General features: G+C 34.7%; 6 protein-coding genes across 9 annotated transcripts; 4 read left to right on the forward strand and 2 right to left on the reverse strand.

Moving 5' to 3' along the window:
• Positions 1-11,848: 11,848 nt before the first annotated feature.
• On the forward strand, positions 11,849-32,725 carry LOC105223389 (inositol-trisphosphate 3-kinase homolog). Of its 2 annotated transcripts, none has more exons than XM_049452227.1 (4): positions 11,849-12,922; positions 28,597-28,689; positions 30,861-30,982; positions 31,104-32,725. In XM_049452227.1, the coding sequence occupies exons 1-4, from the start codon at positions 12,464-12,466 to the stop codon at positions 31,918-31,920; spliced, it is 1,491 nt and encodes a 496-aa protein (XP_049308184.1). In that variant the 5' UTR covers positions 11,849-12,463; the 3' UTR covers positions 31,921-32,725. The 2 variants fall into 2 exon arrangements, with proteins under 2 accessions (XP_049308184.1, XP_049308194.1); XM_049452237.1 differs by lacking the exon at positions 11,849-12,922 and adding an exon at positions 28,122-28,166.
• A 12,647-nt stretch (positions 32,726-45,372) lies between these two features.
• On the forward strand, positions 45,373-47,419 carry LOC105223400 (UDP-GlcNAc:betaGal beta-1,3-N-acetylglucosaminyltransferase-like protein 1). Of its 2 annotated transcripts, none has more exons than XM_049454119.1 (5): positions 45,373-45,531; positions 45,627-45,975; positions 46,056-46,186; positions 46,472-46,979; positions 47,037-47,419. In XM_049454119.1, exons 1-5 carry the CDS (start codon positions 45,514-45,516, stop codon positions 47,231-47,233), a joined length of 1,203 nt encoding a protein of 400 aa, XP_049310076.1. In that variant the 5' UTR covers positions 45,373-45,513; the 3' UTR covers positions 47,234-47,419. The 2 variants fall into 2 exon arrangements, with proteins under 2 accessions (XP_049310076.1, XP_049310122.1); XM_049454165.1 differs by having other exon boundaries at positions 46,487-46,979.
• On the reverse strand, positions 47,381-50,960 carry LOC105223391 (polyphosphoinositide phosphatase). The gene is made up of 3 exons (XM_011201108.4): positions 50,754-50,960; positions 49,066-50,692; positions 47,381-48,810 (listed from the first exon to the last, which is right to left on the reverse strand). Exons 1-3 carry the CDS (start codon positions 50,832-50,834, stop codon positions 47,921-47,923), a joined length of 2,598 nt encoding a protein of 865 aa, XP_011199410.4. The 5' UTR covers positions 50,835-50,960; the 3' UTR covers positions 47,381-47,920.
• Positions 50,961-51,121: 161 nt separating this feature from the next.
• On the forward strand, positions 51,122-52,345 carry LOC105223393 (alpha-ketoglutarate-dependent dioxygenase alkB homolog 4). Its single transcript, XM_011201110.4, has 2 exons — positions 51,122-51,998; positions 52,063-52,345. The coding sequence occupies exons 1-2, from the start codon at positions 51,271-51,273 to the stop codon at positions 52,262-52,264; spliced, it is 930 nt and encodes a 309-aa protein (XP_011199412.2). The 5' UTR covers positions 51,122-51,270; the 3' UTR covers positions 52,265-52,345.
• On the reverse strand, positions 52,290-54,031 carry LOC105223392 (uncharacterized). The gene is made up of 2 exons (XM_011201109.4): positions 53,666-54,031; positions 52,290-53,609 (listed from the first exon to the last, which is right to left on the reverse strand). Exons 1-2 carry the CDS (start codon positions 53,858-53,860, stop codon positions 52,416-52,418), a joined length of 1,389 nt encoding a protein of 462 aa, XP_011199411.2. The 5' UTR covers positions 53,861-54,031; the 3' UTR covers positions 52,290-52,415.
• Positions 54,032-54,190: 159 nt separating this feature from the next.
• On the forward strand, positions 54,191-56,347 carry LOC105223394 (heparin sulfate O-sulfotransferase). 2 transcript variants are annotated; one of them, XM_011201112.4, is made up of 8 exons: positions 54,191-54,650; positions 54,725-54,948; positions 55,033-55,078; positions 55,145-55,184; positions 55,249-55,387; positions 55,449-55,546; positions 55,621-55,743; positions 55,822-56,347. In XM_011201112.4, the coding sequence occupies exons 1-8, from the start codon at positions 54,485-54,487 to the stop codon at positions 56,063-56,065; spliced, it is 1,080 nt and encodes a 359-aa protein (XP_011199414.1). In that variant the 5' UTR covers positions 54,191-54,484; the 3' UTR covers positions 56,066-56,347. The 2 variants fall into 2 exon arrangements, with proteins under 2 accessions (XP_011199414.1, XP_019844853.1); XM_019989294.3 differs by having other exon boundaries at positions 54,740-54,948.
• The last annotated feature ends 13,332 nt before the right edge of the window (positions 56,348-69,679 follow it).

Here is a 69,679-nt window from a genome sequence, read left to right on the forward strand (position 1 = left end):
GGTACCAACGCACATGTTCATTTGTGAACATACCACCTGGCGACAAAAGTGACCGCAGATTGTGATAGTTTCATATTCGTCAACTAAGTGAGGCCGGAGCTGTTGGCTGCATATCTGTCACATTACGCGTCTTTATTTCTATCTTCCCAGCTGCTTCTTCTCCTTTACATTTGGGTCCACTGTTGCTGCGACTTTTGACTTACTTTTATCTCGTTTAATCCTAGAACCACTTCGAAAACATTTCTCCATGTCGTCCTTTCATTTCATAGCTCCATCGTCAGCGACTTTCATTTCCATGTCGTCATTTGGCTCTTCATCAGCGGAATTAGGGTCTTGCATCTACATATGACAACATAACCAGCATCCCTAATTTCTCCGAAGTGAGGACTCTTCCGGGAAATAAAATGCAACTTGAAGTCTTCTCTTTCTGTAATTGGTGCAATCGCTCATTTCAAATCTTTGTCCAAAAGTCCAGCTGCTTCCACGATGTTGTACTTTCGTTGATTACGGAGATGCTTGCGTTAACCTCCTCTTTTTTTTTGCCTGCTATTGTTGTAATTCCCGAATTTTAAATTTTTTCTAACTTGTTATTCTGTTTTTTTTTTTCGTTCTTCTACACTTCTCATCGTCGTCTTCCACATGTTAAGGATATTATAGCTTCTACGCAACCACATTTAACGTGTTTTCCAAATATCAAATTTCGTGAAGATATCTTGTCAAATAAAAAAATTTACCATACAAGCACTTCATTCCGATCGTTCAGTTTGCATGGCAGCTAAATGTAATAATGATCCCGCCTGAGCCATTTCTTCGGATTTCTTGCTATATGCAGTAGTCCGGTATCGGCGGTTCCGACAACTGAGCAGCTTCTGGCGGATAGAACGACGTGTACAAATTTTCAGGTCGATATCTTTAAAACTAAGAGATTAGTTCGGGTATATACAAATGGATGGACGGACTTGGCTGAATCGACTCAGCTCGTCATACAGATCATTTATGTATACATTCTATTCGGTCTGTGACGTTTCCTTCTGGACTTCAGTTCAGAGTATACAAATTTGTCACTGACTTTTGAAACGAACCGAAAAACTAAAACTAAATCACTTTAACGGATTTCGCTTACTTCGCGAATATACATACATATACATAAATATTCATTTTCAGCGCATTAACTAATTATTCAATCTTGATTAATTATTTAATCTACGACTTTTCCCTGATTTACCACATTATTGAAACAAATTTCACAAGAAAGCATTATATTTGCAGCCGTATACTTAGCCTGAAACTACTAAACCGACGACGTTAGTTTTATTATAAAAAACACAGTTACATAGTATGTTTACCCACATTTGTAAATAATTATATACACTTGTAAGTAATCATAAAGCATAACACAGCTCAGACGACTTTGATTTCATTATCAGTTTTCCTTCGCTGACGTCAAACAGTTGGTTCGTATGCACTATCATCGATTTTGACACAAAGGGAATTCTCTATAGACGTCTACATTATATACATATGTATTGTATACATATAATCGGTGTACATATGCAAGTAATTATGCCTTACATTACAATAAATACACAAACACATGTTTCATACATATAAAATTATTGTATTTTGATCCATAATTCCCATTAACAGCCAACTCATGGCAATAATAAGGTTTTTTCACTCTATGGAAAATCGGATTTATTTGCACAATAACAAATGAGGTGTTTTTGCTTAATGCAAAATGTTAGTGAACTTTGAGAGGATTTGGTATAATTATTATACTTTTATTTTATTTTTTGAATAACAATTTCAAATGGCTGATTCGCCAAAATCTGTATGTACCGATTAAAAAGTCTGGGCATGGAATTAAAATTATAATATAGTACCTTTGATAATTAATTTACAAAGCAAGATTACTATAGCGTCATCTAGCGTAATTTTAAGAAAAAAACGATAATTAATGAGTTACACCCACGTTATAATACCCTTCACAAATGCAGAAGTTTCTACGCAAGAACTCGAGTCCGAACGTTCAGTGGTACATATAGCAGCTATCGTATAGTGATCCGATACAAACTATTTTTTTCAGAGATGAGATTAGGCCCATTTCTGGTTCAAAGAGTATGTAAAAAGGTAAAAATGTCGCATCCATAAAATACGATTTGGTGTGGTTAACAGCTAGGGGACTCATCGGTCCATATTTCTTCAAAAATAATACCGGTGAGAACGTAACCGTCAATGGCGACCGTTAACGCACTATGATAATTGACTCTTTAATACCTGAAATTAAAGCTCAGCGACATTCGGTTTCAACAAGTTAGCGCCACTTCCCACAGATCGCATCAATTAATGGATTTAATGAGAGAACACTTCGGTGAGGAGACAATTACACATTTGGGCCAGTCGATTAACCACCAAGATCGTGTGATATCACACTGTTAGACTTTTTCCTGTGGGCATATGTAAAGTCTAAAGTCTATGTGTACAATTCCGCTTCCTTGCAGCCCTTGGAGCAAAACATCAAGAGTTTCATTCGCCAGTTACCACTGAAAATGCTTGAACGAGTCATCGAAAATTGGACTCAACGGATGGGCCATCTAAGACGTAGCCGCGGCCGACATTTGAAAGAGATAATCTTCAAAGAATAAATGGCAAAGAATGTTCTATCGAATGATAATAATCATTAACCATTAAATTTGAAGTTTCCCTATTTTCCATGCCAAATTTCTTTAAGATATCTCATAAAATGAAAATGCTTCCTAAAGAAGAACTACTTTCCGATAATTCAGTTTGTATGACAGTTTTATGCTATAGTGATCCGATGTCGGCAGTTCCGACAAATTAGCAGCTTTTTGAGAAGAAGAAGAACGTGTGCGAAATTTCAGATTTATATCTCAACATCTTAAAGACTGGTTCGTTTATATACAGACGGACAGACAACCATGGCATGCTGATCTTTTATATGTATATTAAGTCGCCGACGTTTCCTTCTAGGTGTTAAAATCTTCGTACAAGATTAAACATGCCCTCGTCAGGATATAACAAATATTAAATATAAGTTTCTTGATCCGAACAGCGTTAGGAATGTCATAATACCTTAACTTTAAACGAATAACAGAAAACCAGATCTGTAAAACGAAAGTCTCATTCCGATTATGTGAGGACTAGTCTAAACTTTTCAATTTTCCTTGTTTTCATCATATATTTAGAACCTAATTGCATTTTGCAAAGGAACCGAACAAGACTTCCATCCATATCAGAAAGAAATAGAAAAATATTTTTTTTATTTATTTAAAATTTTTTTTCATTTTTTAAATAAAAAACATATAAAAAAAATCGGCCCACTCCGGGATTAGCAGGGATAGTTGCCAAATTATCTGAAGTTTTTTTTGAGGAAAAAAAAAATAAAAAAAAAATGGCGAACTTCAATTTTTTAAGTAAAATCGTAATTTTTTTTTGGAAGTTCGCCATTTTTTTTTATTTTTTTTTTTTCCTCAAAAAAACTTTAAATAATTTAGCAACTATCCCTGCTAACTCGGAGTGGGTTGACTTTTTTAAATATAAAATATAAAAAAATCGGCCCACTCCGGGATTAGCAGGGATAGTTGTCATTTTAATTGAAGTTTTTTTTGAGGAAAATAAATTTAAAAAAAAAATGGCGAACTTCCAAAAAAAAAGTATGATTTTACTTAAAAAAACCGATTATTTTATATAATTGATCGTGTTAAATTTTTTTCGACTATTTTTTCGAAAAGTTCATTCAAAAACAAAAATTTAAAATAAAAAAATGATCCCCAAAAGTCAATTTCTACAAAAGTTATGGCTATTTGAATATTAAAAAGCCATTTTTTTAGCAAAAAATAACAAAATTCATAACTTTTTTGAAGTTGGACAAAAAATTTTGAAAAAATTCTGAAAAATGTTTTTCAAAGGGTAAAAAAGAATGGATAAGTTTCAGCAAAATCTAAAGGGGTCGGGTTCAAAAGTGGTCGATTTGGTATGGAATACCCCATATACTTCTTATGCGACCTCTGCTGAAATTTGAGTAACAAGATAGTTTAAAAAAAGGCACATGGTTCCGCATTCGACTATCAAATTTTCTGCGAGCAATAACACTATAAAAGTAGCTACATAAAAGTATATTCGACAAAACCGTCATAGCGATTATTTGTTACTTCTGTCCAACTTTTCTAAATTTTTTGCCACCGATTCCCGGGTTATTCAATTCAAGATTATTCTCCTGAATAGTTTCTTTGGAATGGCCTTAACCCTGGCCACCACTTACTTTGTCGACGATAAGCTTCTTTACTTGATACCTTGATTTCTTACTTTGCTGCTCTTTGAAGCATTCAGTTTTAGACTCGGCGTTAAGGTCATTGATTTTGCCTTACATGCCAGACAGAGATTTCCTCGAAGAAATTAAGAACAAAGAGAGGTTCTCTGTATAATAAAAGTCCAAAAGGCAAGGTCCCATGAGACCGCCGTTACATAGGTCGATGGGTTTGGACATAGTCTCGTCATGCAGAATTAGAAACAAAATGACAACCTTGTCGAACAATGGACATGGTGTTGTAGGTGGATAACATATGCCATTATGAAATACTCTACATATAAACCCGGTATATCTGGTGGCACAAATAATCTTCACTGAAGTCGTCACTTCACAATTGTACTCATACTTGGTAATCTCTTGACAGTGAGTCTAAAAATTTAAATCCCCTTGCAGGAGAAGAGGAGAGTTTCTCAAATTTTAACTCACCGATGTAAATGTACAGTAGAATGTACCGCCATTTATGTCAGTGACGGTTTTGTCAGAGTCTTGTTGCGGGATCCTTCGTTCCCATCTGAATGAAATTTTTCTATTGTAAAAGAAAAGGTTGTTTCTGTCTCGATTTCTCGGTGACGGTCTCGCCAGAGTCTTATCACGGAACAAAAGTATGACATTTCGTGAACTAAGCCTTGTATTTCAATTGTAATATTGCGCTTTCATTTCAATGGTCTTATAGGTCAATGTCAACATCCACTATTATAGGCTTGAATGCACAACTTGCGTTTCACTGGTTGTCTCTTACTACATCTCCAATTTCAAAATCCTGTAAATATCAGTAGCTATCTCTCTAATCTGCTTTTACTTTAAAAGAACAAGACTTGGATTCGCATGTCTGGAAATATCAGGGTTGACTTACTGTGCTCTAAAATCGATGATCTAAAAATGTATATTGATAAGCATTATACAAAAACCACCGTATACTGCTACTATTAGTGCCATGTCGGAACACTATATACTACATAGAGCATGTAAACTACATAAAATCAAATTAGCTCCCATTACTAGTCGTGTTTCCAGCGCATGCCTCGCTCGAACGAGCACATAAATTAACGAAGTAATCGTGCGCTTGCCTAAATGCGCATTCCAGTGAAGGGCTTGTAAATGCAAATTTTTTCTGCGAGTACTCGTAATTTACTGAAAGTAATGCAATGCTATACCCATAACACGTGCGTATCAATTATAGTGAAAATTCATCAGGCATAAACTTGCTGATTGGAAATGCAGCTTGGGTGTTCGAGTGAACCTAACGATCTTGTCTTAGATAATGATGAAATGCAATAAATGCGAAAATGTATTGAAATTCAAGTGCAATCTGATTAAATGCATGCCTGAATGCGTCTCTCTTGAAATATATTTATTTCGAACTGAATATTGCTCTATCAGGTTTGTGTGTATTTTTGGATTATCAGTACGAGTATATGCGCTTGAAGTGGGTGAGGCTGCGAAATGGGTGTTGGCATACTGATGTATTTGTATACTGATAGGTTACAGAATAAACCTATCAGTTCAGAGCGCAAAAGTACTTAAGAAAAATTATCTTAAAAATTTTAATTTTACTTAAGTACTTTTACAACCCAATTTTAGAAATTTTGAATAAAAAACATACGTTTTTGACCAAAAGCTGCCTCCAAAAAACCTAAACATACATATTTGCTTTTTCATATTTGGATTACTCAACCTAAACATTTTTTTTCTAATTTTGGAATACTCAACATTAAAATAATAATCTTTTTTCGATAAGCGCTTATGTATATTTTTTCCCATTTTACAATGCTGAAGCCTAGGGCCTCAATAAACCACCTACAATCTGATTTATTTTACGCTACGAGTTTGAGCTCTCTCCAAGAATAACCTTTGCTATTGCTTCGGCTTAGCGGCTCCAAATGTTAGCTAGTCTCTAGCGTCTTCACCTTCTTTGAGAAATAAAGTCTAACGATATTTAGTTACGACATTCTGTGATTCCAGGAAAATATGGTTTTTCCATTTCCATGCACGGTGTCGGATTTCGATATAGACCAATAGCTGTTTGGTTGCAATACAGAGATTAGTATTGCTGAGAACATTTGGTCAAAATAACCGACTAATTTTAATGGACTACTAAAATTTAGGGAATATTTTGATCTGAGAACAGGAAATAGCCTCTGGGAGCTAAATCTGGAGAATATGGCAGATGCGGAAGCAATTCAAAGCCCGATTCATGGATTTTTTGTCATCGATTTCACTGACTTGCGGCATGCGGCATTGTCTTCATGAAACAGCACTTTCTTTTTCTTCAAATGCAGCGATGTCGTCTTTCAAACGGTCCAATAACGCTATGTAGTAGTCCTTACTTTTTCAAGGTAGCCAATAAAAATAATTCCATGCGCATCCCAAAATACAGACGCCATAACCTTGCCAGTAACTGTTGCGTTTTTCCACGATTTGAAGTGGCTATACTGCTTATATTAGTAGAAAATATGGAAAATTTATCACTCACTCGGTTAACCTATTTTTATGGTAGGCAAAATAAACAGAGATTATAAATATGTATGTTTACGCAATTATTTTATAAACAGCTTGCTGTTTTGTGCATTTTCTGCGACAATTTAGTCATTCTTCAAGCAAGGTGGGTTCAATAACCTCTACAATTATACCTTAACAAAGATAAAGAGTCATATTGAGTGACTTTATCAAGAAGGTATTCAGATTTCAAGAAAAAACGACGTCCAACACAATTTTGCTGAGCTAATGGCCGGTATTTGGCCTTAATATCGCTAAAGAAGTATGGATAAATATGCAGTTAAGTCATTAGAAGAAGCTAAACTTAAAATTGTACCATGCCATATATTGCTTCAAAGACTTTTATTTGTTGAGTGAAAATTACTTTCAATTTTGGAGAAAATTTTTTTTTTACCTTAAAAAAGGCTAGCGGAAGAGAGTGATCTAGAATAATCTCATTTACCATTTTGTGTAAGGTTCAAAAGTTTACAAAGAGTTAGTATCCAACTACAGGACTTCTAATACGGCTTCACAATGAGCTATCAGTCCAAGTGTGATCTCCCGCCACCTTGGGATATCAGCCATCTATGTATGCTTAATCTGGACTGGATATCAGACGACCTTATTCTATTGAGGCTCAAGCCATTCAATCTCACGTCTCCCCTTATCAAACCCTTACAGTACTCCGGTTTAACTGTATAGCTTATCTTTCCATGGTTACTGTCGGTTACCAAGTCCCTAGAGCTCTGGAGTTTAACGAAATGTATTCTATTCTCTCTCTGAACTGGACTTTCTACGTCCTCATGTTGATTTTCCGATTTCCATTTACGTAGATTTGCCAATTGATATAACCGTCATCATTAAAATGCGCTAGAGTCTTTCAGCTATATACCAATTTCATGGATTTGTACCAATCTAGTAAGCAGATTAGAAGTTTAAAGGCTGTGACGTTATTCATAGAACTAAGTCGTACTGAATCAGCAATTGCTTAGAAGTCATTGCAACACACATCCGTTAAGGAAACCCTGAAGTCTAAGTCGACCCAAAATTTATTTGGTATAGTTGCAATACATAGATACGCATTCAACATATTTCCCTTGAAATTTCTCAACGTCCATATGGCGATAAGCGCAAATATATTCAGTAGTTATAAGAATTTCACATCTATACATAAAAATTATGCATTATTTACCGTATGCCTTTTGCAAGTAAGTTCGCCCATATATTGCGTCAAGAAGAATATAAAAATCCCCATAAAAGAGCGTGACATATTTGGTACTATGAGTGCTTTGAAAATTCCATAAGAAGAAATTTTAAACATTCATTTCTTGTCGCGTATATTTATTTACTGAGAAATTTTCTTCATAAAACGCTAATTGAGATATTCGAAGAAATAATTGCCGTACTTTCCAACAAGGTATAGGTAATTTTAATGGATGTGGGAAATTTGATACTTTTTAAATGACTAATAGTAATACTGCTCATATCAGTATGGATAAAACATTAAAGATCTTAAGGCGATGCTCTACAATTGTGTTCTCTTCCTTGTTTTTCGTTGTAGCGGCAGAATTCTGCCGAGATGACAGTCCTTGGCGGGATAACATCCGTTCTGGTTTCGTAGACCTTATTATCGTGTCAAGGGGCGCGTTTATTTTCTAGCACTCTGTAGTCGCTATCAGATCTTATTGTAGTAGTAAGACCTACCAAACCGTGCATATAATTTTTATAGCTTGATGGACCTCCCACTATAGGTTAAAGTCGAAAAGTGCACCCATATAGAGAGAAAAATCATAGGTTTTTTGAAACAAAGTTTTCATTAGAGCATTGAAATGAGCCCAAAACTAATCACTTCATATTAAACGAGTATGTATTCGGATATTGATATCATCGGCCTCTACACCCACGCCGTTAGTAATGGGTCTGGCAGTGAACGAGGGCAAGACGAAATATCTCATGTCATCGAACAAACAGTCGTCGTACTCGCGACTTGGCTCTCACGTCACTGTTGATAGTCATAATTTTGAAGTCGTAGACAATTTCGTCTATCTTGGAACCAATATCAGCACCATCAACAATGCTAGCCTCGAAATTCAACGGAGAATAACTCATGCCAACAGGTGTTACCTCGGACTGAGTAGGCAATTGAGAAGTAAAGTCCTCTCTTGACGAACAAAAAGCGAACTCTATAAGTAACTATAACGACTGGGCGCTGTTGTTAACTCGGCTACAATCACGTAAGCGGTGTCTATACCAGTTAAGAAGAAGAAGATGTAGATAAAGCCATTCTAAATTGATTTAACGGAACCGAAGCAAGCATATTGGTATTTTTCAATAAGTGCATAATGGTCACTAAGCGACTTGTATATTGTTCTAATAGAACTCCGCATAACAAATACAAGTAATGTGTTCAATGTTCAACCTTTAACAAGTATGGGAACTTTGGTATCTAAGTTCACTATCCTTAACATCACTAGTAGACAGCTTACTAATACGTCATTACTTTTTTAACTCTACTTTAACTTATTTCTCTAAATTAAACAAATAAATATTCGTTCTGAAGCTGGAGGCGGAGAAATTTAAAGTCAACGTATGCCCAACTTTTTTCGGTTAATACTTGTATATTTATCGCCTTTCTTCGTAACGCGTATTTGCGTTTAATACGACTTTGTCCTTACCTTCGAGCTATAACGGGTTTACACGAAAAACGAAAAAGATCGTGGTCAAATCGCGGTGGACAAGATTGACGATCAAGAAGGTCAAGGACAGGTAGCTGCTTCTCTACGGCCAAACCCTTAATCCGGACCTGAAATAAGTATCAACAATTCTTCAACCGTCTGAAGAAATATATTGCTCAGGAGCTTCGGTCAATAGTAAAGTAGATCGGCTCCATCAGAACAACGCCAGGCTACACACATCAATAGTGACTGGGCAAAAGTTACGGGAGCATGGTAATCAGATTTGTATACATCCTTGTACCCCGGACCTAACACACAAGAGCTGACAACCTGTCAATGGAGAAAGATTTTGTTGGTAAAAGTTCGCCTCCAAAGAAACTTGTAAAAATCTTTTGTCTTCGCTTGTCAATAAGGACGAGGATTGCTATGAGAGTGCCAGTATGGAATTACTTTCGAAATGGCAACAGTTCATGGAACAAAACGGTGCATATTTTACCTTAATAAGTTTATTTTAATTATAGTCCATAAATTTATTGTTCCTGCATACCGACCAGAATAAAACATAATAATCGTGTAGAGTGCTATCAAGTGAATCCCCAAACCTATGACATTTTTCAAAATAATGTAGTTTTATGGAATTCGTGACGTGAATCAGTGTATTTCCGTCGCAAGCTTTTATTCAAACTATACCTATAGAATTCTAATTAAAATTCTTGAGCTGCTAGTTGTCTAGATTTCAAAATAAAATTTCAATTACTATCTATATATTTAGTATAATGTATATTTATTTAAGAAATATTGGTAATGAAAAAAGTGAACGAAATGCTTTCCATTAAATATTGTAGTTTAATCAAGTTCCAGATTGTGCAAAAGCATATACATACATATGTATGTATATATATACTATTATAGGTATATTATATGCATAGGTGCATACATATGTATATTCTATGGATAAGCTGTATGTATCCATGCTTATATATATACACACATACGCATATATTATAGGTTTCATTCAGCTTTAAATGCTCAGTAATCGCGTGGCTCTATCTTGTGTTTACTTTTTGCTTGGTGATAAAAAAATTAAATATAATTTTCAACTGCATTCCAGAGCAATTCACATATGTATGTGTGTATTTAAATATTCATGCATAGCTACATACATACATATGTATGCACTTACTATTATTTGCACTTATTTAACACTTAAAGTAATCTCTGGCAAAAATTATATGAAATATGTTGCATGGAGCGGGAGAAAATTGAGTAAAGAAAAACTGCTCTAGCGCAACAAAACTGACGAGAGCTTTAGGAATATTGAGCATTTGATTATTGTAATTAAAATTTTTTAACACAAGCATAAAGTGCTTTAATGCAGCTCACTTAAACACTTGGTGCTGGATAAGTACTATAATGCAGAGCTACTGGAAACTAAATACATAATTGAGAGAGTATTGAAATCTGGAGCGTATTTATGGTTGGCGAGTATTGAAGGCTGGAGCGTATTTAATATCAGAGAGCGCTGAGTGTTTAATAAATTATTTAAAATTATTTTAAAATACAATGCTCATAGAGAGTGTGAGAGTTTTTATGAATACTGGCTAGTGAATTAACAGCGTGCTGTTAACGGCATGCCAATCGACGATCGTTGACTGCGCTCCAATTAAAAATTAATGCTTGATATATACATAATTTAATAAATAAAGAAAATTTCCATACTAGAATTTTAATGGCTCAGTTTGTATGACAGTTACATGCTATAATGTTCCGATCTGAAGTATATATTCAAAAATTTTAGCATTGTCCTTAGTACTAATCCATGTCGATTATCGTGAAGATATCTCGTCAAATAAAAGAGTTTTCCATAAAAGAACTTTTTCCTTAAAAGGACTTGATTTTGATCGATCAGTTTGTATGGCAGCTATATGCTATAGTGGTCCGATATAAGTGGTTTCATCAAATCAAGGCTTTCTTAAGGAGAAAATGTGTAGAAAATTTCAGATCGCTATCTCAAAAACTGAGAGACTCGTTCGCATATACAACTGTATGTACATAAACCATTATACGATCTCCAACGTTTCGTTTCGGGCGTTACAAACCTCGTGATAAACTTAATATATAAAAAATCTGTTGAGCTTATAATTTTTTAATTATTTTCAGTAGTTTCCTTCGGCCGCACTAGGCTTAAAACGCTCTAAAATCTTTTACTTTATTTTTAGATTGCCTGTTCGCTGCCCACGCGCCTGTTAACAGTCAACATTTAACAGCAGACGATCGCTGTTCTCTCTCACGAGCACTCAGCACTGTTAACGCTGCCACTGAGCAACCAACATTAAAGTCTCGCTAATATAAAGGTATTCGCAGAGGCGACGGAAACCAGTTCACCGTGAGATCTCGAACAAATTGCAACACTAGAAAAGAATTCAAAATAATTCTATTGCAAAAGCAAAAGTAAAAAATGCAAGCGTATGAAAAAAGCATGACATGAGTGACGCGCGTTAATGAAGAGCAAGAATTATAACGCTTAGAAAATTAAGTTTGCAAAAAAGTTCGGAATCGAAGTATGCGCATTGTGCTTAGATTGCAAAGATTTACAATAAAATAACAGAAAAGCAACAAATATAAAGTGAAAACTCGCAAAACCGGTTATTGGGTTGCTAAAGTGTACGCGACAACGGCAATAAACGTGACTTATTGCTGGGAACATATTAAATAAAAATTGAAAAGTGCATAGTGAGCGCAACTACGTGAAAAGTCTTTGAAAAAAAAAATTACAAAAATTAAAAATTTTCCAAAAAATCAAAAAGTTCACAAACAATTTTGTAAACTCAGAAACACTGAGAAATTAACAAAAACAACAGCAACCGAAATTGAAACGGTGAAGTGACGTTAAAACTGCCAACAGTTTTACACAAACAACACATACAAGTAAACGCAAAAAAGTTAATTTTTTTGCGCAATTCTTCTGTTTTCTTAACGGTATATGGAAACTATGACTTCAACACTGCTGCAACAACACGCCACACAGACAGCAACAACCACAGCACATCATTATCAACACCGCAGCCATCATCATCCACACCACCACCACCACAACAACCAACAGCAACTCCACCATTTGCATTCGCATCACACAACGACGACGACGACGACCACACAAGCCGCTGCCGCCGCTACTGTCGCCGCCGCCGCCATGGCGTGGTCAACTGAGAAATTACGCTTTTCCTGCGTGGATAATATTGGCTTGAGACAATTGTGGAAATTAATTGCATTGGATAGCAGCAGCAGTAGAAACAATAATAACAATAACAACAACAGTATCACAACAAATGGCGTTAATATTAATGAGTGCGCCGCAATGCAACACAGCAAGCACAACAACAATGTGGATACTATACAACAAATGCAAGAGAATTGCCTAAGCAACAATAATAATAATGAGGTGAGTTTTCAAACGGTTCATGAGTGTATGTTATCATATTTATGTAATGATAAGGTAGTGCAAAATGGTGGAGTTGGGGTTAATTTTTAGTTTTGTGGGTGGGAAAGTGTTTATCAGCGTAAATTTGTTGGAAATGTAGGCGTCTGTAATCTTTGCAGGAATTTTGCAGATTTTGCAAAATAAAATAAAACATAAAATTTATAAAAAAAAGCTTTCTTAAAGTTTCCAAAAAAATCTGAAACATTTGAAAAAAATCCTTAAAAAATCTGAAATTTCCTTAAAACGAAAATTCCTAACATCTTAAAATAAATCCTTAAACTTCAACAGACTTTTAAAATTTAAATTCCTGAAATTTCAAACACAAATTCGTAATATTTCGCAAAAGATACAAAAATTAAAAATTTACCTGAAATTTCAATAAAAAATATATAAAGTAAAAAATTTTAATTTTTTTGAACAATAATTAGAATAAAATGCTTTGAATTTATATATATATTTTTTGAAATTTTTTTTTTTATTTTTTACTATTAATATTTTTTTTTGGAATTGTAATTTATTATTATTTTTTTAGATTAATTTCATTTTAATTTTTTAATTTTTTTTTCAAAATTTTCCGCATATCTGACACCCAAATGCCAACGCCAGCAAAAAAAATTAATTTTCATAAATTTGTTTACATTCCACATTCCTCGAAATCACACGCTTCCCAAACAAAAACAAAAATGAAAATAAAAGTAAAAATAAGGTAAAATAAAATAAAATAAAAATAAATAAACTGAATAAATATTACAAAAATTCATGCAGTGAGTTCAGTTTATCCAGTCACGCTTGTACATATACACTGTACAAACAAATATTGTCGACACGGCGTCTGTCACTCAAACCGACTGTCCATTGTTCATTCATATCTACAGCGATCCAATAGACCCTAGAGCGGCAACTTTTGGGCATAAGCTCTCTATATGTAAACATAAAGTTACACGTATGTATATAAAAACATATGTACATATGTAAATTTGCGGCAAAAGCCGCTTAAGAGCCGGGCGCCCGAGTTCATGACTCATATCATAAATTCATTAAACGTATGACAGATAAGTATGCAGACAAATCGTAAGAAAAGCGAAAACGCCGTCAACGCCCAGTCTGTGTTTAATAAATTCGTATATGTATGTTGGTATGTATGTATTCAGGCGCTTCCGTTATAAAATCTTGAAATTAATGTACGCACTGCGCCTTTGCTTTTCAAACTGTTTATAATTTGCAAAGATTTCTGCACAATTTCATTCCGATTGTTATTTATTTTGAAGGTGTTAACATCTGTTTATTTTTTCTGCCATGTTTTGTAACGTTTTGTGGGAAGTTCAGTATTTTTTTTGCTTTTGTTTTTGATTTGCCGTTTTCATTTCTCAAGGTGTTAACTTTTACTTTTTGCTTTGTGTTTTTGCATGAACTCTCGGCTGTTTTTATTGTGGTTTATTAAGTTTTGTTATTTTTTGCATTAATTATTTTTTTTTTATTCTTCTGTATATTTGTTTATTTTCTACCTTGCGCTTTAAACAACCAATTACTTATTTGCTTTCCTCTTGAATGTATATTTTCTAAGTCGGAAAATTTTTGGCGCAAAGTATCTGTAGTTTTTCAAGATTTTTGTTTAATTTTCTTGAATTTTGTTTTTAAACAAAAAATTGGAAATTTTTCGGCGCCCTTAATCTGCAGTTTGTCAGAATTTTTGTTTAACTTTCTTTAATTTTTCTTTAATTTAGTTTTCATTATTTATTTTAATTTTGTTTTTCATTCTTAATTTAGTTTTTTTTGCATTATTTATTTTGTTTTTCCATTATTTTGCCCCAACGACTCAACTTTAGCTTAATAAACTGTTGATCAGCATTTGTTGTTGCACAACTTCACGGTTTTTTCTTTTTATTTTCTTATTATGTTTTACTTAACTACCCTTTCGACTTCCATCAACCGATTTCACTAAAAATTTTCCGCTTCTTTGTTTTACTTACCTACCTTTTCCACTTCCACTCACCCATATCACTAATTTTGTTTTTGTTTCTTCAAATCGCTCCATTTCTTTTAATTTCGTGTTATTTCTGATAACTTCGCTCTACTACTCTCTTTTAGCATTTTTTTCTTGTTTCAAATGTCTACCATAACAATTACTCACCTAGAGTTTCCCCAAACTTTTCACTTCTCTTACTTTCTTGTCTTTCTTTCTTGACTTCGCTAACACTGTTGCCCAGACACTTCATTCATGGACAAAAGCGTATAGCAGCTAGCATATAAGAGAAAAAAATTGTGTAGTTTTGCCTTACACTCATCGCGTTTGGAACTACTTTCTTTGCAAATTCGTTTACCGACGCCCCAGACTCACGTTAGTCAATTTTGTAGTGACGTCAATTGAGCTCACCAAAAGAGATTTATGTTTGCCTACCTTCAAAGGCAAAAAAGAAATTGGTATGCGGATATCCGGTTTTCTCTTGCACCATTAAAGGTGAAACAACGTCAGCGCTTACCTATGCATAATCAATTAGAAAGTCTGCGGGTTATTTGCAGAAATAATTTATAGAAATTAGCATTCGGTGACTAACAGATATCTGTTTTTAAAAAAGTGGTTATAGATTTCTTGGAAATTATTACAAACGACGTCGTAAAGAATGAAATACAGCTTTTCAAGAACACTTTGACTGCCTCTGTTTTTAGTATAATTGAAGAAATATCACAAAGCAGCAGTAAACTATTGATACAAGCGATTTCTAAGCCAACCCAGACAACGGTACACCTGTTTGTGGAAAATGGAAATTCCGGCGGCATTATGAACGTAAATGCTTGCCTTGCAAAACAGTTGAAAATATGTGCAAATATTTGCATAATGAATGGCTAATTGTAACCTTTACAAATTAAAACATTTATATACAAATGCATTAGAAGACTAGGTTTAACCATGCAATTGCATAAGGCTTGGAAAAAAGTTGATTATTAGCCAAGCATGACTTAATGAAAGCTGGTAACACAAGGCATTGGATTACAACGCTGCATTAAAACTCAAACCGTTAATCTATACTTTGCAATTTTTCTCGCTTCACAGCAGCATTGATTACAGCTGATTGGGTTCCAACACATTCCATTGCCTGAAAGTCGCACTTTATCATATATCAGAAAAGTAACCGTAAATATAAAGGTTTAACCGTTACTCAATACTTTGCAATTATTCACACTTCTCTTTCGCAGCTATTGCGAATCGTTAGACGCCATTATATTTTATTGCCTTAAAGTCGAACTTCGTCGTAAATTTGTACCGCAATCAACACACGCTGAAATCATGAAAGTCGTGGAGGCATGGAGGCGTGTCGCGCCGTAACAAAAATTATGTCACATGCAAAAATCGAGTTTGTGATCACGCAGTAAATGAATACTTCACAATGCAAGTGAGGTTATCACAAAGTTGAGCTGGCAATAATAATAATTATAGAAGTCATAAAAGTTGCTATATTTAAAATAATTTTACCTTCAAAGTGCTTATACGTATTTTTTTATATGAACACTTATTGACATATAAAGCACCCCCATACAACTAATATGGCACACAAATGTAAGCGATATAGCTTATCGGCAAATAATGTGCAATTGTGCTCTGGTGAACGACGGCAACTGAATTTTTCCAATACCGCAAAAAACACCTGATAAGATGGCAAGCTAGTTTTGAGCCAAAAATAAAATCGGAAACAACGAATTGCGATTGCTATATGTATTATTTCATATATTTTTTATTTTAATATATTTGCAGATTTTTTCTCTATTTTTTATATTTTGTCCACTGATAATATAAGGTTATTCAGATTATTAGTAAAACACGTGTTTTTGACAACTAAATATTGCAAAAAATAAAAAATAATAAAGTTTGGCAACTTGTATGAAATAGAAACGGTTTTTTGACGAAATCAAAAATAAAAAAACTTTTATTGTCCAATTATAAACTTTTTTCATCGAAAAAAAACAACAAAATTATATTTTTTTCTAGAGAAAAAACACTACAAATTAATGTATTTTTCTCACGCACATAATAAATAAAATAAGTCACCACATTGATACATGACACAATTTCAGACAATACGCCACTCAATAGTCGCATTTGACAATACAACTGTCAATTATATTGTCTGTTATTTATAGAAAATTCACTCATTATATGCTTATTTAGCGCAAAAAAGGGTAACAATAAAGACCACTAAACTTTATGTATGACAAATCAATTAAAATAAGTCAACACAAACAATTCATTCATTAAATTTTCAATTTGTCGGCAGCATTATAAATCGTTATTAGTTGCGCGCCGTCGTGGCCGGCAATGATGTTGCGCTCGTGTTGTCACATTTATGTAATGTCATTGACATATGGCGCAAGCAAACAAAATAAAAATGATTGATATGTACATATTTCTATTTAATTAAGAGAATTTTTAATGTTGTCACTATAAAAAATTTCGTTTTCATTACACAAAATATGAATTCAAATTTATCGATTTTATTATTACCCGTTCACAGTGCGCTCGCTCTAATTACACTTTGTTTTCATGTAAGCGCAAGTGATGTAATAAATTTATTTGTCCACACCTTTCACATTACAATTAGTTAAACAAACAGCAATGGTACAACAATTTTTATTATAAAAAAACTCGCTTACAAATAAATATTTAAATAAGGCTTATATATAATAAAAGTAAATTAGCTGCGTTGACAGACGTCAAACATCATGTGTTCATGCAATTAATTATAACAAATTGACATTTGTCACATGCCGGTGACAGACAACTGTAGCATGCACGTTGTTGTGCAAGCAAATATTGCAAGTTGCGAAATAAAATGCGGTCGGTAAAGCAGTTACCATACTTTTAAGAAATATGTTTGCCGCTTGCAGTTGAATGACACTGCTGTCAGTTTTATTTGGAAAAATCATAACAAAACATTTTATGCATATAATTTAAATATATTTAAAGCATTTTGACAGCCTTTATTTGCACGTTTGCACTTATTTAGTTGCTTTATGATACCGTTGAACGCCTGCGCAGACTGGGTATTTCCGGCAATATGCACATACATTAAATTAATGCAGTATCGGGTTGTTTATTTTCCAAAGCGATTTAGACTGGCGTTTGTTATTAATTTGTATAAATCTTTATAGTTTTTTTTATATATTTTTTATTTTATTTTTTTTTTTTTTTTAATATAAATGTTTTATTTGTTTCATGTTTTTCCAATTCTTCATATGTAAAACTTTTTTATATTTAATTATTAATTTTTTTAAATATGTTTTTTTTTATTTTTTTTAAATGTGTTTAAACTTTTTTCTGCTCACCAACACACTTCAAACATTTCAACTCGTCTCATTCAACTGTCAAACAAGTTAGTGCATTCACATTTTAGCCCATATTGACAGTTGACAGTATGCATGATATTCTCACACTTGGCCGCGTTCGCCAGAGTTCATGAACTCCGCACACACACTCGTCTTATAAATAATTATTATACTTATAAACGGCTTAACGCCTGTTTAACGCTCAACCTACCTTTTGAACTTGATGCAATTGCGCTTGTTCAATGACGGTTCGTGCCAAAAGTTGAAAGCAACACTAAAATCATTGCTAAAAGTGCAAAAAAGTAGTTGTATATAAATATTTGACAAGGTCTTTTGCCATAGCATGAAGTATTTACCGCTCGTTTGTACTTGTCTAAGGCACATTAGCATGTCAAAAAAGCTACTTAAGCCATTTAAAGCTTGTTAATTATGTTAATGTCAGCTGTTGTTGTTAGCAAATCACTTTATTATTGAACTTTATCTGATAAAGTGTATTAAACATGAAGAAAAGTGATTACTGCACGATTTTAAAAAGCTTGCTAAGTTTGTGGGGGACACAAGGTTACATGCGCTTTGTGTTAGGAAGGCAAACGTCGGAGACCTCGTCTGCCATTATTATTATTATGGACTATTGTTTAAGATAACGGGACTACTATAGCTTAATTTTCATTTTTAATATATAAATATTTCATTGCAGCTTTTATATTGGTATTAAGCTTAAAGCTTCACTCTAGTGAAACCAATTACTCACCCATTAACACACGCTACATTTTTAAACCCACGAATGAAAGATTTAGTATTTCATTTTTACATTACAAATGTTTAAAGTGCTTAGCATACATTCTCTATAAATTTTAAAATAATAAAACACTCATTCAAATCACTTGACAGCCAGCAGCAACGTCAATTTCAATTGCGGCTTGACTTGATTGAATAGCTTTCGAACAGCCGCAAGAATAACACACTTCTTCCCAACGAACTTAGCACTTAGCTTAATGCTGAAACGGGTTTGGCTATGAGAAACAAAAAATAAATAAGTAAAAAAATTGTAAAAAAATATTAATACAAAAACAACACATAAAACAATCGTAAAAATATATTAATGTGTTTTAATGCCAAAACCGCAAAGCGCCCGTCACTTTGTCTGGAAGAGCGAGCGACACATAAAAAAATGTTCGCTTGAGTAATACAAGTCGTCGCTTGCGGTACATTGAACCGGTCCAGATGACGTGTTTTATGTATGAAAGCGCATGCGGCTGCACTATTTAAGCATATACCGAAAGGAGCGCTTTGAAAACTGAGATTTTGAAGCCCTACTCTACTCTCCACTGCCGCCTCTATTTTGTGCACACTTTTCGGCAGTTAACCGGTTGCCGAAGTAAAGCACAACTTCAAAGCAAACGCCGCGCAACAAAATGCGTTGACAGTTAAAGTCGCGGACGAGTGCGATCTGACGCTAGCACGCAAAACAAAGCTACCACACAAGCTGTCCATGGGAAAGGGGGTGTATACGACTACAATGTAGCGCATGCTGACGTCAATGCAAATCATTTAAATAAAAAATTTATAAATATTAAATAGCAATAAGCTGTTGTTAGCACAGTTTCTTAAGCAACAATTATGTTGTAGCGAAAGAAAAATGCAAAAAAGTGAAAAATGAAAAAAATCAACAGGCAAAGCACCCAAAACGAAGAAGTGCGCAAGTTTCGCAAGTTTTTGAAAAGTAATCTAGTAAATGCTATTTCAAATCTAGAACTTACAGCAAAATCTGAAAATTGTAGCAACAAAATCACCCACAAAATTTTACATGTCAGGGTTGTGTCGTTGCCACATTCACTTGTATGTAGCATTGCTGTAAAACTAGCTTTGCACCTTTTTACTAGCTGACGCACCTACAAACTCAAGGTCGGGTGCACTACGCGTACTGTTAGCTGAGTATATAATAAATATGTATTAAGAATGAACTCGTTATCGTGTGAAATAGCAACAAAATATATTATAGAAATTATATGCATTTAAGTATAGCGCTTTAATTGTTATTCAATAGCTTGCTAATCACTTTCGCAAACGTCAAACGGATTTACATACGTAAATATGTAAGTACAAATTGACAGCGATTTACTTTACTAAAATCTAATAATAAGACTCAGTAATTAGCAACGGCGCGTCAGGTGCATACATTAAAATTTTCCGCTTAACTGTAGATCATATGCGTATAAGAGTTAGTACTATTTTTTTTATATATGATAAGCATTTTTGATATTAGGAAACACATTTTTTGACATTTGTTGACATTTCGTTGTCAATTTTTTGTAAGATTTTTGTACTCTTTATTGATTTAATATTTTAGCCAATTATGTAACATATCATTTGATTTGTCAATATTTTTGACATATTATTGACAAGGTTTTAAGCATTTAGTTGTCAAATTTTTAGACATTTGAAGATTTTTGTCATTTATTTGTCAAAATTTTTGACGTTTCATTATTAAATTTTTTTGACACGCCATTTGAAAGTAAAAATGTTTGACATACTATTTGAGTGAAAACTTTTGACATACTATTTGATAGTCAAAATTTTTGACATTTTGTTTAAGTTGTTTTAACAGTCAAAATGAATTTGAAACTTTTGTTTGACATTTGCCGGACGAAAAACCCAAATAAGCAGCTGTTTTTTATGTTTAGTGTCATTTCTCATTACAAATTGTCAAAACCACAACTTTCGTAAAATTTAACGCAAAACACGCGTTTTAAGTTAAAAATAAATTTGCTTTATGCTAAAAACTGCAGCACTTACAATTGCATATTGCTGGCGCATAAGTAGCACACGTAGATGCGCATACTAAACTGAGCTTAACAAATGCATTTTGCAAACGCATGTGCAAATAGCAACGCTGCGCACCAATTTACTCACACACATACGCAGACGCGTGACGCGTCAATGACGTAGGTCGACGCTGAACGTGCCTACAGCAACTTACGTACATTATTGGTTTACAATAAGCGCATAGCTGACAAATCTCGTATACGAACAGCTGACAGCTGACGGATGTGTAAGTGACGCTTCCGCTACAAACGGGCGGAATTTGCTTGATGCAGACACTTTTTTTTTAATTTTTTTGATTTAATAGTAAATTTTGTAATTTTAGGTTTTCTTTAAGTGTGTCTATAATATATAGTATACGTAAATATAATTATATTTTTATATTCATCAACTTGAAACCGCGCATATTCCGCGTGTCACGCAAAAATGTTTACAAAATTGCCTTGCACTATAATTTAATGTAATTTGAAAACCGATTTCGTAATTAATATGCGGTAATTTTTGCATCCAAACTGTTGTTGTTTTGAAATAATATGTAATATTTGCAAAGATGACATGCCAATGCACGAGGCTTCCCGTAGACACGTGGCATATAAAACGCTATTTTCAAAAACAACAATTGCACATCTGAAAAGTGCGCCGATTTCTCTTAGTTAGCGCTGGAAATTGCGTCTCGAGTTAATGTTATACAATAATATACGATTTTTTACGCACTTATTTATAAGCATTTAACACACGTGCCTGCATTCAGTTTCCTTTTGAGTCCACACTTTATGCACGCCACATCCTCTTTGGCCGATTTCAATGCTGACTTCTTGTTGACTTTTTTCTTTTTATTTCTTTTAATTTATTTTGCCTCTGTGGATTTTTTTAATGTTTTTTTTTTTAATTTTTTTATTGAATTTTTTTTTTATTTTGTAAAATCTTTTTTTGTTGAATTTTTATTGATATTTTATTTTTAATTTTTTTTTTGTTAATTTTTTTATGTTTTTTGTTTTTTCTTTAGATATTATTTTTTTTTCACACACTTTTTTCGCGCTTCTTATTTACAAACAACACACCAGTCTTGCCATAATTTTCATTTATCGACCACACAAGCTAAATATCTTTTATAAGTTCAATACAACTTTAGCACATTGCTTGTTCATTTCTATTTATTATTATTTTTGCATTAATTAATTCGCATCACGTTGCAGTTCATTAATAAAATTTTACGTTTTCTACGTTCTGAGTAGCGTAGATAGCCAACTTTATGTCAGACGCAGTCAACAAAGAACTTGCCGAGGCGTTAAACTCGCGCACTACGATTCCAACTTAAATAAATTATCTACATATTTGATATTTGCATGGCATAAAATAGCAAAAATTATAGTTTATTGATTGTATAAACTATAAACTTTATAATATCAAGTTGTTGGCAAACAAATTTTGCTGGTGTGCAAATATAATACTAGGAGATCCGCCTTCGCATGAGCAAGTTATGTTAATAATCGTCTGCTATACGAACAGGACGTTGAAAACTAGAAATTTCACATTTCTATTATTTATTTCTAGTTTTTTGAAATTAAAATTCAATTTTCTAGCTTAATTGTAACAACTTGCTTTCCTAGTGGCTGACTTTATTTGCTCGATTTTGATTAGTAATCGATTAATACTTTCGCTGTAGAGTTTATATGAAAAAGGAAGGAAAAGCAGAAATTATACAACAGGGTTTTAGTTTCAGATATAATAATGTAGTGCAGTGAATGCTTGCCAAATTTCGAGACGATATCTTGCCAAATATAAAAGTTTGCCATACAAGTACTTGATTTTGAGCATTCATTTTGTATGACAGCTATATGATATCGGCGTTTTCGACAAATGAGCAGCCTCTTAGTGATAAAAGGCTGTGTGCAAAACTTCAGCTTGATACCTCACAAAATTGGTTAAAGTAAAATATTATGAAACACTTCAAGCATGCGCTCTTTAAACTTTTATAACCTCACTTTTAATGCAAGCTTAAGTATAATTACGAAAATGTAATTATCATCAACTAACTGACTTGGCATATTATTTTGAATACAAGCATGATTCAGTCAAAAAACATTTTTCATGTATATATGTATATACATAATATATGTATGTATGTATATTTCAGCGCTTTTTCACAAGTGACTTCATGAAGCGTCAGACGTTTGCGCTTATGAAATCTTTGTCGAAAAACAACTAAATAAACATTAAAATGTGGTTTGCTTGCTAATAATAATAATAGTAATAAGCATTAAATGTCTAAAAATAACTTTCTATGTAAATATATCATATTACATATTTACAACAACAAAAAACTCATTAAAACGTTAACAAAAGGCAAAACCAGCCACAATTTCACGAGAATATTGAATAATTTTTCAATAATTTATTATGGTATTTTTATGCAAATTTTTTAGACACACACAGAACACACAAAGACGCACACATGCAAATGTTTTGTATAAATGCACAATAACTTTAGGGTAATGAGAATACTATACGTGATGGCATTTTGTTTTGAAATTATTTTGTATGATTATTGTTACAGCTGCTGCAGCATTTCAATATCAAGTTTAAAAACAATATGTTTTTCGATTGTCATTTCAAATTGCAAATTTTTAACTTTTTAGCTAAACATTTGTTTAACATAATTTTTTGTTACAAATATTTTGTCAAAATGCTTGATGCACGGAATTCCCCCCATAAATTGGAGACAACGCGTTGACTCAGTTAGTCATTCAACGCACATTTTGGGCATAATATACAAATATTTTTTTTTTCTCACAATACGTCAATTGATGCTAATTAATGCATGGCGTTTTTTCTTAGTCCCCACAGTAGCCTGAAATTAATAAATTTTTTTGGTGATAGTAAAAAATTGTTAGCAAAAAATTTGAAAATTGTGTATGCCTGGCAACTCATTGTCTGAGTTTAGCTCATAGCTAAAAATATAACAAGCTTTCGAAGCCTTAAAACGTTAATTGTTGGCTGCTAATACTTTCGACAAGCCTTTGTCGTGTGACACTTGAAGAAATTTATTTTTAAAATATACAAAATTAATAAATAATTTAATCTCCCTGAACCGGCTGACCGGCCATTGTACTTTCCAACCTTTCATTAATACTCCAAAAATAGTAACACAACGGGTTTTCGAAAACTCGACTTATAGTACGGCGTCATCCGAACAATATAAGCAGAAGCAACCGATGTGACAAATCTCACCAAACAGGTTGCCTATTCTCATATCATGTCACTTCTAACACACTGTACATTGCGCCGAAAAGAAATAGCGAATTAAGGTCGCTATTGACGTCAGTAAGCCTAAAATGTGTAGACTAAATGTCGGTAACACGCATTGAGGTTTTGAAATATTGATAAAACCAGCAGGTTTTTGTATTTGGTATTGAAAAGTCGGTGCGGTTTTGGTGGTTAATATTTTAGGAATTTCAAGAAAAAAATCTAAAATATAATAAAATATTTTATATGTATGATAAAATAAATATATAAAAAAATAAATATATAAAATAAATAAATATCTAATATAAAAAAAAAATAAAAAAGTATAAAAAATATTTAATAAAAAAAATTAATAAAAATCAAACTATTTTTAGTACAGAAAAAATCAAACTTTCCCAACATAGAAAATCTATTAACCACACTGTTATAGCATAAAATAAACTGTTTTATTAGCCTTGCTTGGAAAAATGTAAACCATCAATTTATTCGTCATTTACTTAATTAAATAGTCATTACTGATAATTATAATACTTCTCGGCGCTTAAAGAGCTGTTTATTACAGCATATGTTACGCTTTACAGCTTCTGTTATTTTAACTCGATGCTGTATAGCACATGTTACGCTTCACAGCAATGCTTACAGCTTCTATTACTTTAACAGCGGTAATGTGACATTACACAGTAAACCAACAGCTTTTGAGAATATGTGTAAAATTTTGAATTTTCACGTTATTTGTTGCTTTTTTGATTAAGAAAAGAACTAAATTACTAAAACAATTTCAAAAAATCATTAATTTTTTAAAGTTTCAACATTACAGTCGGTCTTAAAAGTGTACATATTAGTCAGCAATAGAAACAATAACAATAAAAGTCAAGCGCACAATTTTGATAAAAAAAACCAATTATGTCCACGTGAGTACGTGGCATAGAAAGCGTTTTATTTGAATGAAAAGTGCCGTTGAACGCAGATCAATGTTATTAGCTTCTATAAATATTTAAGCGCTGCAAATAATTAAAGAGATAAAGTTCTGTGTACATCGAAAGAGGCCCAACGTTAATCGTAAGGCGTTGACTTGCTTGCTGTACTTTCAAATAAACCATAAAAAATTGAGGTAGTGGAAAAGTTCGAGTAGTAAATACCTTAACCCTACAATATACTGTTGGTTCTAGTGATTTTTTTTTTTGCAATTTGTTTGAGCAAGCTTTCGCCTCAATTATGTGCATAACATTTGTTCAACCGTGTTAATTACCCGGCTTAGATGAGCTTGCGAAAAGTGGGCGCCGATAAGCAGAGGTTATCAACTGCATTTACTTTGAGGCAAAATATTTGAAAAGGCTTATGCTAATAAACGCCTTCCTAAGCTAGCGTACAGCTACCGTTGTGACGATATTTTAACAAAAACAAAAATAAGTGTGGCGTTTTTAGTCTTGTCATTTAATTTTTCACTATATTTCCAATATTGCAACTGAAGCAATATTCAATTTAGGATAGAATTTTAGCAAATTAACTTGTTTCAACTGCCAGCAGATTAAAAATAATAATTTGTTGGACTTAGCCTAGGCACACAGTGCTGTGAAGAAAACAGGCGCGCAATAAATAATCCATGTCACTTTTAGCTATTTGTTATAATTATATGTGTTTTATTTCCTATATAGCCTATTCAACTACTCGATACTTTGCATTCTACTAATTAATTATCTATTATATGTTTTACTGCTAACAGCTGCTTTGCCAATAAACCCTTTTAATTAATAACAGTGATCAAGTAATTATATAATAAATATTTACAACATACTAAGCATTAAATGTCAAATTAATTATCAACACAACAATTCCAATAATATACCATTACGTCCCTAATACCCTTCAAAAATACCAAATTTCCATCGAAAGACATGATTTTGAATGTTCAGTTTGTGCGGCAGCTATATGCTATAGTGTTACGATCCGAACAATTTCTTCAGAGATTACATAGTTACCTTGAATAATTATTCATACCAAAAAAATGTTTTCTATATATTAACTTGATTTTGAATGTTCAGTTTGTATGACAGCTATATACTATAGTGAACCGATATCGACGATTCCGACAAAAGAGCATTTTCCTGGGAATAAAAGAATGTGTGCGAAATTTCAATTCGATGTCTCTGAAACTAACGGCTTAGAGACAATTTTTTCTAAAAAACTTCAACAATGATCTCCATTAATACCGAAAATTCCTCTTATTTCCGACTTTTTCAAAAACTTGCGTTATACATGATTGACGTATTAAAGCTTCAATGATTTATCTACCATACAACTGTTTGTAAATATATGCTGTATTAACAGCTAACCGAGTGCCATGACCGCTCAATCGTTTAAACGCCGACTTACGACCAAAATTCGTGAATCACTCGGTCTTTGAAGCTGTTTTACATTGAATGAAATTTTCTTTTGAACTTTGTATGAATGGCCCAAGCACTTTTTTGGGTCATTGGGTTACTACTTTCGTATCTAATAAATGTTGCATGACGCTTCAATCGTTTATGTATATCACCAGCGACTTTTATGAGCCACCGGAAATCGTGGTGATAAATAATTCCTAGTTTTTTTGTCACTCTGCTTTGTTTTTTTATTCCTTTTTTTGTTTTCTATATATATTTTTTTTGGGTCAGCACATTAGCGCTGCATTAATCAAATGATTGACGTTATCGCTTCTTGCGAGTTTGATGAATGAAAAAGAACTGTCCAGCGAGTGTGAAAGCTTTTTGCTGCGTTTTTTATTGCATATGTGGAATTTTTCTGTTAAATTAAACTAAATTTTGCAAATTTTTATTTTTAATTATTTTAATTTATTTAATTTTTGTTTTCCTAATTATAACTTTATTTATTTTATTTTTTTAATTAGTTTATAAGTAAAAGTGGAATTTTTTTGTAATTAAACTAAACATTCGACATTTTTTATTTTTTGTATTTATTGTTGTTAACTAATAAATTTTTGTTCTCTTAATTAATTTATTTATTTTTAATTTTAATAAATTTATTAATTTTTTCTAATTCCATCTCTAATTATTTTTTTATTTTTTTTTACTTTTTTCTTATATATTTTGAAACTTTTTTTAAATTTATTTCTTTCATTCTTAATTTCTTTCTGGTTTTTATTTTTCTACTTGCGCTTGTCAAGCACACATGCGTATGTGCTTCAAGCATTTCATCAATGAGACTTTGCCACTTCAGATTCATGCATTTACTACTCAAGCGGCACTTTAGCAGCTTCTTCGGCAACTTTTTGTAGTTTCGGGTTTTCCCTAAAGCTCTTCAATAACAAGCCACACACGCTATGTAGCGTTTGATGAAAAAAATTTAATGATTTGCTAAAATCAAATATTTTACTTTTTATAAATTTATCTACTGCCTTTTACGCTTGACATCGCACACTTTAGCGCGCAACATGTTTTGACATTTCTGCTGGTAATTGTTTTTCAAATCTCACAATCTAACAAAATGCTGTCGAGTGTCTTGTCCCCACCATGCAAGGGTGTTGAAAAAGTCGTTTACTATCTCTTTTGTTGTTTTTTATATAAGTATACATAAGCATGTAGTTTGTAGCGATTTTCGGCGTGTTTGTTTGGTGTTGTAAACTTTTATCATTGCTTATCAAGCAGTATATATAAAAAATACAAAAAAATATGACTGATAAGCGACAAACTGCCATATGCTCTCCTAGTAAAATACTCCAGATACACGACGTTCATAAAATAACTGGATCGTTTTGTGTTGGAGATGGCGCAGTTGAATGCGTTAAACACAGCGTGACGGTTGAGTTAACTAGATGTGGGTGCGTCTTGCGTTTGACCCGGTAGTTGTAGCGAATTGGAAAATAATGTTAAAGAAATTACTTATCATAATTAATAGAAATAAAAACTATTAATAAAAAAAAATTAAAAAATTATGTTTTAAAAATAAAAAAAATTTGGATTTTTTTTCAAAACATTTTTTTGTGAGAAAATTTGTTTTCCAAAATATTTTTTTAAGAATTTTTTTTTCCTTAATTTTTTGTTTAAAAAAAATTTATTTTCCAAAAATTTTTTTTTGTTAAAATTATTATTTTATTAATTGCTTTTGTAAATAATTTTTGTCAAATATTATTTTGAGTTGAAAATTTGTTTTTTATTAAATATATAATTTTTTTTTTATTTTCTTAACTATTATTTTCCCGCAAATTACTAATCACAATTTTTTCGCATTTTTTTCTTACTCTCTTGCAGAAAAACGACTTTGAAAACTACATGAACGACTATTTGAGTCAACGTGATATACTACCGCCCCATCGCATGTCATTATTGAAATTTCTGGCCCTCGTAAGTATTTACGCATACATAGCAAATATTTTTTAAATCAATATTTTTGTTTAGCTACAATAAATATTAACACAGTAAATGCAAAAATTTTCCATGCGCTTAAATCACAAGCTCATATCTACTCATCTTTGTACATATGTATGTATGTATGTTTGTATGCACAACATACGTCACTCGCGCCAAAGAACTGTGTTGCGTGCGCGAAAAAAGTGAATAAATGCGGCGTGCGAGATATGCGATTAAAACTGTAATTTTATTGCTGCCTGCGCACACAGGCGCAAAAATTCACACACTTTATATAATTTTGCACATTTTTGCTACACCAACAGGCAGTAAAAAAAGCATTTTAAAGAATTTTTAAAAATTAAAAGCGAAAGAAAGCGGCCATAAGGCAAGACTTAAATTATAAGGCTGCAAGGGTGTAAGAAAAAAACGCGAAAATTACAGTAAAATATTAAACACTTTAAAGTGTAAATGTCAAACCATAAAAGCGCAGACTTCCTGCTTTACAGCAACAAAACAGCAGGCACACGGCCGCGATCCTACCACAGCGCGCTTTAACTGAAGCGCACGAGTAGCAAGCTGGGTTGCCAACAGCAAAATATGTATGTTTCAAAACTCATTTCGAAAAGTCGAAAAGTTCAGTTTTAGTATTATTTTGTCTTATATTTAGCACAAATAATCAAACTTGATAAGCAAATGTCAAATGCCTTTCAGAACTTGCAAAGCAAGTGATGTTGCCAACACACCACAATTGCATCATATATGTTTTCAAACTGGGCTTCACACGCTTTGCGGTGCGTTAAAATTGTTTCTTAAAAAAACACATTACATTTCCTGATAAGCGCTACTGAAAATTGCAAAAAGACACAATTGCTTTCACTGCAAACATTTTAGCAACAATTAATATGTTTAATTGTTGTTCATTGACATTTATTGACTGACAATCAGCTGTGTGAAGACAGTGTGAAGCAGTGACTTACTTTGGGTGGCAAAAAAAAAAAAAAGTACGAAAAAAAATTAAAGAAATAAATAAAATAAAATATTTAAAACATTAAAGAAAGAAATAAAAAGACATATAAAAAATTAAAGCAAAAGTCATAAAAAGTAACCGAGAAAGCGGCAATATTAAACCAAGTGGGGTTCAATTAAAGGTTATGGAACTTATGCGCGTCATTTTAAGCATTCGCATCAGGCGCCGGGCGCGTGAAACATTTTTTTATTTTGAAACGACTGAAGAAGTATAGCAAATCACACGCCAAGCCGTTGAGCGTTTTTTCTTTTAAATTTGTTGACGTTTTCAAATCGGACCGATAGCGCATATAGCTGCCATACAAACTGACCTCTTAAAAACAAGTTAAACATTTTTTATACCCTTTAATGCTTTAAAAAGTGTAACTGTGAAGGGTATTATAGCTTCGGTACAGCCGTCGTTAACGTTTTTTTTTCTACTTTATTTTAATTTAAAAATGCGCGACGCTTACACTTCCTTACAAAACAAATTTCGGACTTTGTGCTCAACGCTCAACTGCGTCACTTGTGACCTTTAATACAAATAAAAAAACATACCCTTTTGTTTGGTGTTGTAAACAGTGCGAATTGGCAATCAGCTGTTCGCCGATTAGTTGTGTGTTGGCATTTCAGTTAAGCGCGGGCGCCAGGTATGCTAGGGATTGGTTATTTGAAATTTGAAAGGGATAGATAGTTGTAATATACTTTTTCATAGAATTTTAACATTTGAAATAAAAAATATATATATATTTTTGAAATTGAATTAAAATATTTTTTTTTAATATCATCCTCATGTAAATCACAAACAACAAGCTTTTTCTAATCAACGCACTTAAGCAATCCACAAATTCCCGGCGTCTGGCTGTCGTCTAGCCGCTTCATTGGCGACATGCGTTGACATTCCGATTATGGCGCCCTCGAAAATTTTTGATTAAATATAACAAATGCCTATAGTTTTGGCGCCAGACATACATACATACGTACATACATATATATATAAATAAATACAACGCTCCATACCTTTCCTATCGCCAACTACTTATCAACGCATTAGCTGTGTCGAGGTTTATTACGATTTGTCAGGCTTATTCAAATTTGTTTATAAACTCTTTGAAGTAAACAACTAATATATATTTGAATTTTGCTTTAATTCTTTGTAGAACGCGTTGGAATTGAGTGCACCCGCAACGCCCGCGCTGCTGGAACACAATCAAAACAATCAGCATTTTAACGCCAACGTTAAGCCGCCAGGTTGGATGCAATTGTCCGGGCACCCAGAAAGGTAAATATACATACATAAATTTAAGCCACCGCTGAATTTTTGAAAAAACACTGTAAAATTTATGGGCTCACTTTAGAAATAACACAAACTTAACTCATACCCTCTTTTCTCTCCTTTGCAGCATTGTCCCTACAACTGCCGGCATTGTGCGCAAACGCGTCGCCAGTCTGACCGACAATGAGGTGCTCGCCTACAAGCTACTCACACAGGAGCCGCAAACAGCCAAAATTGTGCCGCAATTTTACGGTGCACAAGCGGTGAATGGCGACAATTTTATCGAACTACAAGATCTGCTGACCGGCTTCAAGGATCCCTGTGTGATGGATATTAAAATGGGTTGTCGCACATTTCTCGAATCTGAAGTGACTAATAAGACGTTGCGCCCGGATTTGTACAAGAAAATGGTTGCCGTCGATCCATTGGCGCCCACAGCCGAAGAGGAGTCGACGCAAGCTATTACCAAACTACGTTACATGCTTTTCCGCGAATCGATGTCATCATCACAATCGAAAGGTTTCCGCATCGAAGCGTTGCGTCTACGCGGTCGTCCACCCGTTAAAGATCTCAAGACAGTACGTAATAGCGATCAAATTACACAAACTATCGAACAGTTTCTCGGCGCTAAGCGTACGGTGACAAAGGAACTAATCAAGCGGCTGAAACATATGCGTATGGTGATGGAGAAGTCGGCATTCTTTCAGCGACACGAGGTGGTTGGCTCCAGCATTTTCATCGTTTACGATGATGATAAGGTGGGCGCTTGGTTAATCGACTTTGCCAAGTCGCGACCACTGCCAGCGGGTGTGAATGTAAATCATCGCGCCACGTGGATACCCGGTAACTGTGAAGAGGGTCTACTCAAAGGCATGGACGAGCTGATCAATGCCTTCGAAAATGTTTATGCGAGTCATGGCAGTAGGAAATGCTTACAAATTTAAGGAATTGCATAATGCAAAATGCAGCAGTGCTGCAGGCAATTAGCAAATAACTGTAATTAAATTACAATTGGTTGGTTAAAGAAGCGTTGACGTTTCTAATTTCATATTAGTGGGGGTAAAAATAATATGAAAACGCAAAATTCTACATAAAACATACATGTATCTTTCCTTATTCGCGAAAAATAGCCATTGTATAGTTTAAGCTTGTGTTTATACTGCCATAAGACTGATTTGCATTGCGTGCATTTAAAAGAAATTTTCGCCACACACATACATCCATATTACCTAATTCATCACTACTACTTTAACGTATATTATTATTTACTTTACTTGCTTACCTTTGTATTTTCCATATTGGAAAAAAGCCTTAAAGTAAAAAAGAAAAACAAAAAGATAAACCTCATAATCACGTTCATAAATCATTTGCATACATATTTAAGAAGACTTTGTCGTCAAAGAATTTGTTACTAGATATGTATAAAAACCATGTTAAAGTATTTCTAGTTAGTTGCGTGATTTTCAAAAATTGTATATATATAAAATATCATGTGAACATTATCTGTAAACTGCAATTGTAACAAAAAACAGGAATTTTGCTTTAGTACACGCATATAAGCGAGCCTTATGTCTAAATGTCTAAAGCATATGACAGCTGTCATTTTATAGGCAAAAAAGTTACTTAAAATACATCAATGTGTAATCCTATTTATAGTTAAGTTTTAAATTTACGATCTTTTTATATTAATAAAAAAGGATATTAAAAACTGTGTATGAAATAAAAATTGTACTTGAATTTTGAAAAAAATATTGTGTTGTATTTAATTGAAATATGCAAGGTTGAACATCGCTGAAAAGAATGGAAGGGCCTTGGGGAATTTATAGTGTGATCTAGAATATGAATCATCAAAACAAAGGGTAATAAAAATAAAAGAAACTAATATTTTTTCATTTGATAAAGAAGACTTCAAAGATTGTTGAATTAAATTGTGATCCATTTCGAGTTGCCCTACTTTTTTTTAAGAAAAAACACAAAAACTTCAAATTTATTATCATTCGAAAAACATTCTTAGGCATTTATTTTTGAAAGATTATCTGTTTCAGATGGCAACTGACTAATGACCTTAATCGAAGCGGGATTGTCTACATAGAGTTTAGACTTTACATATATCCACAGGAAAAGTCTCCAACGGTGTGATATCACACGATTTTGGTGACCAATCGACCTACCCAAAACGTGAAATTATTTGCTCACTGAAATGTTCACTCAATAAAGCCATTGATTGATGCGTTTTGTGGAAAGTGCCGTCTTGTAGAAACCGGCAACTTTGTTTGATTACATACCCATTGAGCCAGAAATGAGCCTCATCACTTAAAATGAGAGCCCATAAATCGATGTCGGTTGGGAAGATCGAGCGGCTTCAGTTCTTGCACAAGCTAATTTTGTACGCTTTCATTTTAAGATCTCGTCGTAAAATGCGCCGAATCGCACACTCTCACCTACGGCTCCTATATTGTTTTCACTGCGTGCTGGACGTGGTCTTTTCGGTCAAATATTTTCCAATAATGAATCCTGGTCTTAAGATGAGTAATGGTGTTGCGAATAGTACGCTCAGTAGGCCGATTATGTTGGCCATTAGTTGAGTGAAGCGCGCGAAAAACATTTCTTACAGAACGTAAATTTTCGTATAATAATAAAGTTGAATGAAGAAAAAAAATGACTGATTGAAAAAAGTACCTCTCCTTGGATCACCCTTTAGTGTGCTAGTTGAAATCTTTCACCTTTTTCCTTAATCGTTTGAAGAACGGTTTGCTGCTATCCAAGGTAGCTTTACCATATGCCACAGTTACTACATTCAGAATGCTCCCGCGCACTTAAAAAGCGAAAACAAACCAAAACTCAATCAATCAATCATTTACTAAATATTCAAAATGACCGACCTTGTCAACATAAATGAGGGATATGAGTACCAACATAATGCAACAAAACAATCGAAAGACGAAAACACACTAAAATTCTAATTTCAAGATACATTTTTTACAAATCTCGTATTATACTGTTACAAAGCTGTTGCTTGTAAAACTAAACTTAAATAAATATTGGTACAGAGTTAAAAAGTATACATACATGAGTTACTATCTGTCTGTCCATCAGTCCGTACAAGCGATGACTTGAGTAAAAATGTAGATATCTTGGTGTAGTTTGGTACAAGTGTTTCTTGGCACTCTAAGCATATTAGTATTACAGACAAGTGGAATTGGACAATTGCCACGCCTTCTAATTACAATTAAACCAAAATCTAGTATTATAAGTAAACCACAAATTAAGATACAAAACTGTAACTCGATACAGTGTATCAAAGCTTGGAGGGAAATATGCAGTTTGAAGCCTTTTAAGTAGTTGACGTAACCCGCTCCTTATAAATGTAGTGTACATATTTCAGAAACCACTCACGTTATTTTTTACAACTAAGATAGTAGTTAAAGGCTTCAAAGGAATCGGTGTAAATATTGGGCAATAGTACCACCTACCTTTACGGGAAATCCTTTATCTCGAGAACAACTTGACCAATTTTAACTAAATTCAATACATAATATTATCGAAACATTTTTATGTTGAGAAATGGAAAAATCCGACTACAAGCACGTTTACTTCACATACTGTAATACGTACATATTAGTACATATAATACGACCTTATATTATATCTGTTCTTTCACATTACTGTATACAAATCAAGTACTAATGAAGATATCGAAATAAAACTTGACACAAATCATAGCTTATTATCGAATAATTTCTGAGATGAAACAATGAAAGTAAGAGAACGTATTTTCCTTGTTATAGTACATATGTCCTGGTGTCAAAAAATATGAAAGATATTGATATGATACACACATTATTTTAGTAGTAGGATTTTGAAAAATCGATTTTTTTTAATATTTTGAAAGTATAGACTTTCAAAAATATGACCTTGAAAGGATTTTTCAAAATTCGACTTATTTCCGGAGATATAGCCGATTTTGTGACGTGGCGTATGTGTTCACTAGATTCGTCTCCTTAACTTTAAACGCGGTTTTCTCGAAACTACTTTTTTGAGGTGGTTGACACGATATCTCAAGTTCTACTGAACCGATTCCTTTGAAATATGGTATATATCTTCTTTATACAATGCTCTATCGTGTCTGCACTGGATCTCCAAAAATTTTGATGTGAAGTATTTTTAAGAAATTCGAAAAGGCCGAAAAAATCGGGTCAAAAACAAGGATAGAATCTTCTTGTTTTTTTGTGTTTTAGATCTCTACAAGGGTTGAAATCACGTCAACCAAGATGCACCGTTTTTTTGAAGCCCCCACTTCACCGGCCCGTGTCTGGATGAATTTTGTTTTTTTTTTTTCTTGTAATTTTTTTCTTATATTATTAAAATGTCAATAAAAATCATATAAAAATGGATACAAAAAATTTTTTAATTTTTTTATCTAAGTTTTAAAAATGCCTAAAATTCATGCGTCGAGACCAGTATTTTTATGCTATAGCGATCCGATCTGAACATTCTTCTTCTTCTTTATTGGCGTAGATACCGCTAAAGCGATTAACAGCGCGCCAGTCGTTTCTTCTTTTCACTATATGAACATTAAGTTTGGGGATTATAACGTTGCAGCTTCTTGGGAATAATGTCATGTGCAAAATTTCAGAACTACACAAGTTCGCGTACAGATGCGTGCAACTAATTAACAACGCTGGTACGAAAAATTCAAATTGATTGATGTTTTGATTCCCGAAAAAAAACATTCCAACTATACAAGTATGTCTTAAAGATAAATAGTGCAAATTTAGTTATGGTTAATTAAAGTATGTGCACGAAAAAAATGGTCACATAGAAATCCGCACAGCTTAGAAATTTCTAACGGTAAAATTAAAATTCAAATTTACACGCAAAGTTTACTACATTATCTACATAATTGCATTATATTTTTTACAAAAATATTGTTAGTGTAAAATTTGTCAGCAATGATATACACGTTCGCGAATTGGTTTTGCGCAAAAAGATGGGAAATCTCACAGCGACATCACCAAAAATTAAAAATTGCAAAATCTTCAGTATCTTTCATACTTAATAGATGCAGTGACTCCTTAACATTGAATAGAAAGGCCGGTGGTGGTAGAAAACAAGGATTTGAATCTCCACTTATAGAAAAAAGTGTTGACCTTTTCGAAACGAAATCCTGGACTTGCAGCACGAGATGTCGCCAAAAAAGTGCAAATGTCACCTTCATATGTACAGAAAGCACACAAAGATATGATTATGTTCCTTCAAAGTGAATGCAGCACCAAGCCGAAATGATAACCAACATGTTTTGGGCAAAACGACGTGCTCATGCCTAATTTTAACTGCGTTGTAATGGACGATGAATACTATGTAAAAGCGGACTTGAAACAAATTTGAGGGCGACATTTTGACACAGCAAACGAAAGGGGGAAATGTTTCTGATAAATTTAAAAGTAAAAAGCTTGACAAATTCCCAATATGGATTAATAAATCAAGAAATTTATGTTAATGAGTGCTTACAGAAACGTATTTTGCTTTAGTTAAGCTTCATAAGGATCCAGTACTCTTTTGGCCTGATCCTGTGACATTTTTTATTACGGAAACACTGCTTTAAAGTGGTACCAAGACAATAGAGTGGTTGTTGTTCCCAAAGAAGTGAACCTTTCGAATTGCCCAGAGCTCTGGCCGATTAGGACTTATTGGGCCATTATTAAAGCGAAACTGTTAAAGACGCACTGTTAAAGACAACATACTGTGAAAAAAGATTTTCGATTAGGTTTAATAGAGTTTCCATGTTTTTCCGGAAACCATTACTATGTGCCACGCGCAGTATGCTTTCGGACATACGTTTTCCATCTGAGGAAGCCCTATTTATCAGAAAATAGTACTCTTTTGCTGTCCTATGACTCTTGCACTTGGAAAAATCCTCCGTCGTGATGGTCATCACCTTCTTCGATTCAGCTTAATTTAGTCAAAACGGTGTCCTCGGAGTGGTCATTCGAATTTTCTGAAAAATTCTTAAAAAAACAGAACAAGTGTTTTTTTCGCAAAATCAATTTATTTTATTCAAAATAGTCTTCTTCTTCTTCAATACAGCTTTTTGCGCGGTTCAAAAGCATGCCGAACGAGTGTTTTAGCTCGTTGGCCGGTATAGCCGCCAGTATGCCGGTGCAGGCTTTTGAATGGCCTCCACGTCTGCATAACACTTTCCTTTCATGGGCAAATGCATTTTTCCGAAAAGGCAGAAGCCGCACAGTGCCATATTAGGTGGATACGGGGACTGGTTAATGGTTAAAATATGATTTTTGGTCAAATAATCGTCTTTCGAATGTTGGATTTTGAGTATTTTTTGGCCGTCAGTCAAAATTTAATGTTGTCTCTTTGTTCGAAGCTCATTTTCGCACCGGTAACACAAACTTACTGACACTTAAAAAGCAATAACTTCACTTCCAATTATAAAATGTCATGAAATCTTACTGTCTCACTGGAAAATCGATAAAGAAAGCATATTCTCACGCACCAGTCGACATATAGATGGCGCCACCAGTGGGCGCTAGATTCAAAAAGTTCTGTTTACTTTGGAAAGCACCTTGTATTAGTTGAAAATATGGTAAATGATCACGAATAACCAATGTAGTATGAGATGGTGCATTATCACACTTCTTTGTTCAATAAATTCAGACATAGTAAAAATCGAAGAATTCACCTTTGGAGCCTCACAAAACTACGCGTATTTCAAATACTAATGAATATTTAGCATCCTTCTCCACCTGGTTCTTCCAACGGAGTGGAGGTCTTCCTCTTCTTCTGCTTCCCCCGGCGGGTACTGCGTCGAATAATTTCAGAGCTGGAGTGTTTTCATCCTTTCGGACAACATGACCCAGTCAGCGTAGCTGCTGTCTTTTAATTCGCTAAATTATATCAATGTCGTCATATATGTCATACAGCTCATTGTTCCATCAAATGCGATATTCGCCGTGGCCAAAGCGCAAAGGACCATAAATCTTTCGCAGAACTTTTCTCTCGAAAACTCGCAACGTCGACTAATCGGTTGTTGTCATCGTCCAAGCCTTTGCACCATATAGCAGGACGGGAATTATGAGTGACTCATAGAGTTTGGTATTTGTTCGTCGAGAGAGGACTTTGCTTCTCAATTGCCTACTCAGTCCGAAGTAGCACCTGTTGGCAAGAGTTATCCTGCGTTGGATTTCCAGGCTGACATTGTTGGTGATGTTTACGCTGGTTCCAAGATAGACGAAATTGTTTACGACTTCAAAGTTATGACTGTCAAAAGTGACGTGAGTGCCAAGTCGCGAGTGCGACGACTGTTTGTTTGATGACAGGAGATATTTCGTCTTGCCGTCGTTCACTGCCAGACCCATTTGTTTTGCTTCCTTGTCCAGTCTGGAGAAAGCAGAACTAACGGCGCGAGTGTTGAGGCCAATGATATCAATATCATCGGCATACGCCAGCAGCTGTACACTCTTATAGAAGATGGTACCTTCTCTATTTAGTTCTGCAGCTCGAACTATTTTCTCCAGAAGCATGTTGAAGAAGTCGCACGATAGGGAATCGCCTTTTCTGAAACCTCGTTTGGTATCGAACGGCTCGGAGAGGTCCTTCCCGATCCAGACGGAGCTTTTGGTGTTGCTCAACGGCAGCTTACACAGCCGTATTAGTTTTGCGGGGTTATCAAATTCAGACATCGCGGCATAAAGGCAGCTCCTTTTCGTGAAAAGGAGATGCCCCGCAATCACCAGAAATTAATCCTATTCAACATGTCTACAACTTATGGGAAACCCGTATTCGAAAACATCAAATTTCATCAAAGAAATATATGTGTAAAAAAATGTAGATGCTATATTTAATGTTAAATATACGACTTTTGAAATGCATACAAGTATTCTGCATAAGGAGTAGGTAATAACGGCCTGATTTTTTTTTTTTAACTATTATCAGCCACATACTAAATAATGTTTCTGGGGTTTCATTATGTTTAAAAATCCTGGTAATGGTTATATGGGGGCTAAGTCAAGTTTCCGCTTAATTGTATTTATTTTCGCACAAAGATATACTACTATGAACTAAGCATATTCTGTAAATTTCATTGATATGACTCGAATATTGATAGATATATTGTATCAAGCATAAAGTCATCTGAAAGTTCGAAAATCTTTATATTAGATACAGTGGAACTTCCTTATAGTGAATTCGCAGGGGACCTGAAAATCGCTTCGCTATATGGAGACTTCATTATATAGAAATTCATTTTTTTGTTTTGTAATTTTATTTAAAATAATCAGTAAGTTTGGTTTGAATTACATTCTTCCATTTTTCATTTTCAACAAAAGCTTCCAAATCATTTAGACAGTTAAAAACATTAATCGGTACGTCACTTTTCATCTCCACAAAGGTTCTAATACAGTTAATGGAAGAAGAAACTTGTCCTAATGTAGGTAATGCCTGATCAGTATCTGCCATTTCTTCTTCAGTGTCCAAATCGACTTCATCGATATCTAAAAAGGAAAAAAAAGAAATTATGTTTATAACATAAATATTTGCTTGGTTACAACAAAAATAAATATTCACCAGGTACAGCTGGAACTCCGCAACTTTCCAGAACGCTGCTGAGCATATCTTCCTCGGACGGGTTTTCCGAGGTCGGCACATCAATATCAACATTGACATAGTCCTCAAATGATGCCTCAATATTTGTCACTTTTTTAAATAAAGACTGCAAAGCAGCCAAATCCAAATGGCATCTTTTGAAAATCCTGCCTTTCTAAAACAGTTGGCAATTGTTTCTGGTTTAACATAGACATCCCATACAGTGCTTAAATTTCGAATAGCGTGGAGTAAGTCTATGGTAAAAACAGAAGTTCCCCCATCCAGCTGAGCCAATATATTCGTTAAAATACCTTTCGTGTAATGTTGTTTCATGTTGTAGATAATGCCTTGGTCCATTGGTTGCAGTAACGAAGCCATGTTGGGAGGAAAATAAGCAAGCTGAATGTTTTTTAGCTTGTCTTTTACATCTCTAGGATGCGCAGTGCAGTTATCAACAAAAAGTAAGACCTTCCTGTCTTGTTTACCAAATTTTTTGTCCAGCTTTAGAATCCATTTGGATTGTAATTTGCGTTGTAATTTTCAATCAATCTTGGTAAAACGTTCATTACCCATTCTTCGCGATTTTGTAGGTTGGCGTCAGCACTTTCTCCACATAACGTTTTTTAAACAATACCATGGCGTCTTTTGAACTTATCTAATCAACCTGTACTTGCCTCGAATTCATGGTGTCCTAGTGCTTCAGCAAAATCTTTGGCCTTTTGCTTCAATATTGTTCCAGATAAAGGAAGATTCTTACCACGTGCAACGACTATCCATTTCAGCACTGCTTCATCAATATCCTCAAACTGGCAAGTTCGAAGCCTTTTGCGTTTTACGCTAATTGCCGCATCTTCTACATTATTCAAAATCATTTCCTTATTTTTTAGAATATTTGATAAAGTGCTGGGAAGTATTTCAAACTGATTAGCAATATCTTTTTTTCGTACCTTCCCTTCTTTAACTTTTTTTTAATAAATAATAACTTTTTTTCAAGTGAAATGCTGCTTCGATGCGTCATTTTTACTTCAATTTCTTTACACAACTGAACTCCTACTACAATGTACATATGTATGTATTTTCTTTTTGGTATTCCCCGTATTACATTTCTACATTTCGTTTATTTCTGAGAATACGCAGTTACAAATAATTGAGTGTAACCGAAAACATATTTGAAAAAATTCACTATACGGAGACAAAAACGTATGAAGCTTGATTTTCAAGCAGTAAAATTTGTTCATTATATGGAAAACTTCACTATATAGAAATTCATTATAAGGAGACAAAAATGCACCGAAAGTAGAACCAAAAAGCTGTGTCTTCAAAATGACTTCATTATAGGGAGAGCTTCATTGTAGGGAAGTTCACTATAAAGAAGTTCCACTGTACTAGCTTTTTACCCGCGGCTTCGCCCGCAGTAGAGCCATTAAATAAGTATGAGAGATAAAGGGTAAGGGTATAATAATAGAAATGACTCAAAGTGATAACTAAATTTTATTGCTTGGCTGAGATCAACAATTTTTAAAAATTCCTAAAGACAATGAAGATTCAACACCTTAAAATATGCGCATTGAAATGCAACAACTAATCTTAAAATATATTTCACCGTAACAAAAATAAATAATTCTGAATTCTAATAATTTAAAAAAATAAAATACAAAGTATTAATCTAGGATATTTTTGTAGACCATGTTATAAGTTTTCCCGTCGGAAGCAAGTATGTGTGAATTCTGGGCATTAGATACACGTGAACAGGCTACATAAAGTTGACCATGAGAGAAGCATGGGTTTTCTAAATGCACTCCTGCAACAAACATTACTGTCCTTGTGCCTTGTTTATAGTAACAGCAAGGCTAAGCTTGACGGGAAACTGAACCCTTTTAAATTTGGAATGGAAAGTCAGTCGGAATAATTGGTATCCGAAGTACTATAACAATATTTTCCTTACCGACACCTGTTAAAATAGTAGCACCAAGTATGTTCTGTCCCAATTTTGTTATGCGAAGCTTTGTTCCATAACATAGCCGAGGAGCATCTAGATTTCGCATAATCATTACTGGTACATTTAGTTTCAATGGAAGTTTATGTGACGGTACACCCGAATTTAAAAACTCCACAGGATATGAAGTACTTAGTTCCGTATCTATAATTGTATCCATTGACAAATATTCTTTCATTTTTCCTTCAACCTCGTTTAAAATATCAGTGTTGATCCTATTAACAATTTCATTTCTTGGTGCTAATATTGCTCTTGCACACAACCACTGATCACTACACAAATTGTGTCGCAATTCCGGAAAAATATTAGTATTGAAATCCACATCACTTTCTACTAAATTGCAAAATTCTCTTGACAGTAATATATAGCCTTCAACATCAACAGCTAAACAACCATCACCAATTTTCAACAACATTTCTTCATAAAGTCTTGAATCCACGTCATTTTGAAGATGCACTCTCATATTAGTTTTCAGGCGGAGTTTTTCAATTGTTGACCATAAGCGTGGTGATTTAATGCACGCTTAAATTTCATCAGCTAGTGTCCCCCTCTGAATCACTGGGAGGGTTTGACGGAAATCACCAGTCAATAAAACTACCATGCCATTTTGGATATACCAGATTTTCGCTTCCGAGGCATTTTCTAAAAAAGCAGAGTAAGAATTAACATCAGCGAGTAAGATCTAAAATAGTAAAACTGCTACCAAAAAAATTACGGATTACCTCAAAAATTTGAATAGTTTTATACTGCATAGAACGACAAAAGAAAATAACAATATATATAGAAAAATTAATATTATTATGTTAATACAACTCTAACAAATAATTTCGACCAAATTAGTTATCACAAAAACGGTACTCACGGACTTTTATTTAGATTATTAAAAGAGAAATAATTCTTTCATACATAACTTTTGTGTATCTTTAACCGCTTTCGCAGCGCAAGGAACGGAAGCCCTCAAAGATAAATAATTTCCCTCGTTTTTTTACACATTTACCACTGTTTCTTCGCTCCTATTGTTCGCAGCGTGATGCTATATAGCCTATAGCCTTCCTCGATAAATGGACTATCCAACACAAAAAGAATTATTCAATTCGAACCAGTAGTTTCGGAGATTAGCGCGTTCAAACAAACAAACTCTTCAGCTTTATAATATTAGTATAGATATGGGGGCTCACGGAAGTATTGACCCTATTCTAGCCATTTTTGATACACAAAAATACTATTGTCCATATAGATCCACGTATTCATTAGTTAGGGCCCTAAAAAGTTTTGGTTGGATTTGTATACTGGAAACTGAACCAATCAAGTGGAATTTAAAATTGTGCTATATGGGAGGTAGGCTTGGTTGTAGTTATAATATAAAAATAATGCCGCGTACTAAATTTTCTCGAAATATAATATGAGATTTCACCAAAAAGTGGGTGGTGCCACGCCCATCGTCCAATTTTCACAACGGCTCCCATAAAGCTCTTTCATACCACCTCGGTAATAAAATTTAATGTTTCTGCATATTCAGTTATTGAATAACGCGCTTTAAGTAGTTTTTAACAGTGCCATTATACGGCGAGTGAGCGAAGTTATCCCGCGATTTCATCCATTTTCAGACTTTCGATAAAAGTTCTTATAAGTTTTGTACTCAGCAAATTTGGTTGAAATAGCTTAAGTGGTTTAGGAGATATGTACGTTAAACTTGTTAGAGCGCGGGGCCACGCCCACATTTTCAAAAATGTTTCCCCACAGGTGCCCCTTGCTACTGCGATCCTCCGTACCAAATTACAGCTTTATATCTTAATTTAGTGTTTAGTTATGGCATTTTATATGTTTTCGGTTAATGGTGATTTTTGGGCGCGGCAGTGGTCCGATTAATCCCATCTACGAACTTGCTATTGTTTTTGTACAAAGGAACCTGTGTACCTAGTTTCGTCGAGATATCTCAATTTTTACTCAACTTGTAAAGACGGACGGACGGACAGACAGACAGTCAACCGGATTTTAACTTTTCTCGTCATCCTAATCATTTATTTATGTATATATAGGGTGATTTTTTAAGAGCTTGATAACTTTTTTAAAAAAAAAAAACGCATAAAATTTGCAAAATCTCATCGGTTCTTTATTTGAAACGTTAGATTGATTCATGACATTTACTTTTTGAAGATAATTTCATTTAAATGTTGACCGCGGCTGCGTCTTAGGTGGTCCATTCGGAAAGTCCAATTTTGGGCAACTTTTTCGAGCATTTCGGCCGGAATAGCCCGAATTTCTTCGGAAATGTTGTCTTCCAAAGCTGGAATAGTTGCTGGCTTATTTCTGTAGACTTTAGACTTGACGTAGCCCCACAAAAAATAGTCTAAAGGCGTTAAATCGCATGATCTTGGTGGCCAACTTACGGGTCCATTTCTTGAGATGAATTGTTGTCCGAAGTTTTCCCTCAAAATGGCCATAGAATCGCGAGCTGTGTGGCATGTAGCGCCATCTTGTTGAAACCACATGTCAACCAAGTTCAGTTCTTCCATTTTTGGCAACAAAAAGTTTGTTAGCATCGAACGATAGCGATCGCCATTCACCGTAACGTTGCGTCCAACAGCATCTTTGAAAAAATACGGTCCAATGATTCCACCAGCGTACAAACCACACCAAACAGTGCATTTTTCGGGATGCATGGGCAGTTCTTGAACGGCTTCTGGTTGCTCTTCACCCCAAATGCGGCAATTTTGCTTATTTACGTAGCCATTCAACCAGAAATGAGCCTCATCGCTGAACAAAATTAAAGCGCGAAACACATTTCGAACCGAACACTGATTTTGGTAATAAAATTCAATGGTTTGCAAGCGTTGCTCGTTAGTAAGTCTATTCATGATGAAATGTCAAAGCATACTGAGCATCTTTCTCTTTGAAATCATGTCTGAAATCCCACGTGATCTGTCAAATACTAATGCATGAAAATCCTAACCTCAAAAAAATCACCCGTTATAACCCTATATCTATCTATCTGGCTTAATTTTAGGTTATATGTACAACCGTTAGGTGAACAAAACTATAATACTCTGTAGAAAAAGGTTGCAAAAGTATAAAAGTCACTGTATCAATCTTATCAATATAGTCCAAATTAGAAAAATTGGTTAATTTACTTTATTTGATATTTTGATCATGAAACGAAAAGACAATTATGCTTAGCAGACTTATTGAAATACTTGTATTATAATTCAAAATTATGGAGTTTGTCAGCGCCTTTTGACTTACTAACACACTAAACGATTAAATTATAAAAAATAAATAAATTCCATCTTCTATTACACAAACTAAGAGAAACTTTTGATTAACTAAAACACCATTTGAAATACCATAAACATAACTTTTTAATCACTAAACATTTTCAACACCTTGACTTGCAGGTATAGATACAGCAACAAATTGTGTAGACTTTAATACATTTTCTCACTTGCCAGCAAATATGGTACATTGAAACTCAACAACTCAAACGCCTATCAAAGCAAATAAATTTTTTAATGACACTTTTCAATTAAACCGTAAGCGCACGTGAAAATTGTTAAAATTTGAAGATCAACGCACTTTGACAAATTCTACTTTTAAGCGGGTAAATAAATTCCACACAAAAAATTACGTCCACAAGTAAAAGGAAATGCGTGATACCAGATAACGGAAATCGATTTGTTATGTGTTTTATCTATACATTTGCTTTATACTTGCTCTTTTGTGGCTAAGTATATTGTTTTTTGGTTTGTTTTTTTTAGAGCAATTATTTCAAATCCATTTTATTGTGTATACAAACACATGTCAACGGAATACATAATTCTACACTGCTTTCTAAGTGCAGCCATCTGGCAGCACATCATAGATATTCATAACTGGATTTTTGCTCCAATCAGATTGTTGTGTTGCTGCCGGCAATTGTATTTTTTGTTGTAAGTCATCCCCATCAATGAGCGAGGACACAGTGGTATGTTAAAGTACATTAAAGTTATTCAAATAAATGAAAGATGAAAATATTTTCCATTTCCTTGTTTTGTGCGTGCATAACAAACGCGAAAATAGTCTATAATTGTCACTGTGCTCAATGGCGAAAAGTGGGTTGACAATTGTTTTCGGTCGATACTCCGACAATGCACAGCTGTGCATGTGCAAAAGCAGCAACAACAATCAAAACAAATGCAGTCAGCACAACAGACGTGGGAGGACAGCAATGGGTTGTTGGAACATGTGACGTCACAGCCCGAAACAGAGGAAATGGAAAGCAAGCAAAAGTTTCAAATTGAGGTTTGTGTCTTCGATGATTGCAGTACGGATGGCACAAGGAAAATGTTGAGAATTTGGCAACGCAAATTTCGTAGACAACGGATACGGATGTTTATAGTGCGAAATGAAAGTGAAAATCCCAAAGGAGGTGTGTGCAAAATTGTTAATTTGAAAATAACTAATTTTAAATCAATTTAATTAAAATTAAATTATTATATTTACGGCTAGTGGGTTATGGCCGCAATCGCGCCATAGAGCAGGCGAGCGGCGCCTACTTGTGCTTTCAAGATATCGACGATGAAATGCTGCCAACGCGTATACAACAACAATATTTGTTAGGGCGCGCCAATAAAGATGCCGTGAGTATATATAAATGTTAATTGTTGTATTTGTATACCCTGAACAGGGATTAAGTTGGCTGAGAAGTACATATGTATGTATGTACATTTATAAATGAACTTGATGGACGGAGTAAATTTAGTCAGGTCCGTCTGTCTGTATACATACATATATACGAACCAGTCCCTCAGTTTTTGAGTTATCAATATGAAAATTTCCAAACGCCCTTTAAAAAAACTAACCTGTAAAGCGGGTTACAGCTTCGGTGCAGCCGAGGTTAACAATTTTTCTTGTTATTAATACAGACTAAATTTTTCAAGCTCATTGGCTGCAGGTTCGTGCGCACGCCGCCGAATTCCACCTGCCGCTTCACGCGTTGGGCAAACGAACTGGATCCAACAAAACTGCCGCTACAGATATACACTGCCAATGGACCGACGGTGATTATGCCCACTTGGCTATGCCATCGGCGCGTCTACGAACGCATACCAGGTGGATTTTGCGAACGCGGCCGTGGCACACCCGAAGATCTTATCTTTTTCTATGCGCATCTTGATCGCGGTGGACGCGTGCTGCGTATCAATGAATGCCTGCTGCTCTATCGTTATCATGCGGCGGCAACCACATTCTCAATTGTTGCCGAAACTATTTGGCAATTGCGTATGCAACGTTTGCTTACGCATGTGTTATGTGGGGAGCCGTGGCGCAGTGGTTTCACCATATGGAATGCCGGTAAACGTGGACGTAAGTTTTTTCGCGATTTGCCACAAGCGTTTAAGTGCAAAGTGCGTGCCTTCTGTGACGTGGATGAGAGTAAGTTCAAGTGTGGCGAATGAGGCATTTTTAACCGTTATGAAAATTTTCTTTCAGAGAAAATCAACAAATGTTACAATCATTACGACGTGAAGGCGCACCGTTTCACGCACGTAGTGCCTATCGTCCATTTCACGCATGCGCGGCCGCCGTTGCTTATTTGTATGAAATTAGATCTCACCAATGGTGCTTTTGAAGCGAATTTAAATAGTTTAAATTTGTGCGAAGGACGTGATTACGTATTATTCACGTAAATTGTGGTATGCAAATAATATAAAAAGTGCATTATTGGCGTTACAACATTATTTAAAGGTTATGTATACAAATATGAATATTCTAAAAAATATACAACCCCCCTCCTGTGTTAAATTTGTGATTTACACAATATTATACAATTGTGATAATATTATATATTAGCAAACGATTTTATTAAAATAAAAATATTACAAATTTGCATAAAATTATAAGCTTAATATAACTAGATAGAGAGGGGAGAAAGACGAAGATCGCGGCCAATTCGACGCGGACCAGAGTTCTCAGAGCGTTGTTGTTGTAGAAATCCCCGCCTGCTATCTAACAATAGGCCCAGGAAACGCGCTATTTCGATGAGAACAGACCATAGGTAACGCGCTGTTAGATCTTTGGATTCATTGAGCATGCAAAGAGGTCGTTAGTGCCATGCTGTGACTCGTTGTACGCAGGGCATATTTTGGTATACAAAGTCCAAAACGAAGTTGCACTAGGATCACTCTATATTCTCCGAGAAACGGGATCTCTTCGTCTGCGATATGTTGGTTTAACTCCGGGTACGAGTCGGTGAAGGTATTAATGGCAACACCTCGGTCCCCGACTCTCCCTCCACAGCATCGATAATAGATATTTCGAAGTTAGTGACTAATATTAATACTTTATTCAACTCGTCTACACATTCAACTGTGACTTCAGAGCATCTGCACATAACGGAATAGTACATCGGTTTCTTCGAATTTCGGCACTGCATTGAAGTTACGCGGCACTTTGCAATATTCTGCATAAATCTTTTGACTCTCTTCGCTCACGGTTGGCGGTGTAACTTGCAAGTACGAATCACTGCCATAATCACTTAATGGTTTTAATATGCTACGCTTTAGGTTAGCCATTTCATTATCACGTTCACGTGGTGCTGCCGCAGTTGAAAGCGCGAAAGCATTATTATTGCCAGTAGCCAATTTACCGAACTGCACGTACTTCCGGTAAATATCCATATTTGCTTTAGATGGATTGGTAATCTTGCAACCGTATACCTCATCCATAGGCGGCAACACCGATTCCAATGTGAATGGTTCTTGTTCTATCAACACAGTTTGATTGGCATCCTTAACAGCATAGCCGGCGCTTATATCCTCATCAGTGGAGCTATCATCCGCTTCGGAACTGGAACTCGATGAATTGCTATTCGTTGAGCTGGTGGAACTTTGACCAGTAAGGTTGGGATTTTTGCGTGCTTTGCGATCTTGTATTTGTCGCTGGAATGGCGAGTAATTGGTGCGGAATGTGGGCATATAACGTAGTGCCAGTTGGCTAATCTCGAAAGCTATGTGTTCGCTGAGATCAGTCCATTTAAACGACTGATGATAATTCGAGTAGGCATCGATCATTTCGAGACCTTTGGAATGCACGCGAAATAGTTCTTTGACAATTTTATTCGAGTCTGAAGTGGAGTGGGGTAGACAGGAGCGCACTTTGTGACGCACCCAATCGGTAATTAGACGGGTTTCATTTTCTGGTGTGAGTGGTTTGTAGACGTTGTGCATATAGTAGTCTGTTTGCAGCTCCCATATTGGTTGGTTCTCTACAAATAAAAAATATATAGAAAATAAGTAAAATAGTTTGGGGAGAAAAGGGCATGTGCAAAATTTCAGATCGATATCTCATAAACTGAGGAATTAGTTCGACGGGCCGACATAAATCGACTTATATTTATACTTTAGAGGGTCTCCGACGTTTCTGTCTGGGTGTTACAAACTTTGTGGCAAACTTAACCTTCTCTGAACAGGGTATAAAAATCAATCAAAAATATGGATGTTTGTATCTTTAGTAAACCTACGTTTTGTGTGACTTCTGCTGGGTATGTAATAGCCCAAGAAAAGGTTAATGCTATGCTGTTTCTCCGTATCGCTGAATGTATTACTGTAGTAGCGACTCAATGTTTGCATTATATCGTTGCCTTGTGAAGCCCACGCCGCCGTTTTACGGTAAGTTTTAATACGATGTACAAGCTGCGAGCCACCATATTGTAAGGCCAGCGTATCGCCGTGCTCCTCATACAGATTCTCCAACATGGTCACACAATCTGAGTCGAACTCGAGTTTGGCGGACTTAACAAAACCCAAACGCTCCAACTGATGACCCAAACTACACTTGCCAATAGCGAATTGTGCAGTGTTGGTGCGATCTAAGCAATCGACGCAATTCGTACGCACTAAGCCTGTTTGGAAAGTACACTCACTACCGCGCGCCTTAAAAAACATGCCGGTCTGTTGGACTACGCTCTCCGCTATGTCGGCTAACATTTCCATGACATTGCCGCCACCACGACTCTTGCGCGCCATATCGAAATGTATGTGCTTCATACGGTGTTGCGGTGGCAAAAACTGATTCAAGTAACGTATGCTGTAGACCAACTCTTTGGAGATGATCGATTCATGTTTACGCTTCTCGCGTTTCTTTACCAAATTCAACATTATTAGCGGTGAGCCATAGTGAAAAAGTAGCCGATCGAAATGACGCGCCGGTGTTTGCGCAAACGGATCACAAATATCCAACTGTATTTGTGGCTTCGGTACCATTTTGACAACATCTTGTGACCAATGAGAAGGCACTGATCCGCGCATCTGTGTAAACGAGCACATGCGTTGACCGTCTGTGACTATTTGTTCCGTTTCCACTTCATTGGCCACATCACCCATACAATTGGCGCCACGCTTAAGAAATCTAGTACCCGCAAAGCGTGTACTACGTCGTGCAATTAAACACACATTAACATGCCGTCCAAACACGCTAATACACGACTGACTAATGTAGCCATGTGTCACTTCCAACATCCAATCCTTAAGCACAATCACACGCATCGGCTGCAACAGGAACGCATTCCAGACAAAGCGCGTACGCGAATTGCTACGAAATGCATAGTTCACACGCTCATCCGGTGCTACAACATTGTTAGTGAGTTTATCCCAGTCGGGTAATGGCTCATCGTTGTCCAAGTCTACATTTGGTCCTACAAAACGCGGTGCCGACTCATTATACTGTAGCGTACGCGTTAAATCATATGAATAGGAAAAATAAAAATTACTACGCAAATCGATACTTTGAAACATTTTCTTGTAACGTTCTTCATGGGGATGTGGCGCACGCAATGTTGTTGGTTCATTAACGCGCACCATAACCGTATCTTTTATGGTGTAAATCAAATGCATGCCAATATGTGCGCAACATTTGCGTTTCGTGACGAGCAGCAGATAGTAGCCTTCAAGAAAACGCACAAAACCCAATACACCATAAGCGGAGGTAACTCGCGCTGAGCTACCGAGTGAAATGAGGAATCTGCGTATTTCCAACGCATTCAGCTCGTTGGGATTTTCATCGATGGCAACACGATCATGTTGTGTGCGATCAATTGTAAGCATGCGAAAACGCGTTTCCCGATTATTGCTGCCAACAAGGTAGAGGCGCTAAAATGTACACACAAAATTAAAACTAATAAAAAATATTGTGGAAGAAGAAGTTACTCACAGTGCGCGTTTCGTAGAGTACCACCTTTTGTATGCCACTAATAAGTGGATTAAAAAATATATTTGGATTAGTGTTATTCATTTTATGGCTTTAACTGCAGCTATTTTAGCAATTTTCATGAATATTATAAATAAATTTCATTTCTTTGTGATGACTAAACAAATTACTAAACCATAACAAAAGTTATCTCAGCTGACTATTATTTTTGTGATAACACGTTGGTGTTGCCAGGATTTGAAGGTTTGTGGATCGTATTACAAATTTTACATAATATTTCTAACTAGTTTTTTATAATATACAGCTTTTTTTATAACAGTACATAGTGTAGTTTTCTTGAACATATCATTATATTGTTTTTAAATATTTCATTGTTTTTATGAATATTTTTCAAAATAATAACGCTAATACGGTATTTTGGCAATCAGCTGATCATAGTTTGGCGAAATTTTAAGATATTTATTTATACACGTTTAAAGGATACCTTTATAAACTAACGACGTTGGTAACGGTTGAATCAATGAATACCATACGTCCTTGCGGTTGCAAAGGTGTACGTACCTGTCTACAGTGCGAGAAAGATTTTAATATTCAAAAATCATCACTTTTTGAACAACTAAAAGAACTTAAAGCGTTTTCATTTTGCCCCCTATGTGATCGGCTTTTCGAAGGTTGGAACCCATGGGAAGTGCGTGACCAACATCCAGACCACAACAATCATGAAGGATTACCGTTTCCCGGAATGTATGTGCAAGAGCATTTTCTGCGTACCAATGAAAGTGAAGAGTTAATGGAAAATTTAGATATGTTGCCGTGGGCAATTTCACAAAGTGGACGTCGCAAACAAAATTTCGGCCCAAAAACCAATTTTCGTCAACGAAAGTTAAGGAATGGTAATTTTAATGGATTTCCGGCAACTACACGCTTTGTACAACAGCGGCTACGAGAGGTGCCTGTTTTGAGTGACTTTCAGACGATTGAGCAATGCTCGCTGGAGTATGAACCATCAAAGGGCGCATCCATCGATCCACATGTTGATGATTGTTGGATATGGGGAGAACGTGTTGTGACTGTGAATTGCTTGGGAGATGCAGTACTAACGCTAACCGCCTTTGATGCCACTACAAATCCTCAAAAATATAATCTGGATTTGGTATCGCATTATGAGAAACAATTACATTTACCGTTGATGGAAGCGAAGCAATTGGATTTCTACAAGGATAAAGTTATACGTGTAGCAATGCCAAAGTAAGTGGGACTCGAATTTTCTATTTTTATTCTTAATAGTAACTTTTTATACATGTTTATTTAGTCTCTCCCTGATGGTAATGTATGGACCTGCACGCTACCAATTCGAGCATTCAGTATTGCGTGAGGATGTAAAAAGCAGGCGTGTTTGTATTGCTTATCGTGAATTTACGCCTATGTATATTGATGGTGAAGACAAAATAAAAGGCGATGAAGTAACACAGAATGCACATAATTTCTGGACGGACAAACAATGCAACAGTTGAAGTAATTTAAAAAATAAAATTGTAATTTAATTTATATGTTCATAAATAAACATTCTGCTTTATTTTTTCTTTACAACACAATTTGGACAATTAAGCCTGATATTAACCACAAAGCGTTTTTTTTTTTGTTCTTTGTAATTTTAATTATTTTTTAGTCAAGATATTCAGTTATATGTTGTGCAGTGTCGTCTATATAAATGCCTTCTCCACCAGCATCAACTATTTCTTCTGTACTATTACCCATAACGAAATTTTTAATGATGTGCGTTGAATATGTCATATCAGTCGTTGGATGCATACGTTTTATATGGGCGCGTAAGTTGCCATTAGAACTAAGCTCTTTCCCGCAATATTTACATCTAAAATCTGTATGTGATTCTCTTAAATGCGCGAACAAATCAGTAGTTTTAACAAACGCTTTGCTACAATGCTTACAAACATGCGACTTTCGTGCATGTGTCAGCAGAAAGCAGGGCGCCGTGAAAGCTTGCGGACAATATTTGCATACGTAAATGGAGCGTCCGGCATCATCAGCACTCACTGTAGAATATGGTAGAGCAGCTTGCTCGTCATTTTCACTTACAAGTTCCTGTTGTTGTTGTTGCTCATTATGCTTTGTGGTTGTGATAAGTTCCTGGTATGGTTCGCCTAAACCAGATTCAATTAATTCACTTGGCGGTACTTCATGGACAATTTCCTCTATTTCCGGCACAACGGTATTAACTTTTACACTTTGCTCACCGTCTTTTTCTATGACATTCGGTATGTGTTCCATAAACAAATTGTGATTACTTCTTTCTTTTTTCTCAAGTAGTGTGTGCATATCAATATCATCTACTTTTCTTTTTCGTTTATGTGGACTATATAGGGTATTTGAATGAGACTCCTGCGAAGTGGCTTCCACAGGTTGCTCAAATGTGGTGGCGCCTGTGGCATGCGTAAGTAATTGTGTTACACCGCCTGTGAGTATGAATTTGGGATTTTTTACAAATTTGCGTTTCTCCGGTTGTTTAAATGAGTTTTGTATACGCATTTGTGAAGGTGCTGACAGAATTTTTTCGATACATTGTTCAGGCAAGTTCACATGCTGATCAGGTTGTGTCTGTTCTGAAGCATATTCTAAATATTCAACTAAATTATTATCATATTCAACTCCTTCACTCGCAACTGGCTCCGGTACTGATGCTGTTTTACATTCTTCTTGCTGTAGTGCTTCTTCGTAAAGCTGTTTTATTTGTTTGTTAGCGGCGCATAAGCGTTTGTAAAAGATATACTGTGGTTGTAGCTCAAGTAAGCATTCTTTGCAAATCAGTTGTAGTTCGACGTCAAATTCAAGTATTGAATGCTATAATTGCGAAAATTTTAAAGAAGACAGTTTCCCAATGCTATCTGCAAACTTACCTGCCAGTCATTATACATGTGCAATACTTCGTGTATGGTAATCGCTGCTGCATTTTGTACGTCAGACTCCAGCGAATCATTTTCTATCGCATTGTCGCTCCAAAGCACTTTGTGTTCCCACAAATTGTAATCGCCTGCACCCAAACAAATACGACACAAATTACGTAGATTACCAGTGTTTAACTCAATTTCCATTTATTTGTTTACAATTTTTTGTTGTTTTAGTGCAAAAATATCACAACGACTACAAAATCCAGAAAGCTACTACACTTTAAAAATCTTCAACGCGCACAATTGTCAAACTCTACAAAATGCACTGTGGTCCAATTTGCTTATATAGTAATGGAAAAATTTGTATCAAAATAATGAGGGTGTTGATTTATTCGCTTTTTACTCCTACACAGCACAAACATCATGTTTTATTTACTTATTTAAATTGGCATTTCACAATTTTTAATATATTGTATAGCAATTTAATGTAATTTTCGCATTAATTCACAATGCCGTTGTAAAAAAGCAAACAAATAAATTATTTCACCATCTGGCACTATTATGGAATGCATTCCATCATTTGTTTAACCACAAACAGCTGATCTGTTACAGCTTTCAATTAGCAGTCGACAGGTAAAGGGTGTCTTCAGATTTGTAATTAAAACCGCTGCTATTGTATTGTAAATTGCTAAATTTCTCAAGTATAAATTAATTAAGTTTATCTAAATGTGTACGAAAGTGGTGCGAACACACAAATATCAACGAAAATGAGCGTCAGACAGCAAAACTCATATCATAACGTAGAGCAAAGCGTTTGTTGTTGTTGATATGAAGATGAAGTGGCTATTGTGTTGGCATAAGAAATTGAAAAAAATGCTGATAGGTTCGAAGCCGTTGCACTGGTTCGCTTTCAGCGCACTATGCCTTCTGGGATTGGGTGCCTATTGGTACATTTGGTCATCGGAGGTGCGCATTGAAGAGACCTGGAGTAATGGTTAGTAAACGTACATTTATTAGAATATATATATTATATACTTATTTAATTGCTATTAACATACTTCATATTAGCCATTAAACCTCTAGGTCGTATAGCTGCTGCTGCAAATGGTGGTTCACTTGCACTGGACAATTTCGATTATGAAGAACAATTAGTAGTACTATATAATCGCGTGCCCAAAACGGGATCCACCAGTTTTGTTAATATTGCTTACGATTTATGTAAGCGTAATAAGTTTCATGTCTTGCATATAAATGTGACGGCAAATATGCATGTGCTATCGCTGCCCAACCAGGTGAGTAGCCTTGACGAAAGTCAGTTATATTTTAAAACGTAATTATTATCTTAAAAAAAATATTTTTTTTGGCGCTTTTGGCAGATAACGTTTGTGCGTAACGTCACCAAATGGCATGAAATGAAGCCGGGTAAGTGCGTTTCTTATTTTATGTTGCACACTTTAGTAATAACTTTACATTTTATCTTCATTTCAGCCCTTTATCATGGTCATATGGCCTTTTTGGACTTTTCCAAGTAATTTATGCTACATTACTTATAATTGCTTGCTTCTACTGATAATATATTTAATTTTTTTCAGATTTCAAATTGCGCACAAACCTATTTATATTAATATAGTACGTAAGCCATTGGATAGGCTAGTTTCCTACTATTATTTTCTACGTTATGGTGATAATTATCGTCCAAATTTAGTACGTAAAAAGGCGGGTAATAAAATTGTGAGTATACATTCATATTTTAATTTTCTTCTTGAAAAGTAGTTGTACCTTTGCCTTGCAGACTTTCGATGAATGCGTTCTATCGAAACAACCAGACTGTGATCCGAAGAATATGTGGCTGCAAATACCATTCTTTTGTGGTCATGCAGCGGAGTGCTGGTATGTTAAATCATCTTTCATAATAGGCAATTTGTAATTTAAAAATTTTTCCTTTTTTTTTTTGTTTTTTGTAGGGAGCCAGGCAGCGAGTGGGCATTAAATCAAGCTAAGCATAATTTGGTTAATGAATATTTTCTGGTTGGCGTTACCGAGCAAATGGAAGACTTTGTGGATCTACTTGAGCGTTCATTGCCGCGGTAAATACACAAATACACTCACATATGTATATTGTGCATTTAAAAATCACAATAACATATCATTGTTTTGCTTTGCAGCATATTTCACGGTTTTCGCGAACACTATCAACATTCCAATAAATCCCATCTACGACAAACGTCTTGGAAGATAGCACCCAACGACGACACAATAAATACCATACATAAAACGAAAATCTGGCAAATGGAGAATGAATTGTACGAATTTGCATTGACACAATTCGAATACAATAAACGCAAATTGACTGTGCCCGATAATAAGCATTTGCAAAAATTTATGTATGAAAAGATAAGACCTAAATGATAGCATTTGCGAAATGCTATTGCGAAAACGTCAAAAATGCGCAAAAAATGCACAAATGTGTGAAATTAAGTTTAGTGTGTGTATTTTTTTTTTGTGTTGGGGCGCGCAACTGCTGTCACTTCATCGTTTGTACACATAAAGCACTGTTTGTAGTGTGAAACTCCTATTATAACATGACGGCTATACACACACACTTTCTTACATGAACCCTCCAATTGTAGTCATATTTTATATTCTATCCTGTTTTTTTTTTTGTTTAGTAATTAAGTAGTATTGTTAATATATTTCTATTGTTCTTTATACTTAAAAAACTTAGCGCATTTATTTTTCGTGCGCCACAATGTACTTAATATAGAAATAAGCACCTTAAATATGTAACATCGACTAAGCAATGACAATTATGAGAAGACAGTTATTCTAGTATTGAGTTAGTTATATATATTTTTATTTTTTTTAACTTTACTATTTATTAAAATTTTTTTTTGGAATTATAAATTTGGTTTTATTGATCTAAATTGTATTATTTTTTTTTTTGTTTACAATATAAATATATTATTAATGTTTTTTATTAATACTTTTTTTAAAAATTAAAATTATAAAAATTTTAAAATTATTTTTTTATTATTATTTTTCTTTAAGTTTATTTAATATTTGTTTTTAATTTATGCTAGAATGTAAAATTTCAGTTCACATAATATTTTTTAAATGTAATAATTTTTTTTATTTAATAGAAAAAATTTAGTTGTTAGTTAGATTTTCAATGTTTCTCCTAGGCATTTGAGATTAAAAATAAAAAAAGGTTTCATTATTATTTTGTTTTTTAAATTTTATTTTTAAAAGTTTAGAATAAATTTAATAACTTTAAAATTAAATACGTTGTTATTAAAAATAAAATTTTTAATAGCATAACGTAGTTAATTAATTAGTTTTCTTATTTTTCGGTATTTGGGTAAAAACTTTATCTCTTTTTAGTTATTTTATTTCATTTAATATATTTTTTTTTTGTTTTTTATTAATCAATTTTCAACTGTATTGAACAATTATTTTTAATTATAATATTTTTTTTAATTTATCTGTATGCAATTGTTTATATTTAATTTGTTTAATTTTTTATCATTATTCCATATACATATGCAAATATATTTTTTATATCATGTTATTAATTCTTTTATTTTCTTCTTTCTTTTAAATTATTATTTTTTTATTTTTACTATGTGCAACTGTTCATAGTTAATTAATTAATTTTTTTTTTTATTTATAAAACTTTAATTTCTTTTATTAGTTCTTTATTTAAGATTGTAATTTTGCTTCTTTATTTTTTTAAATATTTAAATTATGTTTAACAAGTCCTTTAAATTATTATTCTGCAATTTTACTACATTCAATTGTTTATAGTTGATTTATTTAATTTTTATAATTATATAAACAAATTTTATTTTTTAATAACGATTTTATTACAACTTTTTTCTTTAATAATAATTTTATTTCATTTTTTAAGCAATTATATGAATTATTTTCTTTTTTTTACACTTTTAAATCATTATGTTTTTTACCTTTACTATGTGCAATTGTTTATAGTTGATTTATTTAATTTTTATAATTATATAAACAAAATTGAATTTTTAATACTAATTTTATCAAAAAATTTTTTAATTGTATAGCATTTTTTTATATTTTATTATACACTTTTAATTTATTACATTTTTTATAATGATATACAAAAATTTAGTTTTTTAATATTAATTTTATTATATTTTTTGTTTTTTCGCAATTCTTTTATTTATGTTTTAAACTTTACTATAAGCAATTGTAATTCTTTTTTAATTTATTTCATTTTATTCAATTGGCATTTTTAATATTTTTTTTATTTAAATCATTAATTATATTTTTTAATATTTTTGATTTCTTCAACTATTAATATTTTTCATTATTATTTATTTAATATTTATTATTTTATTTAATATTTATTTACATATTTTAAAAATTATTATTTTTTATTTGTTTAATTATTATTATTTATGATATTTAATTTTTTAATTACTATTATTATTTTTTTAATTATTTTTTTTTTGTGTTTTATTTTGTTTTTATTTTATTTTCATTTAGGTTTTTTATTTTAATACGTATTTTTTTATTATAATTTTTTTAATTATATTTTTTTTATTTTCAAGTTCATTTTATTATTTTTTATTTTTTATTTTCATTTTCTTCCCTAACTCCTACTATAAGCAATAACTAGTGAAACTGCAGTTGCAACATACATACAATACATAATACTATTAGAAAAAAATAGTGTAAAATTTTATAGCATATCATAAATTTTTAGTAAGATTTATATGTAAAACTCTAACTGTAAATTACTGTAGTACTAGAGAAACTTAGTTAAATTGTGCGCGGAGTTTTCGAGTTCTTTTCTATCTACATAGAACATTTTATTAATGTATGTACATCTATAAATATATAATTACACGTAAGTATGTACATACATACATACAAGTAAATTATATACCTTCCTCATTTCCACATTTTTTCCTTTGTTAACGGCATATTTGTATACGTAAGCAGCACATTATGAGCGATCCGAACGTTTTTATACTGACAATACAAACAATAACTTAAGTGAAATGTATGAATCATATTTAATATTAAATGTATACATACATACATACATATGTACACATAAAAAGCAGACATCAAAAAGGCAACTTAATTATAATAGTCGTTAGCTGATAAGAAATTTGCACGTATAAATGGAATTAAATGTAGTCAAAAATGTAGCTAAAAGAAAAGTGAAAAAATTAAAAAAAAAGACAAAGACATACAATAACAATAGTATGTATGTAAATTGTTATATGATTTTAATATATGTATGTAATACAAAATATTGTACTCGGAGTATTGATATTTTGTTGAAATAGTTTACACATCATATGTATGTATGAATAATTAGAGCATAAATTTAGTGAAATTTCGTAATTACAATTACGTAAGTATTTAAATGTATGTGTATGCCATTAAATGTACATAAATATTACAACAATAAATATGATATTTATATTTGGAAACAAATTGTTTTTTCTCTGCATTTTTAGCTTAGAGTGTCTGTGATATTTTCGTTGCCCTGATATCAGGTAAGGTGAGCTGATTACCCATACAACGTACAAGGTGCGTTCCAAAGTAAAGAAGACTTAAAAAAAAAACAGAACAAACGTATTTTTTTCGATAAAATCAATTTATTTTATGCAAAATAGTCTTCTTCTGCTTCAATATAGCTTCTTTCACGGTCCAAAAGCATGCCGAACGAGTGTTTTAGCTCGCTGGCCGGTATGTCCGCCAGTATGTCAGTGCAAGCCTTTTGAATGACCTCTACGTCTGCATAACGCTTTCCTTTCAGGGCAAATGCATTTTTCCGAAAAGGAAGAAGTCGCACGGTGCCATACCAGGTGGATACGGGCAGTGGTTAATGGTTAAGATGTGATTTTTGGTCTTTTTGACCTCTTTAATGATGTTCTTCGAATGTTGAATTCTGAGCAATTTTTGCTCGTCAGTCAATTTGTGCGGAACAAACCGTGCACACACCTTTCTTAAGCCCAAATTTTCGGTCGAAATGCGATAAATCGATGTTTTGGAGATGTTCAATTTTATTTCCCTGAATTTCAATGATGATTTCGGCTGATTTTTAATGAATTCACGCACAGTTTCGATGGAATTTCCGGTGATCAAGGATTTTGATTGGCCCACATGTTGATCGTCATTTATGTCCTCACGACCACTTTCAAAACGTTAAAAACACTCGTACACGCCGCTACGGGTCGGGCAATCATCGCCATAAACTTGTTTCATCAATTGAAGCTTTTCGGTAAAAGGTTTACCAATTTTAAAACAAAATTAATGTTGGCTCTTTATTCGAAACTCATTTTCGCACCGATAACACAAACACACTGACACTTAAAACGCAATAACTTTACTTCCAATCGATGAAATGCCATGAAAGATAGATAAAGATAGCAGATTCTAACGCACCAGGCGACATATAGTATATATGGCACCACCAGGGGGCGCTAGATTCAAAAAGTCCTGTTTACTTTGGAAAGCACCTTGTATTTATACACTTCTTTCTATCATAGCCCGAATATATGCATGTAGCTGTCTTTCGACACCAGAAAACTAAGGTATGCATTAAGAGCGATGGGTCGAATTTAATCAGTCGTTTTTTTTGCGGTCGTCACAGCAACGGTATGTGCCACTTGCAGGTCCCCAAAGAACCAATATCTTACGCCGGTTTTCATTTTTTAGCAAAGACCCACCAGCCCACCCTGTAAACATTAAGAGTTTTCCCTTTTCTTGTGTGGGCCCTTATATGTTGGCCATTTGTCTGCTAAGTTGGGAGATGATTTTCGTTGTCTTTCCTGCGGCCTACTGGATTTGTATTCAGAAAATTAATCCGGGGTCCAGTCTTACCCCTACGTAATTCACAGCTTTTTGTGTCCTTAGAATATCATTAGTCGTTTGCATACTTATTACGAGAGGAATGTGCAGTACTAGTTTTGGTTTTTCTATAGCGCGCTGGAGGTTATATGAGTCAAGCCATGTTTTCGTCCGAACCTTGACCTGATTCAGATTTCTTCGGGCTTCCTCAGTGTCTCGGGCTGTGATTACTGCTGCTATGTCGTCGCGTAGCCATTTAAATATGATAATGTCTATCATTTCAAGTTTCAGTATTGCGTCATAATTAATGTTCCACAGATCTGCTCTTAAAATGGACTCTTGTGCTGCTCTTCGTAACTTCTATTTGTCGTGATCCCTTTCTAATCTGGTACAGTAGTTTTCTGTTACTCAGATCGGGAATTTCGAAGGCGTTTCGAACGTCCAAAGACAGAACTATTCGCTTGTATTTGGAGCATCTACGCTGTGCGACTTCTACACTTTCAATGACGCTTCGGATATCGCCTAGAGTTGACCTTACGGGTCTAAAACCGTGCTGTCTGGGGGAGAGTCCGCCAGTGTCGTTGATAGCCGCTTCTAGACTAGGTTTAAGTAGTCTTTCATAAAGCTTTCGCTCTGCGTCGAGCATGCGTAGTGGGCGGTATGCTTATAACAAGGTGGGATCCCCTTTTCCTATGCAAATTAGAATTTTAAGTTCTTGTAAATTTCAGGAAATATTCCAGCTTCGAGGCAGGCGTTGTACATGTTTAAGAGTACTGTGGGTCCATACTTCGAGTTCACAGAGATTTTTGCGAACATCCTCGCATAGTTGCTCCCATTTTTCTTTTTGCTTGCCTCACATGCTTAAGCTCCTTTTTCGCCGCTTCATATTGCTCGGGTTCTTCGGATGCTGCTCCTCTGCGCTTAGATCTCGTTAGTAAACTACTGCTTTATTTTTTCTATGTGAAGTCTTTGGCATTGACTCGCGTTATAGTAAGCATAGTGTGCTTTACAATTTTCTTGATAGTTTTGGGAGAACTACTTAGCGGAGTCTACTCGTATATTTCCGAAATAAATTTCGGAGTGTTCAATTTCGAAACGTTCCATTTTCGTGTTCCTGTATTTTTTCCTTTTCTGTGTGGCCTTTGATCCGTTGTCGATCATAAAGAATATATGTATACTGATGAGCGCTGCCAGTGTAGTCTTCTAGGACTCTCCATCTCTTTATTGAGCCTGCCATGTATTCTGATGTGCTTGCGTTCCCCGTATTCAGCACTATGAAACCAAGCTACGCAGACTTCTCTAGAATTAACTTTCCACTCGAATCCGTGTTAAGCATGTCTACGGCTTTCGAATTTTCGGGAAATGTCTTCCGCATCGTCATTGTTTCTTCATGGCTATAGTACTTGCCGCTTGCAGGTACTAAAAATCTCCTATAAGGAGCGGTCGCACATACTGGGACCAATTTTGGATTACTTTATGGAGAAGTTCCATATTTCCCGTCTTAAGCCTTACATGTAATTACCTGCGTCCAAGTCCCGTTTTTTAAACGTAGAACTTCTTCTATATATATAACTCTTCACGTTCTTAGAGTTTTCTTCGTTTTAAAGCATGGCAGTTGCAATATTGTCCGCATTTAGAAGGCCGACATTTGAAAGATGCGTCGCTCTCGAAGCATCATTGTTTATAAATACATGACGGCTCTTCGACTTTTCCCATTTTATATAGATACTTCCCAAAATATCTGTGCCCGGGTAGCATCATGATCCACTATGCCATGTTTCCTGCAGTACAACTCTTTTATATTTTTGATTAGGCTGGTCGTCCATCTACCATGATGTCTTTGCTCCCAACGAGTTTGTCAAACGCTCCAAGTTATTAGTCTTTATTTCCTCTTTTGTGGTGCTGACATTTGTCTCTTGTTCCTTCAACGTCCACATTTTCTTCTTTCCAAGTGCTAGTAACGACGTATTTCCACTTATTACCGTCACAGCATCGACTGAAACTGTGTGGTATACCGATACTACCCTTATAACAGCTGTGCGATACACATTTTCTGGGAATTTTCTTCTGTTGTATTTCTTCAATGAGTATGCCCATAACGGTCTTACTCAGACATTAGTGTAGTTGATATTAGAAGCTTACGTTTCTGCTATGCCGGTTCTCACAAGTTGGCCGTCAGCGTTTAATAAGTCGTCGTAGGTGGAGTTCTAGAGTCTTGAGCCGAGTGACCTTTAAGTGCCTTGGTAAGGGTTTTACTATATATAGCAAGAATCTGCATTCCAAGTAGCTCCTCACCATTAGGCTCGTCTGAGTTTTTTATATCCTCTGTGCACTTCTTCCACAATCCTCAGGTCATCCTCAATCGCCCCCCATGCTGATTGGTTTGGTCGGAAACCGTATTGTCTGGATGATAAACCGCCCGTCCTCCTAGTAGAGAGGCCGATATGCTAACCGGTCGTCTGGATTTCTTTTTCTTTTACTAAATAACTGATACTTATGTATATAATTATTATTATCACCGAGAATTTAGAGTTATTGTATTATTTTTTAGATAAGTGTTTGGCTCGAGGATGGAGTCATGTGAAGAAGTTCACGCAAGTGAGGAAAGTTCTCTGATCGCCATTCACTTGGGTGTGGCCAGAAACGATTCTTTTACATGTGACTCAAGCAGCTCACGACTTCCGGTCATTGACCAAGTACCCTCTGGGGAGCCTAAGAGCATCCGTTAGAAGGCGAGCTAAAGTGAGAAGGAAACATTCCCTCCGCAGGGTTGTGCGCTGGGTTTGGGACCCGCCACGGTAAATACAGTACCAATGAAAAGGAACAACAAGCCTCGGATGAGTGATCTCCAGTCATTAAACAAACAGTCGTCGCACTCACGACTTGGCTCTCACGTCACTGTTGACAGTCATAACATTGAAGTTGTAGATAATTTCGTATATTTAGGAACCAACATTAACACCACCAGCAATGTCAGCCTAGAAATCCAACGCAGCATTACTCTTGCCAACAGGTGCTACTTCGGACTGAGTAGGCAATTGAGAAGTAAAGTCCTCTCTTGACGAACAAAAAGCGAACTCTATAAGTAACTATAAGTCACTCATAATTCCCGTCCTGCTATATAGTGCAGAGGCTTGGATGATGACAAAAGCTGATGAGTCGACGTTGCGAGTTTTCGGGAGAAAGGTTCTGCGAAAGATTTATCGTCCTTTGCGCGTTGGCCACGGCGAATATCGCATTCGATGGAACGATGAGTTGTATGAGATATACGACGCCATTGACATACTTGTAGTTCAGCAAATCAAAAGACAGCGACTACGCTGGCTAGGTCATGTTGTACCAATGGACGAAAACACTCCAGCTCTGAAAGTATTCGATGTAGTACTCGCGGGGGAAGGAGAGGAAGAGGAAGACCTCAACTCCGTTGGAAGAACCAGGAGGAGATGGACCTGGCTTCGCTTGGAATATCCAATTGGCGCCACGGAGCGAAAAGAAGAAACGACTGGGCGCTGTTGTTAACTCGGCTACAATCACGTAAGCGGTGTCTATACCAGTTAAGAAGAAGAAGAAGTTTGGCTCGAATATAATATAGTCGAGAGGCCCGATTTTCGACCACTTTTTGCAGCAGTTAGGACCGTTAGGAACCAACCACCTCGAATTTATCTGCGCGAACAAGCGACTACACATAACTTCACAAAAATCAGTTCAGCGGTGTTAAATCGCACGATCTTGGAGCCACGTCATAGGCCCAAGAGATAATGCGCTCACCAAAAGTTTTCTTCAATAAATTAATTGTTTCGTTGGCTGTGCAGCATCTTTCGCCGATTTATTTGAACCAAAACTCGTCCACATCAACATTCTCCAATTCAGACTCGAAAAAGTTGTTAAACATATTTCTATAGCGTTCCCCAATAACTTCAACATTATGGTCAGCTTCATTTTTGAGGTAGAATATGGACCAATGATTCCCTCTCGGCAGCAGTTTTGCCTCTCAAATTAAGGTATCTCCACGACATTCGTTCTGGACGCAACAACCGCCTCTTCAGGTTGACCTCTTAGTTTATTTTTTACGCACGGGAAAAAAATTCATTCGGTGTCAGGTCAACCCTTTATCATATCATCCATCCTTACCATCGATAAACACTGGTCTTTGATGGAGCTTCATCGCTAAATATTGAATTAAGTTCATGCACTGTTGCTGAGAGTATTCACGTCGAAAGATGTAAAAAATAATAATAAATGTTCGCTATTTAATTCCATTTTTTGGTCGAGATAAATATCTTAAGTTACTGTAAACAACACAAATAGCGCTGATTGAAACACTAGGGTTGCCAAGTCCCGAAACATAAAAGGCAACCTACCTAAAATACGTCAATGAAATAAAGTTTCACAACTTTTTTATGCGCTTGTTGCCACTTTCATTAACATATTACCTAGAAAGTAGTCAGCAATAATTGGTCATTACGGATAATCACGGTGAACAATTGTTTAAAATTAAACCTGTTTCATTACAACAATTTCAATAAATATCCGTTAAATAATTACAGTAGTAGATAATATTTGAGAATTATTACGTAAAGTCGAAAAGGTCAGAAATATGTAATTAAACGAGTAATTAGAATGAAATAACCGAACTTGAGCGTTAAGCCATTTGGCAGTAAACCAACAAATGTATGTTAGGTAGTTATAGTACATAGGTGAGCCTTGTTCACCTGTAGACTTTAAGCGGTATTTATGTATATATCTAGATAGATAGATATGAGCTATGAGCTTTATTGCACTTAATCACTTCAAATTGATACATAGTTTGTAGTTGGATGTATTTACATTCCAGATCGAACTGTTTGTTGATTTGTTTCAAGATAATTGAAATTGGCAAATCTTATTTGTGAGTTGAGCTGAGTTCTGGATTGAATTGTTGATAAAAAAGTGATTAATGCGATAGAATCAGAGGGTAAGTGTGAATAGATCACATATTAAGACCCTATGACGGAGCTGTTAGATCACATACATATAATATATAAGAGTTTCGATCTTATAAAGCCAGCTTCCTTACTTCAGACTGAAGAGGTATTCGCCATTGCCAATTTGAAAAAGACCATACATCTTCCGCAGAACTTTTCTCTCGAAAACTCGTAACGTCGACTCATCAGATGTTGTCATCCATCGTCCATGCCTTTGCACTATATATGTAGCAGGACGGGAACAATGAGTGTCTTAAAGAGTTTGGTCTTTGTCCAATAAGGACTTTACTTCTCGAAAGTAGCACCTGTTAGCAAAAGTTATTTTGAGTAGGAATTCTTGTGGGTGGAATTATCTACGATTTGGAAGTTAAGACTGTCAACTGTGACGTGGGACCCAAGTCGCGAATACGAAGACTGTTTGTTTGATGACAGGAGACATACAAGTATTAAACTAGTAAATATGACAAAACTTTACAAATATATGCATATCAATTCAACCTATCAAATATATATATAAATCTAACCTAAGTAGCCAAATTCAATATAGAAGGTTAATCAAATAATCCGAAAAATGATTTCAGTAAGATACGATATATGGTATAAAGTCAACCGGATGTTCTTAAAGGCACTGTAGTATGCATATCCGGTATCTGAGGCTTGGACCGTTTTCGATAATCTTTAGACTTGAGATACTAAGCGCTCTTAAAGATTTGTGCATCTCTGAGCCTATTGGGAAATTAATTCAAAAGATGCTCTGGGCAGATCAATCATTAAAACGTCGGGAGCTGAAATGATGCCCGAAGGGAGGAGGTGTGTTATCTCCACTTCTGGTTCTTAACAATGAACAAAGTGGATCTGAAAAAGAAAGATTTACTCCCAGTAAAAATAGATAAGGTAAGCTATTTGGTACTAACGTTGCATAGGAAGCTCTGATAGAAATCAAACTTGGAAGCTACGTTAAAGAAAGCAGATAAAGCATTTTTCACTTGTAAACGAACGGTGGGATCTAAAAGAAGATTAATGTCTCGGATAGCTTATTGGCTAGATTTTCGAAATTCTGCAAAGTTGATTTTAAATTCGGTCCCAGATCATGTCTTCCCTTCCAAATAGTGGGAAACGAGCGGGGCCGACTAGGACGCAGAGATTAGCATCTATACGAGTGGATCCAAACTAGATATCCTAGTGAGAGGTGCTGTTTTCTCTGCAAAACTAGAGACCAAATCGCTTTCCGTCTACCAGAATACTGCAGTGTCTTCCAAGCGTAGATCACATCAAATTAGGAAAGCCTTCTTGTTCTGACAAGGTGTGTGCGCATAACAAGGAATATACATATTTATTCACGTACTATATACAGTCTGGCGGCTTTGATATCACAAAGTCTCTTAAGGTTTCGTCTAAGATAGTGATAGAATGTATTAATTTGCTAGTGGATATTATATCCTATTTCAAAATAAACTTAACTAATTCAGGATGAATTTAGCGATTACTTTGAATTTCCTTCAAGAAACAATTGTTGATTAATTGTTTCTTCACAAAACCAGGATTGCCAAATACGCATTTTATTAAAAAATATATTAAAAATTAGTACTAGATTTCTTTAGAGCTGAAAAAAGCACAAGAAAATTTAACGCGGAAAACTTTATCAACCATTTCTTAAGCGTTTTTATACTCTCGCAACAAAGTTGCTAAAGAGAGTATTATAGTTTTGTTCACATAACGGTTGTTTGTAAGTCCTAAAACTAAAAGAGTCAGATATAGGGTTATATATACCAAAGTGATCAGGGTGACGAGTAGAGTTGAAATCCGGATGTCTGTCTGTCCGTCCGTCCGTCCGTCTGTCCGTCCGTCCGTCTGTCCGTGCAAGCTGTAACTTGAGTAAAAATTGAGATATCATGATGAAACTTGGTACACGTATTTCTTGGCTCCATAAGAAGGTTAAGTTCGAAGATGGGCAAAATCGGCCCACTGCCACGCCCACAAAATGGCGGAAACCGAAATCCTATAAAGTGTCATAACTAAGCCATAAATAAAGATATTAAAGTGAAATTTAGCACAAAGGATTGCATTAGTGTAAAAAAGGGGCATATTTGGACGTAATTTTTTTGGAAAAGTGGGCGTGGCCCCGCCCCCTACTAAGTTTTTGTACATATCTCGGAAACTACTATAGCTATGCCAAACCCAAACTCTATAGAGTCGTTTCCTTCAGACATTCCCATATGCAGCTTCAAAAATGGAAGAAATCGGATAATAACCACGCCCACCTCCCATACAAAGGTTATGTTAAAAAAACCAAACAAAAAAACAAAAAAAAATCACTAAAAGTGCGTTAACCGGCTAACAAAAACGTCCAGAAACACAAAAATTTTAGGGGAAAAATGGCAGAAGGAAGCTGCACCCAGGCTTTTTTTTTTTAAATTAAAATGGGGCGCGGCGTCGTCCGTCACATCCACGACCAAAAAACATATTCCTCAGGAACTACTCGACCGATTTCAATGAAATTCGGTATATAAATATTTTCTTAGCACCCTGATGACATATACGAAATATGGGGTGAAATCGGTTTCACAACTACGCCTCTTCTTCCAATATAACGCTATTTTGGAATTCCTCTGATGTCTCTGTGTAATATATACATTAGGAACCAATGATGATAGCGGAAAAAACTTATTGAGGCTGAGGTATCGCGTTATCACGTTTAAAAAGAATACGGTATTGATGAGCGTAGTGAATCATCTCGATTTACTTTAATACTTTATGGCGAGAGTATAAAAATGTTCGGTGACACCCGACAGGCACCCGAAACTTCGCCTTCCTTACTTCATGCGAGAGTTTTTAAAATGTTTCTTGAGAGGTGGATCCTAACTTCGCTTAACTTCCTTAAAGTTGAATGAAGTTTTTAATTAATAAAGAGCTTACTAGAAAGAGCTAGAATGAGACTTTGGAAAATGGGGAGTTTATATGCCGCTGGCTACTTTCTCAGTTGTATCACTCCTTGACTGGAATGACCCGCACATGCCGACTTTAAAAATTTAAAAAGAATAATGTAAGCACTCTAGAAGGATTACTAACAGATCCCTGTCTAATAGGCAGACATGCCAGTAAATTAAGACTGCCATATAACGTCTACTGTAGAGGAAGTCAGAAGGTAGAAAAAGGGGAGACTATTAAGAATTTTCTGTGCGATTGTAACGCTATATACATATATGTAGGAAAAAACGCAAGTACGATCGTGGGTATGACGACGTATAGGTGGTTGCACAGATTTTTCGTACTGATGAACCTTATCAGAAGCACGGGGTAGTGCAGAGAGGAGCCAATAGAGGGCGGTGTCCGTTCAATTAATTTTCCTATTCTCTGTTTTTTTATGTAAATCTTATATCTGACTTTACTTCAGTGTTAATCTTTATGCCATTCAGTTGTATACGCGCAACAATTGTGGTTAATAACTAGTCATTGTCAGAACATTTCAATACAAAAAAATCCCCGCATGCTAATTTCTTAATTCACTTTTTAATTGAAAACCTTTGGTTGATTTGATTAAGTGTTGAAATCTTGCCGCCACAATGAAGGGTAGGAGCGAGTCGCACTATGTACTCGCAAAATCCAAAGTACACATTCGATATGATCAAGTTGATGAGTACATCTCAAACATTGTCATTTTGTACTTTGACCATTTTAGCACATATACATACATTTGTATATTATATATAAATACTTAAAGTGATGTTTCAACACATATTTATTAACAATTATAGATTATCACAGCTTATGCACATGACAACATACTGACTTTAGTGAACTTTACCCTCATACTCACTCTATTTGGAACCTGTTATTTCAATCCGTTATAATTCATACACATATATTTCCTGGAAATACTGTTTCTATATTTGAATAACTCAACGAGTGCCTTGCATACTGACTGTACTTGTAACGTTCTACGCCTAACAACTAACAACTGAGTGAAACCGATGCCATTGCTTCCAAGGGTTAAAAGTGTTTACATAAAAAATATTCTCGGAGAAATGCTGGTGTTATATCCAGCATTGTGGGATATAACACACAACACTCTAATTATTTTCCACAAAGCATCTGAAAAAGGACCTTGTATCATCTGACCATTAAATATAAACCGGACTGACTACTGCCCTTCAGATCTTTCAGCGAATTTTGGTTTTGTGGTTAACATTTTGGAACGCCATTCTCTAGATAGTTGGACAGT

Source organism: Bactrocera dorsalis, chromosome 1 (assembly GCF_023373825.1).
Source record: "Bactrocera dorsalis isolate Fly_Bdor chromosome 1, ASM2337382v1, whole genome shotgun sequence".
NCBI lineage: Eukaryota > Metazoa > Arthropoda > Insecta > Diptera > Tephritidae > Bactrocera > Bactrocera dorsalis.

Excerpts from the sequence above, each read along its gene's own strand:
- LOC105223389 (XM_049452227.1), top strand. The coding sequence starts at position 12,464 with ATGGAAACTATGACTTCAACACTGCTGCAACAACACGCCACACAGACA. Across the intron at positions 28,690-30,860 it reads TATTGAAATTTCTGGCCCTC|AACGCGTTGGAATTGAGTGC; the intron begins GTAAGTATTTAC and ends AATTCTTTGTAG. Across the intron at positions 30,983-31,103 it reads TTGTCCGGGCACCCAGAAAG|CATTGTCCCTACAACTGCCG; the intron begins GTAAATATACAT and ends TCTCCTTTGCAG.
- LOC105223400 (XM_049454119.1), top strand. Across the intron at positions 45,976-46,055 it reads AAGTGAAAATCCCAAAGGAG|TGGGTTATGGCCGCAATCGC; the intron begins GTGTGTGCAAAA and ends ATTTACGGCTAG. Across the intron at positions 46,980-47,036 it reads CTTCTGTGACGTGGATGAGA|AGAAAATCAACAAATGTTAC; the intron begins GTAAGTTCAAGT and ends ATTTTCTTTCAG.
- LOC105223391 (XM_011201108.4), bottom strand. The coding sequence starts at position 50,834 with ATGAATAACACTAATCCAAATATATTTTTTAATCCACTTATTAGTGGC. Across the intron at positions 50,693-50,753 it reads TACTCTACGAAACGCGCACT|CGCCTCTACCTTGTTGGCAG; the intron begins GTGAGTAACTTC and ends TGTACATTTTAG. Across the intron at positions 48,811-49,065 it reads CAGCAGAAGTCACACAAAAC|AGAACCAACCAATATGGGAG; the intron begins GTAGGTTTACTA and ends TTTTATTTGTAG.
- LOC105223393 (XM_011201110.4), top strand. The coding sequence starts at position 51,271 with ATGAATACCATACGTCCTTGCGGTTGCAAAGGTGTACGTACCTGTCTA. Across the intron at positions 51,999-52,062 it reads ATACGTGTAGCAATGCCAAA|TCTCTCCCTGATGGTAATGT; the intron begins GTAAGTGGGACT and ends ATGTTTATTTAG.
- LOC105223392 (XM_011201109.4), bottom strand. The coding sequence starts at position 53,860 with ATGGAAATTGAGTTAAACACTGGTAATCTACGTAATTTGTGTCGTATT. Across the intron at positions 53,610-53,665 it reads ACATGTATAATGACTGGCAG|CATTCAATACTTGAATTTGA; the intron begins GTAAGTTTGCAG and ends TCGCAATTATAG.
- LOC105223394 (XM_011201112.4), top strand. The coding sequence starts at position 54,485 with ATGAAGATGAAGTGGCTATTGTGTTGGCATAAGAAATTGAAAAAAATG. Across the intron at positions 54,651-54,724 it reads TGAAGAGACCTGGAGTAATG|CCATTAAACCTCTAGGTCGT; the intron begins GTTAGTAAACGT and ends ACTTCATATTAG. Across the intron at positions 55,079-55,144 it reads ATGGCATGAAATGAAGCCGG|CCCTTTATCATGGTCATATG; the intron begins GTAAGTGCGTTT and ends TCTTCATTTCAG.